Below are 72,089 nucleotides of genomic sequence, written 5' to 3'. Positions count from 1 at the left end.
CCATTGTGAAAAACAAGTGATTTATGCACATGCTCTAAGTTAAACATACAGTGTCTTCTGTATGCAAGTCAAAACAGATCTTCTTTCCTCAGACTTCTTGTGTCCTCTTTCATTTCCCTGATAGTTATTTCTTTCCTTCTTCCTTTCTTGTTCTTCTTTTTACAAACTACTTTTTTCCTAAACTGTGTTTGGCAATCTAAGAAATGTCTCTTAAATCATACAAGAAATTAGCATCTAACAAGAAATAAGCTGTTTTAAATAGGTATGTCTCTCATACACCATTAGGTAGGAAAACAATTTCCAAAAACGCAGTGTATGAGGTTCTAAGGATTTAGTTTTTTCCTCTAGAAATTATAGTTTAAAACCATATGATCTCTCCAAAAGTGCATTGTTTGTTTTAGAGACCACCATGCTCACTTAGCTCACAGAACAATTTCATAACAGTCATGGGATTCCAAATCTCCATTGTAAGGGTAGATGAGGGAAGAACTGCTTTGCTGAACTCTATTTGTCAAGAAAGACATCCCTTCTCCACTTTAATATGTTTAGAAATCTCAGAAAAATATCTGTCCAAACAGCTATTAAAAACTGCCTGCAAAGTTTTTGCTGCCAGAATGCAAAATACAAAACATTTATGGCAAATATAAGCAAAGTCTTCTATCGTATTTAGATAGCTCTCCTTCATAAACTTAATGGACTTCTGAAAATAGTTTTTTAAAAAGCACTGATTTGGGGTTTTGTATGTGACAGGCCATAGAATATAATCAGAATTAGGCCAAATAGCTTACAGTTGCCTAAAGCAGATATCCTAAATGTTCATTTTATCTTACTCTGAAAATTTCAAGAAATGGGAAGGCTGATGGAAAACAGAACTCTCTATCTAGTTTCTCATGATGAACTGACTTGTGACCAAATGGAAACCTTTATAAAAGTAATACAAACTATCTGCTGGGCTTGACCAGAAACTGTGGCACATCCACATTGTAACATTGGTCCAGGACAAGATTATGACTGATTAATTTCTTAATCTGCCACTTTTTTGTTCCAGTAAGTATTGTGAGTTTCCACATGCACATCTGAAAGGTTCAAGAGATAAAGTTCAGGGAATAGCTGAAGGTTAGCTTTGCTAACAGCAAATCTTAACAAATCTGTGTCCTAGAACTTTCTGCATAACATAATTTAGGAAGCAGAGTTACATAGGAATTACACCACTGAGTTTACTGTCTCCCAGCTGATGCATGATCTCAGCATGATTGCTCTTATTTTTTCCCTCCAAATAGAAAACTAACAGGTTAGTTGAAACCACTAGTGAAGTTTGTTTTAACAAACAAATAACTGCATTGAAAAGGGCAAGTAAAGTTCATGTAATCAACCTGAAAACAGGTATCTTCTGGATCACTCTATGGCTGTAGAAAATGTTGCTTTCTTTAGCTGCTTGTCATGCCTTCCTAAAAAGTTCTAGCCTTCACTGATCTGTCAGTGGCATTATTTGTATGAATATTCCCTAATTTGCTGAAACAGTTTTACACCAAATTTTTGGTTAAAAATAACGGAGCTGGTTTTCACAATGTTTCAATGATGGTAGATTTGCAAAATACATGCTTCATGAAAGCGTTAAAGAGCAATGTATTGAGTCAGCCGGATCAAAGGAAGACGTCTGTCCTACAGCCTCATTTGCAGCTCAGAGACAGCTTAAGAAGCAGCTGACTACTTTCTCCAAATTGAGATACTGGTGGTAACAGCTGGTCACTAAGCATGTAGGCATGCCTTCTCCATTTCACTGCAAAATCAAAACGGGTGACTATGAACTACCTTTGGAGATGACAAAGTATTCAGTTTGACTTGCACAGAAATGGGCTGAAGTTGTTCACACAGTTAAAATCTCAAGGTGGTGTAAGAAGCTGTGTCTCACCCACTTCTAACCCACTGTCTTCAGGTCCCTGACTTCAGACATGGCAAGAGACGGTGAAATGTCTAGGATCCAGAGGTGTAAGAGAGCGGACATCTAGCAAAAAAGACTCAGGTGCAAGTTGGGCACACCTAAGTAGGCACATGTCCAGCTGGACTCCAAAAGGTAGAATCTCATAGAGTCTTTGCCTGTTTTAGCAAACTCAGAAAGGACACTGGTTGAAGTACCAGCTCTTGATTAACTGTATTAGTGATTAATTAGTACTTACATACAGAACAGGAACTTTTCCAAGCAGGTGGGAAGGACAGATCCATACTGGTTTGGAAGGGAAGAGAATTTACTTGTATGAACATAAGTTGTACTATGCAGTCCTCCCTCTGTGCCAGAGATGAGTCTTCAGTCTGGTTTTGTTCTTTGTTTTTTTGGTTGGTTTTTTTTTGTATTAGCAGAGAAGTGTGTCTTTCCTTTTGATTTCAGCCTGTTATGGCAAAACCTTGTAGCTGTTTAAGATTAGGTGAACTGAACCTTTTTATAGAACCCTATAAAGAAGTTCTTGTTATCAATTGCATGTATGAATTGAGGAGTAGATCTGAGGCATGCAAAGCATGCCTGCAAGACAGGCAGATTGTCATTCTGAGTGTCCTTCTCTACAGTCTTATAGGTAAAGTAGTTTGTAGAATTATTACCATACTGATTTTACCATTACTTCTAGTTAGGTGGAAAATATCCTTGCAAAGAAATTTTACTTTTTCTCTGCACCTTCCCAGGAGCATTTACCCTAACACCTCAGGCAAAGCACTACCAACCCTGAAACATATTTGGCTGTTGCAAACTATCATGCTGCACTTTGTATAATGTGCTGTAAACTAAAATTTCTAACCCAAAATTAATCCAGAAGGTCACAGCCTGCTCCTTAGGTGGGTTACCACAGCAAGGTCACATTTAGTTGATGAATGATATATATACTGTCTACTATATATAATGCATCTTAAATTTTCTTGGTAGATCCACAGTCTCAAATGATAGCTTAAAATATCTTACTAGCACAAAATTTTAAGATGTTAAACTGCGTGATAAGCATGCACATAGACAAGATGGGAAAAGAATAGTGAAATATTTTTAAAAATTTGCCTGTCATCAGTATTAGTATTCTTCCTTATCTATGGTTTTGAGGAAAAAAATATTTTACATGTTAATGGTTACCTACATTGTTCTGTTTCCTGCCCTGCCCCTTCCAGTAAAAAGGTATATTTGCTTGAATAAATCTTGATGCTTGACTCTTTTCATAGTATTATATTCACCATGATGTGACCTGACTGACTCCAACTGAGTGTGAAACACGTTCTGTTATACACATGTTTTTGAACAATGATTTCAACTACAGTTGCTTGATACATACCTTTTTAGCTTTGGGTCCACTACTGTCTGCTGCTGACTGCTTGTCATAATTTTCCCCATGTATTTGATTTTATACATTTAACAAAATGGTAACACATCTCATATATTTGAGACATTTGCCAATTCTTATGTTTCACGTCTTTTGTGTAAAGGGTTGTGATAGATACATTAAAAGAAAATGCCATTACTGGAGCATAAATGCTGGGTCCCATCCAGCACAGTTTAAGCCATATGTATTTTGCATTTTTCAGGGAGTCACTAAGTGTTATAAATTTTCATTTCATTGGGCTCCTGCTTCAAAGCACAAAAGAGAAATGAACATTAGTTTTAATTCATTTCATTATTACTTTGATGATGTGTGAAAGGTTTGCTGGGATCTTTTTCTGGAAAACTTCAAAGCAGGATTTAAAAGAATGACATCACCTCCATTTTCCATCTGAAGTTCACATGGTATGGGATGAGAATGAAGTTAGGTGACCCAGTTGGCCACACTTGAGTTGATGGGACTGATATTAGAGGTGTGTAAAATTCATTGCTCATTGTTAAGTACAGATCCTATACTATGTCATACTGCAGTTAAAAAAAAAAACCTGCAGATGTAGCCAATAAACTACTTCATTACCACAAAAGAACAACTAGAAATATTTATTACCACCTTTAAATTTAATTAGATTCTAATTTTTTTCACACAACCTACACTTTCATTACATTTCTCACAAAATTTTATAATTCCAAATAAGCATCTTGATATCTGCCTGTTGTTATTTATTTAGTGATTGAAGAGAAATCAGAATATATTAGACAAATAGTATTAAAAAAAGAACCTCTCCATTTCACTGGTTTGTTGATACATATATACAAGATCTACCAGGTGGGGCTGTAACACTTGATTTTGCTAAGTCTGAAGACTAGACAGCTAAATAGGGATCCTAGTGTCCATCTTTGACTCTCTAATGGCAGAGTACAGTGAAGATGGAGTTAGACGGTTCTTGGAAGTGTGCAGCGAAACAAAAAAAGAAAAATACCAGAAGTGGAATCAAGGAAAAATCTGATCGGATGTTAGGAAAAAAGAAACTTCACAAAAAGCTGTTAAGTTCTGGAATGGGTTGAACAGAGAGTCTGTGGCCCTGAGCAACCTGACCAGGAGCAGCTGGTCTCTAGATGTCCTCTCCAGACTAAATTACTCTCTAATTCTATACAGGAAGTTTTCAATAGAATTGTAAACTGAGCTCTAATTTGCTATACATAACATAATGTTAACATAATTCTGTAAGCAGAAAATGCCTGTTCCCAATAGCTTTCTGCATTAAATCTTATGAGGAGCCGCTGAGGGAACTGGGGTTGTTTATCCTGGAGGAGAGGAGGCTGAGGGGAGATCTTATCGCTCTCTACACCTACCTGGAAGGGGGTTGTGGCGACGAGGGTGTTGGCCTCTTCTCCCAAGTAACCAGCAACAGGACAAGAGGAAATGGCCTCAAGTTGCGCCAGGGGAGGTTTAGATTGGATATTAGAAAAAATTTCTTCACCGAGAGAGTGGTCAGGCATTGGAACAGGCTGCCCAGGGAGGTGGTGGAGTCACCATCTCTGGAAGTGTTCAAAAAACGTGTGGATGTGGCGCTTCAGGACATGGTTTAGGGGACATCGTGGCGCTGGATTAATGGTTGGACTTGATGATCTTGAAGGTCCTTTCCAATCTAGTGATTCTGTGATTCTGTGATTATGTTTGGATTCTCTTGAGCATAATAAGGCTAAGCTGACCTTATAGTCTATCCCTGAGTAAGGTCGCTAACAGTACTATTCTTAAACAAGGCAGATGGTTTTCATAAAACTTGTAGGAACTTTATGGCTTAAAGACCTTTATCCCTCTTTGAGAACCTGTTGAAGTTAGCCAGTGGTTCAGAAGCCATAGACACACATACCCAGTATGATCATATAAATGTAGTTTCCTTTGGGATTCAGGCTATAACTGGTATGGTTATGTGCCCATCAGTCAGCTGGGACATCTTCAACCTCATGCTTCTTCCTGCCTAGCTTGCTGGATGTAAGCACTCATGTACCTGGATACAGACAGAACTTCTTGTGCAGGATTTTGTGGACCCCTTCCTTCTCAGTTGTAACCCTGAGTTTCCCTTCTCTACAAATGGGAACATAGGTGATTATGATTCCATGTCAATGCATTTTAGTTTATTTCAATGATTTTTCTGACAAAGAGAAATAAGATCTGAAAATAATAGGATCTTGTCTGTTATAACTCTTTCTGCACCAAAATAAGAGGTAAAACAGTTTTTTTTTTTCTTTTTCAGAAGTAAAGAGCAATTATATGTTTGCATGTATGTACATGCACAGTCATGTAATTGTGCAGGATTGCAGCCAGCAAGATTTGCAAGTCATTAGTGAAAGGATTATTACTGGTTCTTTTAATCTTTGTTTAATAGTGATGTTTACAAAGAGAGACAAAGATAATACTTCAGTATTTTGATGCTTAGCAATTTTAAAAAGTAAAGTGATAGATGTAAGACTGAGAAAGTTCATGGACAGGCTTGGACTCCTCTTCATTGAGTGGAGCTTAATTATTGCAGATTATTAATATTGTAGAGCATAGGTAGCCAAGATGCTACTTTTGCCTAAAGCCAGTAAATCCTCTGGACAAGCTCTTAGAGTACTAATTACTAAGGAAAAAAAAAAAAAAGCATCCCTAAGAGCTTCAGAGATAAAAGATGCACATGTGAAATGATCTTTCCCAAATTCATGTCCATATGCTACAAAATAACGATTACCTGTAAACATGAGATCATAAAATACTTTGCTGGACTGAAATGTAGAGGGTGAATTCTTAAAACCTGACATGTTGAAAAGACCCAGTTAATATGCATAGAAAGAAACTATGCTGGAATGGCTGAGCAAAATATTGTGAAATTACAGCTGTATCTATATGGTGTTTTTAAAAAAAGTCTTCTCTTAAGAAGGTTTTTAAGTCCCCTGTTAAATGGAAGAAGCTCCAGTTCTTGCCCTTATGTAACTATTTGTATCAATTCACCCTGATAATCTTCAGAGACAAAGAAATAAGATGACATTAGAATTTTACGGTACTGACTGAAATAAACACCTACGATATGTCAGAAGCCCTTCTAGTAAAATCTGGCAAAAAAAAAAAATTATTTTGATAGATACTGTGTTTTCAGACCAACCAGCAAGTATTCATGAAGCCAAATGAATTCTACTAATTAATGCTCTATTTTCCTCTTTGTCGTGGCACCATAAAAACATATGGGTTCAACATCTTCTTCCAAAAGAATATCCAGTCACTTTTGTAATTTATGTTAATCTCAAACCACTCCATAAGCTACCATAAAGTTCATAAAGTGCAGGCATGTTATTAAATTTTGTCATAGTATACTCTGTGGAATGCAAAACTGAACATCAACCTGGGTCTTCAAAAGAAGCAAGTTCCATTTCCAGTGCTGACACCAGCTGTAAGTAATTTTTCTCATGTCTTTAAGTCCACCATATCTGAAATACATTCACCTTTTTTCTATGCCAAAATATCTATTGTTATTGCTTTTAAACAATTCACAATACTATGTAAGTTTTGATTATTATTTCTACTGTAGGTATTATGATGATGAGGAGGATGATGATGAATCAGCTCAGTCAGATGAAATAAGGTGCAACACCATTTTAGTAGACATAGTGGTTGACAAATCAACCTGGTAACTTTCTTTAATACACTTATTTTCTGAATGGAAGAAACAGGGTAGATGCCATGCTTCTGGACTTTTAATAAAATATCAGTTCCATAGGAGAGACACAGAAATCATTAATTAAGCCAGGGAAATGCATAAGAAAGAACTAACTAACAGGAAAATTGCAAAAGATAGTGATGTCAGGATCATTATATTACTGTCAGAATTCCCTAAGGATCAAAATAGGATGAATGTTAAAATTAGTGAAGCAATGTGTTGTTTAAATTTGCTGATATCCTGAAGTTCAGAGATACCGCTACAGTTTGCAGGAGTATCAAAAGAAATTGTATGATCTTGAGAACTTGTCCAATGAATAATAATGGAATTTAATAGTAAGGATTTCAGAAGACTCTTAGGAACTAACTATAACAATCTAAGCATTACTCTGGAAATGTCAGCAGTTGGAATGTACTGAGGAAGAAAAAGAACTTTTCACATTAATTGATTACAGGCTGACTATGAGCAACATGTATCATATGGTTGTGAAAATGGAAATGTGATCCTAGATAATGTTAGTCTAAGTATTTCCAATCACGTTTGGAAAATATTAGCAAAATGTAGAGACTACAATTTAACAGATACTGTGAACAGGTCTGTCATGCAAGTCCCCCATGTTGAGGCAGGATAAATTTAACCTCAATAAATGCAAATGAGAGCTGCTATGATGATCTGGAGTGCCTGAAAGTCAAGTATGTAAGCATGGTGTACAAAATGTAAATCTGTTTAACAAAGGTCTAGAAAAAGGAAGGAAAGGGGGGACAATGGTAGGTCAGTGTGTATGGGGAGAGATGCGGGCAATAGTGATAATGAGGGAACTAGAAGCACAGCTGCTTTCATTAGTGGACAGTGATGGTACTAAATTAATTAAGTTATCCTATATCATGCAAGAGTCCCACAACTTTCCAGTGGGAATATGAAGGACAAAATTCATTCATTAACAAATAATACGTGATGTAATTGCCTTCAGGGGACTGGATTCAATAGTCTGGATAGTCTCTTCCTATAAGAAGATCCCTTCTCTATGAGAAGCACTCATGAAGTCAGTTTCTGCAAAATAATCTGCTTTTGGCTCTTTCTTAACAACGTTACCAGGGCAGAGGAGGGGAAATATATAATTGCAACTTTACCTGCATGTAAATGGGAGAGATGCCTCTCTGAGAGTTAGAGTAGCTTTAGGATGAGTCTATATTAGAGTTTCAGTTTGGATCGGGAACATGTGTTTGAAGGAAATCTCCCAGCTGTATCTGGTACTGTGCTTTGATTTGTAACACAACAAGATCTTGGGCATATAAGTTAGACTTCTTTCCACTGAAACTAAAATAGATGATTCACTTGGAAGCCACCTAATACATTTCACATCCAGTTGACTGCTCAGTGCACAAAGCAGCAAGTCAGAAGTAAAATTTCCTGAAATGTATTGTGCACACTGGATCATTAACACCAGCTGCTCCTCTATATGGGTCTGCTCCCATTGGGTAGCTGCTTGTTAATGCAGATATAGCCCATGCGTCGCCTAGGGCTAAGCATGATGAAGAAGTAGCAAGCCCCACACTGACTCTGGAAATCTGCCAATGGATGGCAGAGGGCTTGACTACCACTCATGTGTACGGATAACAATTAGACTTGTCACAGAGCTGCCAATATCTTTAGGAGTTTGAGGTCCTTACATTTTATTGCAAAAAAATGCAAGAATATTAGCTATAAGAATCAGTTATAGCATAGGGGAGTGATTCATGTTAGTGTTTTGTTTGGTGCTTGGTAGCAGGTTCCCACTATAGTAACCATTTACTTAAGCTGTTATGAATAAAATTAGCTAGATTCCATTCTGCTGTAAGCTGGCTCAGCAACAGAGACTTGAATTTGGCTTGGATGTGTCTGTTAGAGAAGCACTCGTAGTCTTAGGAAGGATATTTTCCATGAGCACCTTTTTTTTTTGTTAAAGTGACTTTCTTACATCTTTAAAAATAATAACATTAAAATAATAACATTAAATTAGATTTTGATTTTATTTACTGTCTTTTTCTCTTAATGTTACTCTATGTCTTTTTTTAAAGATGAAAACAACTGCAAGTTCTGCTTAATTTGCTTTCTGCACAGTGCAAGTCTATATAAAAAGCATATATGTTAGTTCATTACCAAGACACAATAAGGGAGAATTTATTGTGGTACCAGCATGCTTTCCTACTAAAGATGAGCTATTAAACACTGTCTCACTTACACATGGATTGCCTGTGATGAGTGATATCAGTCACAGATAAAAGTAAAGTAGCTTGTGTAGATAATCTACTTTCATAACTGTAAAAGAAATCATGTGTTTGCATTTACTTTAGAGTCTATCAGAAGTGACAGAAGATAATGATGACAGGTGGTAGGAAACGTGTTGACCTTTTCTTTCATCTTTTTGTACTTGTGACTAAATCAAAGCTACAGGCTTCACAAATGATTGTACCACAGAAGGTAAATGGACAAAAAAAAAGGCATTAATGATTTGCCTAAACCTTGGTTTATGTCTAATTATATTTGAAAAGGTATATTTAGTATCAACATTTTCATCCAAAGAACAGCACTTGATAAACAGACATAATTAATGTTGGCTGTATGAGAATTCCTATTGGAACATGTAATCTCCATTACTCTGCTGTGGGATATAAACATTCAAACCAGGTGAGATCTCCGTGGGCAAAAAGCAGTCCCAGAAAAAGATTATTCTGGGACCCTATTTCCCCCTAATTTCTTTTTATTGAGCGTCTCACTTTCAGTTTGGTACTTCCTGAGGGAACCTGTTTTCAAATTAGGAAAAAGACTTGGACTCAGCTTTAACTCATTCCAGGGCTCGGCTACTGGTAGCTCTGAATGACTGCATGTACTTCAGTCTCTGCTGTGGAGTCACTATGGATTGTAAAGCTATTGAAATATTCACTGACATAAAGAAAGATTGAATGGATACCTGGTCCATCTCTAAAGTTTCTCTTTATTTGACCCAGTGAATATTCACTTAATTCACACAAATATGGTAGATATTCCACAACAGGAGTAGAAAGAGTCTTTTTAGCCCCAGGGTTATTTCTTGGTGGAAAGGCTATTTTCTGTGTAGCATGTTGGTGTGTATCTTCCCCAGACAGCAACAGGTATTGAGACCTGACATTCTTAAAATTTTAGTTGTCCAACCAAAGGCTGCTTGATAAAAGAGGGATGGTGAAAACATACTGTCCGGGTGTTTCCTTTCTGTTATGGTTGGTGTATCTTTCTCAGACTAGTGAGGACAGATTGAGTTGCCTAAACATAGGCTATTTTACACACTCTGGGGTATTCAAGACACCTGCTTGGAATTTACAGCTCTCCCAGGCTGTGTGAGAAGCCCACATCCTTCTAGCATAGCAGCTGGAGGATATTTGTTTAGACAACTCAATACTATTGCTCCAACATTTTCTGATTTTTTGTAGGGTTCTACTCACTCACTGCGATCATGGAATCTGCAAGAACTGGGGTAATATCAGTGCATGCTCAGTGACAGAAGTAAAGGATCGTGTGCAATTTATTGATATAATTCATGGAAATTTGGGCAACCATAACACTGCAAAAGCACTAGGATGTGAATTCTGAAATTAGGATTCTGGAGTTGCTGTGTGACCGGATTCTGTATCTGAATCTGACTTCAAGGGGCAGAGGAGAAATCCTCTTGGGCATCCACACAAAGGACAGTGGCCAAGTATAAACCAGGTTATCACAACATTTTCCTTAGGCTCGTGTTTCCTCATCTGTACAGATCAACTTAACAGAGAGTCACACTAAACCAGCTTGGAAATCATCAACAGTTTTTCACATGTTAAAGCAATAAAAACCCCAAAAGTCCACAAGATATAAACAAAAATAGCTTTTTTTTTTTTTCTGTCTCTGGCAAAACAAAACAAAAAAACCCAAAAAGCCTAACTTCATTTTTAAGATTCCATACGCCCCATTTTTATTTCTTTTTTCTCCACTGACTTTCTCTAGAATAATCCTTCCTGCTTCTCTAAAAGAACTATTTTTGCTGGTTTAATTCTTTTTGGTAAAGTGGTAATTATAAAGTGAAGTAAAATTTCAAAGAAAAATGTCTTTTAAGAAATTTAGGCAAAACCCCCAATTTTTCTTCAAAGTGTATGTTCAGAGGAAAATTTCATTTGCTCTAGGTAAAACCTGTGATGTGACTGCAATCCTTTGTACATTAGTGAGGTCTTTAACACATGTTTTATACATATATGTATTTCATAAACTACTTTAGTTATTTGAAAATTGAGGGAACAGGTGAAAAATAACTATCGTCTTTTCTATAGTACTTCTCATAGAATTATTAGGCAATGCTCTGTATTTCCCAGAAGATATGCAAAAAAATAAAAACTTCAAATTTAAGAACTTAAACACTAGTGTTACCAAAGTATATGTAAAGGTACACAAACCTTCCTTCTCGCATTTCTGTAAAATGATCATTCTGATACAAGATAGAACTCTTTGCCACTAATATGAATATACTCTATTTTATTTTCTACCAAGATCTTGATGAACATCAATGTTGGTATTTATGTTCCTTTTAAAACAGTTTTAAATAGAACTATCAAATCATAGAATCATAGAGTCTTTGGGTTAAAGGGACCTTTAAAAGCCATCTAGTCCAACCCCCCTGCAGTGAGCAGGGACATCTTCAACTACACCAGGTTGCTCAGAGCCCCATCCAACCTGACCTTGAAGGTTTCCAGGGATCAGGCATCTACCACCTCTCTGGGCAATCTGTGCCCATGTTTTACTACCCTCACTGTGAAAAATTTCTTCCTTATGTCTAGTCTAAATTTACTCTCTTTTAGTTTAAAACCATGAACCCTTGTCCTATATCAACAGGCCCTGATAAAAGTCTATTCCCATCTTTCTATAAGCCCCCTTTAATGACTGGAAGGCTGCAATAAGGTCTCCCTGGAGCCTTCTCTTCTCCGGGATGAACAACCTCAACTATCTCAGCCTGTCCTCACAGGAGAGGTGTTCCAGCCCTTTGGTCATTTTTGTGGCCTTCTTCTGGACCAGCTCCAACAGGTCCATGTCTTTCCTGTGCTGAGGGCTCCAGAGCTGGATGCAGTACTCCAGGTTGGGTCTCACCAGAGCTGAGTAGAGGGGCAGAACCACCTCCCTCGACCTGCTGACCATGTTTCTTTTGATGCATCCCAGGGTATGGTTGGCCTTCCGGGCTGCAAACATACATTGCTGGCTCATGTCCAGCTTTTCATCCATCAGTTCCCCCAAGTCCTTCTCGGCAGGGCTGCTCTCGATCCCTTTGTCCCTCAGCCTGGATTGATACCGGGGTTGCCCCAACCCAGGTGCAGGACCCTGCATCTTGTTTTCTTCTAACCTAAAAAAGGGCAATAAGAGAGCACTCTCTTTCTCTAATGAAAACTCGTATTCTATTTCAGTAATTTTGTTCAACATTAAAGAAGGAGGCTTAGAGTTCACTGTTGACAATATCAAAATCCTGGACACCACCTCAAAGGAAATGACAATGCTCTTTCTGACACAATTCTGTTTTATAGGGAATCTGTAAGTGTCTTTGGGAGCCCTGATTTAAGAACAATTGCTCATATTATAAGAATGAAAAGTAAAAATTGTATTGTGAGTTCAAAAGTAAGCAAATAAATTTAAATGAAACAACATTGAATTTTGATATAGCTGAAAGTTGTCAGGCCAGAGCAAGAATTTCTGGGTTCACTATTTCACCTGTGGCTTTGAAGTTATTTCCTCAAGGTGCTAAGGAATCCAGCAAAGGACAGGGGAGTATGTTGGAAGAAGTACTGCAACACTCTTCAAGAACATAGGGTACTGTCACTCAACACTAAGGGAACAGGTAGTTGTAACATACAGCTATATCTCACACTCTTACATGTGGAAGATGTGTAATTGTTAGCTCAAATGAGTCAGTGTAGGTTTCAAAAGTTTTTCTCATCATCTATCTTCCTCCCTTTACCATCCAAGAAGTTTTATGCACATAGATGAAGGAACACATTGGACATATGGATGTCTTACTGAAGTCTTGTTGATTTGCTTTGTGCTTCTGTGGGGTTGGAGGTAATGCAAATGGGACTCAAGCATTATTTTCACAACTCACAGATGAGCAGTCAGATCGTTATATTATTTATAATAGTTACATAGTGTTATGAAATGAGGAAAGCAGCTGCCTCACAGTTGCAGCAGTATAGCACAGATTGTTAATATGTTATCAAAAGAGTAATATAAATATTCATTTTTAAATAGCTTTGGTAACAAGTTAAATTCATTTACAGCCAGATTCAATAACACTTAATTTTATCCCATCCTTAGAGCCTTTAGTTTTTCTACCTTTTAAAAAAATTATTTCTAGTGCATATTTAATCAAAATTAATATTCACATTTACACCAGGCTTGTGTTTTGAACGCCCTTGAGTGAAACTTTATGGGTGTAAAAGCTTTGTGTCTTTGTGTCTTTTAGACTTTGTGGCAACAAATCAAAACCTTTATGTTTAATCTCACAGCTTTTAGCAACCTGACTTCTCTATACCAAAGTGGTTTGGAAAAGTAGCTACAAGTCTTATGGGTGCATGATTTTTCCTGTACAAATGTCTTGTCCTATTTTTAAAGTTTACCAAAACCCACTCTTACCACTTTAGTAAAAAGATCCTATCCAGGAGAGGGCAAGTGTTCCTGGAAAAATTCAGATGTGAAAAAGGACGAGACTAACTCCTGATTTTTGTGAGTAGTCAACTTATTTTTCCTGTTGATCATCTCCTGTTTTATTAACTCCCACCTGATAAGTCTACATCAGAAAACGTTGTTGACCCTGAAGACTTGTGATTAATGTAGACAGAGTATATGTAATGTAGACAGAATGTAGATAGAGGGGTTATACTGTAGTGCTTTACTGATGGGACCAGGCACTGACTAGGTATCCTGAGATCCAAATTCTATTCTGATTCATTCCTAAAAGATCTCAAATTAGTCATTTTGGTCATTTCTCCTTCTGCCTTTGTAGGTTTCTATCTGATATGTCTGTCATGTGTGTTGAGACAATTTAATTCATTGAGTCGTGGGCAACTTATAAAATGCTTGGGACATGGGATCCCTTATTTTCTTAAGACTCTCCAGGTACTGGTGCATTAATCAAAACAGCTGAGTGGTGGGTGGACAGATAAGGTCACCTACACAACAGGTAATAGTAGACCCATTGGAAGCACAAAAGGCTTATGGATCAGCATGTCACTACATCACTAAAGAAGTAACAGGACGACCAAGAAAAGGTGGACCCAAGGAAGGCAAAAACTGATGCTCAAGGGCTGTCAAAATGTTAATGGTACATGAGGTACAATAGCATCTCACCAGAGGTATCGTTCATGAAGAAGCATTGGTTTGTGAATGAGGCATTGTTCTTTGAACTGGATAAGGTAAAGAAATACAAAACTGGCACAGGTGTGTTTTTTTTCTTTCCTTTTTAAAGGAGTAGAAAAGAGGGGGGGGAATTCATTCAGTGTGGAGTTTTTTTGCTTATAAAAATAACAGGTATCTGCTGCCTGTTATAATTAAATTGTCACTAAGACATTTAGAATGTCAGTGTGTTTTGGATCAGTTTGGAGGAAGAAAATTGCTATTGCACAACTATTTAACATTGTAAGGATAGTTATTTTGAAGGTTTCAATACAATGAGAGGAAAAAGAAGTTCTGAAAATGTGTGAAGTCTATTGTTATAGGTTTATTATTGTTCAGCAATGTGCATACTAAGAAAGAGATCCAAACTACACAGAGGTTACACAAACTCGCTGTATATGCTATTTTTAAAGGTCCCATCACCTCTCAGTGTAGCTGATTACAATCACTTGTAGCTGTGAGAATGATCATGTAATCAGACACATAAATGTGCTTTTTTTAATTATTCACACCTGCACATATTCAAAACAACACACCCTGCTGTATCTTTTAGATGCTGTAAAAAACAAACATACTGTTCAATTCAGTGTGCTATTTTTAAACGCCCACAATTTGTTATTTAAAGATCAGTTGTCACTTTTTCCCCCCCCAAAAATAGCAAAAAGTGCTCTTTATCATGAATAGAGATGTACAATTTTGTTTCATTTGGTATTGAATACATTGTTCCATCTGAACTGAAAATAAAATGTTTGGTGTTGGGCTCTTGTAAGAAATCTAGAGGTAAAGAAAAGTGGATTCACTGAATATATATTTTATCCAGCAGTTTGGGAATTACAGCATTGCCTCAGGACTGCCAGACATGGATTCAGTTCCCTACTTTGAAGAGATCTGAGGCCATACTGACTTCTGTCATGCTACCTGTAATTCTGTGTTAAGGCTGAAGAATGGTGAGGTGGAGGAAGAAAACTGGTTCACGTCATATAAATAATTGGACAGTCACTGAAAAAAAAAACCTCCTAACTGATATCACCACATTTTCTAGTGAATATATCAGATAAAACCCAGAAGATCATTCTAGTGCATGAATCTCTGACTCACAGAATATTTAAACAGTCCTTACAGAGTGAACCCACTCTAACAGGAAAGATAGTCATTGCAGTGCTCAATAAGCAGGTGCTCAGCCTTCGTGTTGCTACCTAGACCAACTCCGACACTGTATCTGTCTCTGATTGAGAAAAGGGATCTTCAACTTGGGTCTTCAACCCTCCATCTGAGTATGTTAACTGCACTGGGATGCCGGCTTACTGCTGTCTCATAAGGGTAATATATCTAGAGAAGAGACAAGGATTTTTGTTTTGACAGTGACTGTGATTTTATATGAGATGTCCATTGCTTCTGTTTTTCCTCTATGTCTTATATATTCAAGGGACCCCTGGGAGTCTGCTTGGCCTGTCCAGGCACAGAAAGGTTTACTATATGAACTTACTGAGCCCCAAGGAGGCTGCTGGACATGCTCCAAGAAAGTTGTCATAGCCACAGAATCCTGATTTTCTTTATTTGTATATGCTCCCCTATGTCATTTCCCCCATGGTGGTAATTCACATTAGACCTCCAGGATGTTGCTGTTTCTGTGTCTTAAACTCTGTCTACATCACCTGTCATTATTTTCAGGTCAAACTACAGCCAGGCCTTTTTCTTTTATGCTTAGTTGGTGTTGCAGCTTTTCACATTACCTCATCTGGCTCCCTTTCTGTGGGAAAAAGCAGAGAAGAAATTCATAGCCTAGTACTTTAATTGCTCTTTGCTTTCTCTTTTCGATCTTCCCCCTGGGTGGGCATGTAAGGAGTCTACATATTTTCTTGCTTGTTTGTCCTTTTCATTCCTTTCCAAATAGGGATAAAAAAGAAGAGAGTAAAATTTGCGCAATAACAGCATAACTCTACCCCTGCATTCCTCCCCCCTCCTTTAACGTTTATAATAAAACTGTCTAACATTCCCACCACCGAAACAAATGCATACATTTACTTTAAAATCAATCTATTCAGTAAAACCTCTGCAGCCGGTGATGCCAGTTCAGCCCTGGGGGGCAGAGTCCCCAAGCACAGCAGGACCATGCAATCAGGTTGGAAAAATTACCTTCCATTGTGGAAGAGGAGGAAGAGGGAGGTGTACAGTCTGAGTCACATGGAGGGGTTGCAGGGTCCGTGATGGATGAGGAGCTGCCTGGTCACCCATGTGGTCCTGCACCAGGTTGCTTTCCTTGGTTCAACAGTCAGAGCCCAAAGGCTTCAAGTGCCACCCGTTTGTAGTCTCGCCTGTAGAGGTAGTCTTAATGAAGGCGGTTCACAAGCACTGCTGTAAGGCTTTTGCTGATGTATCTGTCTATATGCAGCTGGATTTAGCCCAAGGTTGAGTACCCTTTCAGAAGCTTTCCACAAGCACCAGGATCTGTGTAAATTTTAATTCCTGTATACCCGATGCCAAAGGAGAAAACCCAAAAAGGGTACTGTTGTGCTTTTTACAATATTTTAACAACATCATAATTCCTTCTGGCAAGAAAGATTGTCTAAATGCGTTTCCTCATAAAACCCACACTGGAAGAAACCTGAATTCAGCTCACATGTGAGGAGACTGATGTCCTACCTGCTCACTGTCCTACTGCTCACTCCTCTGCTTCTCCCTCTTCTGAAATGCATAGCTTGCAATTTTACACAATGAAAAAATACTGCAGATAAAGCTGTTATTTGTGAGGGCACCGGAGTGCACCACCAGCCCCTGCTGTCCCTGGCCACACCCCAGGGCTTCCCCCACCCTGCCAATGGCCCAGGACTCCATTTCAAGCCCCCAGGGCCCTCGGCCCCTGCCCCACTGATTCCATAGCAGGACCCACCACCAGCTTTCCACAGCCCTGCCCTGCCTGGCCATGCCTCCCCCCCCTTTTTTTTTCAGCAGATGAGGGGTGGGAGGAAGGCATGACCGAGGGAAACTGCAGGGTTTCTATCTTTAGCTGCAGCAGCATGGATTTAAAATGACTTAATCTGCTTGAGACATACTAAGAAACTCCAGGTTCATGCATGATTCTACTCATACATATTAATCATGATTCTACAAATAAAAACCTTCATGAGAAGATTCACAGGCAACTTAAATGAGGGGTTACATCACCTCATGGTAAGTGAGTATAAATGGATGAAAGTCACGTAAAGATAGGAGTGCAACATGAAAGTCAGCTGAGAAGGTGTCTGAGAGTGGGCAGATTCATCAAAATTATTAAAAAACAATGGAAATATATACGGGTCTGCTTTTGCTCTACCTCTGAAGTGCAGAGCACCCAGTAATCAATATGCTTTCCTTCCTTAATGAGTAAGGGAATAACTACTTAGTTGCACAACAACTTTTCACGTTATGATTTTTTTTTTTTTTAATCTGCAGGGTATTTCCTGACGTATGAGTTTCCAAATGTGTATGGATAAAGGTAATTTATGGTGCACAGAGTTTTAAGTTCCAACTTCCAAGCAGCATTGTGGAAGCAAAGTACCCTTATACTGATGGATCCTTATCTTAGCCTTAATGTAGTCCAAAATTAACATATCCCCTTCACCTATATTCCATGGTACGTACGTATTGAAAAAATTATGGAAAACCTGAATCTTTTAATGTAACTATGAAGACTTCTGAGAAATATCAGAAGCAGTGTGAAGTTTAAAATGAGACACACACAAAAACAACAACAGAAAGAGCACCTAAGATCCTTAAATTGAGTTTCCAGAACATATTGACGCATAGTGCGAATAAAATATCAGTGAGTTACTTCATTGGTGGACATTGATAAGAGATAAAAACCGGTAAGTTATATAAAGATACAGATGAAAGAGTAGGGCAGGGATGACGGGGAAAGTGCAACCGTACCTTGACACATTCAGGGCAAAAGGCTCCTGATGGACAGTTGTCATAGTGCCATTGCTAGCACAGGAGTGTCTGCTCCAGACACCGTAGTCAGGAAAATCCTCTGTCTGGCTGTTTAAGTGTATATACCTTACCAGTTCAGGTGGGTTTCAGAGTACTGACTGAAAATTATTGTCTTTTGAAGTGGTCTCATATCTGTTCAAATAGAAAATCCAGGCTTCATGTTACTCTGATGCAATGTTACTGCCTACATCAAAGAGAAATCTGGAAAGTTACTGTCCCTCACTTTCACCCTCCCCAGCTGTTATGCCCAGCACCACTGGTGCAGCAGGTTATCTTTGTGTCTTCACTTGCAGGGATTAAATATATTCCAGAAAGGAGAACAGTATTTATTGACAAGGAAAAAGGTTTCTGGTCTGAAAATGTGCTCTTTATACACAAGTTGCTTCATATTTATTTTAATTTAATTCAATGGTGCCCAAATTTCTTTGTTATTTAGTTATCACCTAGGCTATATCACTGAAGCAACATATCTGTCTCCTCTGCTCCCCCTAGTCCTCTACTTCTAGGGTCCTTTGAGTCACTGCAGCTTCTTCCTTGACATTTTGTTCCTTACAGAGTTGCCTATGGCCCGTTTCTTCATGTTCTGCTGGTGGCAGCCATCTAGGTCAAAGTCTATTTTCTCTCCACTGGCATGTCTTTAGAGGTACATGGGAGAAGGATCTATCTTCCTCTCAGGTTACTGTGGCTCTGCCAGTCAGTAAATGCAGCACAGGGAACCTAAATATTTACAAAACGTGTTACTAACATTATTCCTGATAACTTGGCACACTGCCGCCTTCAATATATTGCATGTGCTTTTGCCTCAATATGCCATTTCTGCTGCAGAACTGCCATAATAGCAAGTAAACGCACACACAGAAGAAAAAATGATTCTGTCTGATTAGCTGTGGTGATGCATTTGGCTTTTTTCTACCTCTTTTTTTATGATAAGATTTTCAGTAGTGGTTTTTATTAGATAGGAAATCAAACTAGTCTTTCTCCCCCAAGAAAGAAGAGGACCTGCAGCTGATTGTTGTGACATTGTTTTAGTGACGTAGGGTGTCTACATCAAAACGGAAAAGGCCTGTGCACATGAAATTCCTGTATTATTGATTTTTCAAACCAATGTGGAGCATTGCTTTTCTTTTACGCTCTATTTTATTAGTAAAATGGTGGTTCTTTCTGCTGTTTCATAAGCCAGTTGCAGCACTGTTCTGGTTTCAGCCAGGATAGAGCTGGTTTTCTTCACAGAAGCTGGTGTGAGACTGTGTTTTGGATTTGGGATGAGAAACTGTTGATAACATGCTGATGTTTTGGGTTGTTGCTGAGCAGTCAAGAACAGCCCAGCTTCTCGTGCTGGCCTGCCAGTGAGCAGGCTGGGAGTGCACGGGGAGCTGGGAGGGGACACAGCCAGGACAGCTGACCCAGGCTGGCCAAAGAGATATTCCCTGCCATACGACGTCATGCCCAGTACATAAACTGGAGTTGGCCGGGGGGCGGAAATCGCTGCTCGGGGACGGGCTGTCGATCGCCGGGTGGTGAGCAATTTCTGTATTGGGCATCACTTGTTCTTGTACATTCCTTTGTTGGTATTACCATTGTTGTTTCCTTCTCTCTTTCTGTCCTATTAAACCGTGTTTATCTCAACCCACGAGGTTTTTTTTCTAATTCTCTCGCTCGTCCCACTTGGGGAGGGGGAGTGAGTGAGCGGCTGCGTGGTGCTTAGTTGCCGGCTGGGGCTAAACCACGACAGTCCTTTTTGGCGCCCAACGTGGGGCTTGAGGCTTGAGATAATAACGGTTGCAGGTGACAATATCAGTTTATTTGATTTGCACCATGCTCTCGTCTTTGCCGTATGTGTTAAGGATCGGTGTTGGTTTCTGCGGGCTGCTGTACTCTGCGATGATTAGTAATGTCTCGCCTGCAAGATTTGTTTTTAGAGCACTGATCTTGAGCTTAATGTGGTATCATCTGAGCTCTCTACTAAAGCCGTTACTGTATTTTGGCTACTGTCTTGTGGAGAGGATTAGCAATTATACTTCTGCCTCTGAAAGGCTTTTTATGGAGGAAATGCAGAATGGTACCTTTGCTACCTTCTATCATAACATTTCCTCCTTCATCACAGTAACTTTTCAGTATTTTGAACACCCTTGGGTAGTTAAAATACCTCTATTGCTACTTCTGGGGAGCACTGTTTCTGTTTTGTCTAAGGTTAGCAAGCAATTTAAGAATATCACCCGGAGATCTGCCCCAAGGCTGGATAGTTATGAATGGCAGGGTGTGTGGAACAGCATGGGCAAATGCCTGGGGCGGTGGGCACCTCCGGTGTTTTGGAGCTTCTCTCCCGAACAAGTGCAGAATCCTGATAAACTAGCAGAATATTTGGAAGAAGGATGCTGTCAGCCTGGCAGCTCCAAGGAGACACAAATCATTGCCATGTGCTGGGGCCTGGCCCATGCCTACCGAGCTCTATTTAACACTGTGCAAAGGGGAGAGGGGCTCTCTGGGTCTGATGGCAATGTGACAGGCACTGTGACTACTCCAACCCCTGCAACAGGCACTGTAGCTACTCAGACTGTTGCAGCTGAACCAGAGAACCAGCCCATCCCGGTATCAGTTGCCCCTGTACAAAAGAAGAAATCTTGAAAGCGGAAGTCAGCTCGTTTAGTAAGGGACGAGGAAGATTCTTCTAAGAAGGAGCCAGAGGAAGCGAGTGAGGAGGCAGAGTGCTCCGAAGCAGGGCCATCACAAGGACTGAAGAGGGAAGAGAGCGAGTCATCGCTTGAAGAGGAGGAAGAGAAAGAACTCATAAAAGAGAGGGTAACTACCCGATCTCTATCCCTGAGTGAATTGCGAGATATGCGAAAGGATTTCAGCCGTCATCCAGGTGAGCACATTGTCACCTCGCTGCTCCGATGCTGGCATAATGGGGCCAGTAGCCTGGAATTAGAGGGTAGGGAAGCCAAGCAGCTGGGATCCCTTTCTAGGGAAGGGGGCATTGACAAAGCAATTGGAAAAGGTGCACGAGTCCTCAGCCTCTGGAGACGACTCCTGTCGGGTGTGAAGGAAAGGTATCCCTTCAAGGAAGATGTTCTATGTCACCCAGGCAAGTGGACCACCATGGAGAAAGGTATCCAGTACCTGAGGGAGCTAGCTGTGCTGGAAGTGATTTATGGTGACTTGGACAATGGTCAATCATCCAAAGGTCCAGATGAAGTCAATTGCACGCGACCTATGTGGCGGAAGTTTGTACGGCATGCACCATCATCATATGCCAACTCATTAGCAGTAATGGCCTGGAAAGATGGAGCGACACCAGTGGTGGATGAATTGGCTGGCCAACTCCGGCAATACGAAGAAAGTCTCTCTTCCTCCCTACGGGCCTGCGTCTCTGCTATAGAGAAACTGTCCCGGGAGTTCTGGCAATTCAAAGAGGATATGCCCTACCCTCCACCCGTATAGACCAGTGTCTCAGCCATTAGGAGTAAGCGCTCTTCTGTTCAAAAGAGAAGATATAGAGGATACACACCGCAAGCCACCCTGTGGTTTCAGTTGCGTGACTACGCAGAGGACATGAGGAGGTGGGATGGAAAACCTACCTCGACCCTAGAGGCACGAGTATGCAAGCTGCAAGGAAAAACAATTACAAAGCGGGGTTCAGGTTCCTCCAGAAAAATCGTCACTCCACTTTCCAGTGGGTAGTTCCCCAGAAAGAATAGAAGAGCTGATCTCATCTCTGATCCTCTTGAAGGGACTTCTGATTCCTATTTACAAGGTACTATGACCAGGACTAGAGGGGCCCTTCCAGCCAGGCGGAGGAGAGGGACCACCAAGTTTATTGGACTGTGTGGATTAGATGGCCTGGCACATCAGACCCACAGGAATATAAGGCTTTAGTGGACACTGGTGCACAATGTACCTTAATGCCATCAAGCCATGTAGGGACAGAACCCATCTGTATTTCTGGAGTGACAGGGGGATCCCAACAGCTGGCTGTGCTGGAGGCCGAAGTGAGCCTACCTGGGAATGAGTGGTAGAAGCACCCCATTGTGACTGGCCCAGAGGCTCCATGCATCGTGGGCATAGACTACCTCAGCAGAGGATATTTCAAGGACCCAAAAGGGTACCGGTGGGCTTTTGGTATAGCTGCCTTGGAGATGGAAGAAATTAAACAGCTGTCCACCTTGCCTGGTCTCTAAGAGGACCCTTCTGTTGTGGGGTTGCTCAGGATTGAAGAACAACAGGTGCCAATCGCTACCACAACAGTGCACTGGCGGCAATATCACACCAACCAAGACTGCCTGATTCCCATCTGTAAGATGATTCATTGACTGGAGAGCCAAGGAGTGATCAGCAAGACTCCCTCACCCTTTAACAGCCCCATATGGCCAGTGCGAAAGTCTAATGGAGAGTGGAGACTGACAGTAGATTATCGTGGCCTGAATGAAGTCACGCTGCCATTGAGCGCTGCCGTGCCAGACATGCTAGAACTTCAATATGAACTGGAGTCAAAGGCAGCCAGGTAGTACACCACCATTGATATTGCTAACGCAATTTTTTCGATCCCTTTGGTGGCAGAGTGCAGGCCACAGTTTGCTTTCACTTGGAGGGATGTCCAATACACCTGGAATTGACTGCCCCAGGGGTGGAAACACAGCCCTACCATTTGCCATGGGCTGATCCAGACTGCACTGGAACAGGGTGAAGCTCCAGAGCATCTGCAATATATTGATGACATCATCGTATGGGGCAACACAGCAGAAGAAGTTTTCGAGAAAGGGAAGAAAATAATTCAGATCCTTCTGAAAGCTGGTTTTGCTATAAAACAAGGTAACGACAAAGGACCTGCACAAGAGATCCAGTTTTTAGGAATAAAATGGCAAGATAGATGTCGTCAGATCCCAACGGATATGATCAACAAAATAACAACTATGTCTCCACCAACTAGCAAAAAAGAAACACAAGCATTTTTTGGGCGTTGTGGGTTTCTGGAGAATGCATATTCCAAATTACAGTCTGATTGTAAGCCCTCTTTATCAAGTGACCCGGAAGAAGAACGATTTTGAATGGGGCCCTGAGCAACGACAAGCCTTCGAAAAATTAAACAGGAGATAGTTCATGCTGTAGCCCTCGGGCCAGTCCAGGCAGGACAAGATGTTAAAAATGTGCTCTACACGGCAGCCGGGGAGAATGGCCCTACCTGGAGTCTCTGGCAAAAGGCACCAGGAGAGGCTCAAGGTCGACCTCTAGGGTTTTGGAGTCGAGGATATAGGGGATCTGAGTCCCGCTATACTCCAACTGAAAAGGAGATACTGGCAGCATATGAAGGAGTTCGAGCTGCCTCAGAAGTGGTTGGTACTGAAGCACAGCTCCTCCTGGCACCCTGACTGCTAGTGCTGGGCTGGATATTCAAAGGGAGGGTCCCCTCTACACATCATATTACTGGTGCTACGTGGAGTAAGTGGGTCGCGCTTATTACACAGCGGGCTCAAATAGGAAACCTTAATCGCCCGGGAATCTTGGAAGTGATGATAGACTGGCCAGAAGGCAAAGATTTTGGAATATCACCAGAAGAGGAGGTGGCGCGTGCTGAAGAGGCTCCACCATATAATAAACTGCCAGCGAACAAAGGGCAATATGCCCTGTTTGCTGATGGGTCCTGTCGTATTGTAGGCAAACATCGAAGGTGGAAAGCTGTTGTATGGAGCCCTATACGATGAGTCGCAGAAGCTGCTGAAGGACAAGGTGAGGACAGTTTGCAGAGGTGAAAGCCATCCAGCTGGCTTTAGATATTGCTGAACAAGAAAAATGGCCAATACTCTCTCTATATACTGACTCATGGATGGTGGCAAATGCTCTACGGGGGTGGCTACAGCAATTGGAAGCAGAGCAACTGGCAACGCAGAGGCAAGCCCATCTGGGCAGCTGAATTGTGGCAAGATATTGCTGCCTGACTAGAGAATCTAGTCATAAAAGTACACTACGTAGACGCTCACGTACCCAAGAGTTGGGCCACTGAAGAACATCAAAACAACCATCAGGTGGATCAGGCTGCTAAGATTGAAGTGGCTCAGGTGGATCTGGACTGGCAACATAAGGGTGAATTATTTATAGCTCGGTGGGCCCATGACACCTCAGGCCATCAGGGAAGAGATGCAACATACAGATGGGCTCGAGATCGAGAGATGGACTTGACCATGGACGCTATTGCACAGGTTATCCATGAATGTGAAACGTGCGCTGCGATCAAACAAGCCAAGTGGTTAAAGCCCCTCTGGTATGAAGGACGATGGTTGAAATATAAATATGGGGAAGCCTGGCAGATTGACTACATCACACTTCCACAAGCTCGCCAAGGCAAGCGCTATGTGCTTACCATGGTGGAAGCAATCACCAGATGGCTGGAAACATATCCTGTGCCCCACACCACTGCCTGGAACACTATCCTGGGCCTTGAAAAGCAAGTCTTATGGTGACATGGCACCCCCGAAAGAATTGAGTCAGACAATGGGACTCATTTCCGAAACAACCTCATAGACACCTGGGCCAAAGAGCACGGCATTGAGTGGGTATATCATATCCCCTATCATGCACCAGCTTCCGGAAAAATTGAACGATGCAACGGACTGTTAAAGACTACACTGAGAGCAATGGGTGATGGGACATTCAAACATTGGGATAAACATTTAGCCAAAGCCACCTGGTTAGTCAACACTAGGGGATCTACTAATAGAGCCGGCCCTGCTCAGTCAAAACTTTTATGTACTGTAGAAGGGGATAAAGTCCCTGTGGTGCATGTGAGAAATATGCTGGGGAAGACAGTCTGGGTTACTCCTGCCTTAGGCAAAGGCAAACCCGTTCGTGGGATTGCCTTTGCCCAGGGACCTGGGTGCACTTGGTGGGTAATGCGGAAGGATGGGGAAGTCTGATGTGTACCTCAAGGAGACTTGATTTTGGGTGAAAATAGTCAATGATTTGAATTGCATTATGTTAATTGTTACACAATACAGTATGATATTACTCCTATGGTTGCTATCTACCATATTAATGGTATTACAGTAAGAATCACCCAGACTGATGAAGAATGAGCTTCACTGAAACCAAGCAACGTGCAGCAGTGATGGAACCACAACTCTCTGGGCTCGGCCATCCAGACAGTTCCTCACCCAGCGAAGAGTAAACCCATCCAAGCCACAAGCCGCCATTGTCTCCAGGAGAATGCTGTGGGAGACGCTGTCAAAGGCTTTACTAAAGTCCAGGTAGACAAGGTCCACAGTCTTTCCCTCATCCACTAGGCGGGTCACCTGGTCATAGAAGGAGATCAGGTTGGTCAAGCAGGACCTGCCTTTCATGAACCCATGCTGGCTGGGCCTGAGCCCTTGGTTGTCCTGCACATGCCCTGTGAGCACTCTCAAGACCAACCTCTCCATAATCTTCCCTGGTACAGAGGTCAGGCTGACAGGCCTATAGTTTCCAGGATCCTCCTTCCGGCCTTTCTTGTAGACAGGCGTCACATTGGCAAGCCTCCAGTCTTCTGGGACCTCCTCTGTTAACCAGGACTGCTGATAAATGATGGAGAGTGGCTTGGCAAGCTCCTCCGCCAGCTCTCTCAGTACTCTCGGGTGGATCCCATCAGGCCCCATAGACTTGTGGGTGTCCAGGTGGTTCAGCATGTCCTTGACTGCTTCCTCCTGGATTATGAGGAGTACATTGTGCTCTCCATCCCCGTCTTCCAGCTCAGGGGGCTGAATACCCTGTGGATACCTGGCCTGGCTATTAAAGACTGAGGCAAAGAAGGCATTAAGTACCTCAGCCTTGTCCTCGTCCTTGGAGACAATGTTCCCCGCCATATCCAGTAGGGGATGGAGATTCTCCTTGCCTCTCTTTTTGTTGTTAATATATTTGTAAAAACATTTTTTATTATCCTTTACGACTGTGGTCAGACTGAGCTCTAGCTGGACTTTTGCCTTTCTAATTTTGTCCCTTCTTGACCTGACAAGATCCTTGTACTCTTCCTGAATTGCCTGCCCCTTCTTCCAGAGGTGATAAACTCTCCTCTTTTCCCTGAGTCCCAGCAAAATCTCCCTGTTCAGCCAGGCCGGTCGCCTTCCCTGCCGGCTCTTCTTAGGGCACATGGGGACCGCCTGCTCCTGTGCCTTTAAGATTTCCTTCTTGAAGACTGTCCAACCTTCCTAGTCCCCTTTGTCCTTCAGGACTGTCTCCCAAGGGACTCTTTCAAACAGTGACCTGAACAGGCCAAAGTCTGCCCTCCGGAAGTCCATGATAGCAGTTTTGCTGACCCCTCTCCTTACTTCCCTCACAACTGAGAATTCTATCATGTTGTGGTCGCTAAGCCCAAGACGGCCTCCGACCACCACATCTCTCATCAGTCCTTCTCTGTTTGTAAACAGCAGGTCCAGTAAGGCATCTCCCCTGGTGGGCTCACTCACGAGCTGTGTCAGGAAGTTCCCTCGAGATCGACATCTTCGACCTGCAGATCATGGACATGGACCGTGCCAGATGACAAACCAACACCACATACCATCTCCCCTGCCCTGAGAGACTGCTATGATGGATGAAGCCCAGCGTCATGGACTGAATGAACTCCACAGACATTTTGAAGTGATGGCCCATGGCCTAAGAAAGTGATATCTGTGTGTATATATTAAAAGACAGGCAGAGTAATAATGAATAATTGGAATGTATTGAAAAGTACAGGACCCCGGCATGACGTAAATGGTATGGAATAAGGGGTGGATACTGTCCTGGTTTCAGCCAGGATAGAGCTGGTTTTCTTCACAGAAGCTGGTGTGAGACTGTGTTTTGGATTTGGGATGAGAAACTGTTGATAACATGCTGATGTTTTGGGTTGTTGCTGAGCAGTCAAGGACAGCCCAGCTTCTTGTGCTGGCCTGCCAGCGAGCAGGCTGGGGGTGCACGGGGAGCTGGGAGGGGACACAGCCGGGACAGCTGACCCAGACTGGCCAAAGGGATATTCCCTACCATACGGGGTGGAAATTGCTGCTTGGGGACGGGCTGTCGATCACTGGATGGTGAGCAATTGCTGTATTGGGCATCACTTGTTCTTGTACATTCCTTTGTTGGTATTATCATTGTTGTTTCCTTCTCTCTTTCTGTCCTATTAAACTGTGTTTATCTCAACCCACGAGGTTTTTTTTCTAATTCTCTCTCCCGTCCCACTGTGGGAGGGGGAGTGAGTGAGCGGCTGCGTGGTGCTTAGTTGCCAGCTGGGGCTAAACCACGACAAGCACTTTCAAACCAGAGTTCTCCTGACTGATTTTAAGAATTATACTATTTCTTTCTTAGAAAACCTATAATAAGGTAAAACATTCAGTAAGTGAAATTTAATAATGTCTAAATTACATGTCTATGCACCAAATCCATGCAGGTAAAATCTCCTCATCTTTCATCTCATGATCTTATATGCTATAATGAATACTACTTCACAAGTAGTTGCCATTGTGTCTAAGAATGACTGTTAGGTCAATAAATAATTAGACTGGTCAAAAGTTTTCACATTCTGTATTGTTTTTTAAACCAAAGCTCCCTTTCCTAACAGACTGCATTGCAAAAGAATTAAATTGCTTGAAATGCACACTGTTGAATGACAAAAAGGACAAAATTAAATGGAAAACTTCTAATTCATTACCTACTGCAGGATCTTTGAATCAATCTAGACAGAAACATATTCTTTATTGTTACTAAAAGTAGATTTCTTTTGCTTGACAAAGTTCCCTTTCCCCTTGATAGGAAGGAGGGACTCAGCATTTCTCGATGAAATAATTTCATGGTTTATAAACAATGGTCTGCAGTTTGACAAGGGAGGTAACATGAAAAAGCCTCAATATTTTGTAGCCTGACATTTAATGTTTACAGACACCATATTAAAAAGGACTGTTGCTGTTTTGTCACTGTGTCAGAATTCTTTGACAAATTATATATGAGATTTTGTTATTTTAAAATAAATCCCTAAGTAGTTTTGGAAGATGCTTTTCTTTAATAAATTCAACTTATTATATTAAGTTTACATCCAAAGTCTCAAAAAATTCAACATAACATTCATTATATGTGTTAGAATTATGTATGACACCTATTAATGATCAGTAGGTTAAAGCTCAAGTGTTAAATGATTTGCAATTATAAAAGGTCATCGACTGCATCTAGAGTATAATTAGGCATTTGGGAATGCTGCTTCCTTACACCAAACATAAGCAAAGGTATTTAGTGAAAATTTTACCCAGAGATTTTATGCTATCCTTCCACTGATCAACACTTCCTGTTATCTCCTAAGAATATACAACCTGTAAGCTGAACGGGGATACAGTATTTTTCCAGCTGAAAAATCCTTAGGAACTATTTTTACAGGTTTGGGGTTTTTTTTGTATAGTGAGAGAAAAATCACAAAACCTATGCATATTTATATCAAAGGCATATTTCAAGTACAAACCAACCCTAAAACTTCATTTGTCTGTCTTAATAAATGGGCAGATTTCCAGACAAAAATCTCGGCACACTTGGCAAGGATGAACTTTTTAAAGCCACGAAAATGTAAAAGCAAGAGAAATACAGAAGAAAATCTGTATCTTGTCATGTGACTACTGCCAGCTGCTGTTGCAACAGCAAAACCTGTATATTAGGGTTTGTTTTACTCTATGAATCTATTACACATAAAGGCATCATGAAAAAAATAGATTAAATACAACTAATATTCACTCTGAGCATGAGATTTGTGTCCCTTCTCTTAGCTAAGTATTCTCTTTATTTTAAATATTGTTGTTTGTCATCCTGGATACCCATTACCCCAGACTATTTATCCTTATCTATTTGGCTAAATAAATTCTTTCAATTTTCTAGTATGTTTTAAAGAAATATATCAATTAAAATGATAAATAAAAATGAAAGCCTTTAACATCTTGCTGAACGTTTAAATACATTTCCTATATGAGAAATTAAGACTGCCTAGTTAACACTATGAATACACACTCGCTATGCTAAGACCTTAGGCACTTAATGTTACAAGTACAAATAAACATCTAAATAATAAAAAAAAAAAGACTGTGAAAACCTTCATATTGTCATAATTTAATCTTCAAGCCTATGTCTTGGCAATAGTATTAAAATGTCAATAGTCAGCTGAATAAGTAGACTTTGGTCTTATGACACTTTGAGTTATAAAGGTTGTAAGTTATGCACCTAACTCTGAGACTATAACTCAGCTTTCTCACTGAGGTGTTACAAGTATCCCTGTACCTACACTTCCAGGATGGGATGCAGTTAGACCAAGGCTGATGCAGAAACGACTGACCAGAATGCTGAATTCTGGGATGCTTTTCTTAGCAGAAAGAATAAAAAGCATCAAAGACAGAGGCTCACCTGAAAGTGCCTTTCTGCAGGGTCTTACTTAGCTGCTTCTGTGCAGCTGGGATTTAGGGTTTTCACCTTCCTCTTCAGTTCACATGCACAGGTCACTCTTTTCACTTAAAATACAAGCAGTTAAAAATTCTACCTTTCTGGAAAATAGCTTATTGGTAGGAGCACAATGCAGGCAACATAGCACTTGGTTCAGGTCTCCTTAACCTGGAAAGGTCTGGACTTCCCTTTCCTCCATCTGTTCTATACCACTAAACAGAACGCACTAGGACCGCAAGGGTAAACGGTGTGGCATACCTCATGGCCTTATGGTGAAACTCTTTTTGTGGTCCCATTCATATAGTTTAACTGGAACAAACCCTGGCCTGGCTATGTCTTGAATTGTGCCTGGGAGAGTGCTATATGATATGGGCTGTTATGGGCCAAAACCATGCTGAAAGCATGATGGAACAGTATGGATGAGAAAGCGCCAGTGTTACACCATATGTCCTGGCCCTGCTTAATTTACTAGAATAGAGAGAGTCAATGAATACCATGATCACAAGGTTATGGGGTGCTCCATGTCCTCATCATTCTGTCTTTTGAAGCTGTGCCACCCTGCAGCCAGGAATACTTGATTCAGAAGCCCAGAAAGAGAGCAAGTGAAAGACAAGTGACCTTGTCAGTGGAGTTTAAAACACTCCATAAATAAAGAGAAAACCAAATCTGGGAGTCTTACTAGCTTGACAACCGCTCTGAATGCAATGTGGAACAAGCAAACATCACCTCCATTTCTCTCTTCCTCATTATTTCAAAGAGAGTAAGAACTGCTCAGTTCCTTGAAAGCATGTTTTACCCTGTGGATTCAAAGCCGATGAATTCACTTTCAGCTTGAGGAGACAGAAAGATAAGAATTCAAAGATGCCAGTATCTCCAGAGTTGCCTGCTCATGTAACTCTACAATGCAGATTGCATCCACTTTAATAAGCAAGGCTTTTCCTAAACCTGAGCTCATTTGTATTGCAGACTTTGAATTCCATTCATCAGAACAGATGATAGGAAATCAGTAAGATAAAGCATATTCTGATATTCTGTTCAGAATTTCAATAATAGAAAGATGCAAAGAATTCTTGAAGGGTATTATTGACGGATTTTTTTTTTCCATTCTCCTTTAATATTTATTATTTGCTGATTGTAGAGGTGTGATAACTCTTTGGAGAAAGCCTGCAGGTTTTTTAGGCAATGAACTCCACAAAGCTGAAACAAAACCTACAGTGTGCAATAAAGCTGGCTAGGACCATTTAAAGCCCACTTTAAATCACAGCTATCATCAGAGCCCATGAGCTTCAATTGTTTTATCCATGCAGATGTTGTAAGTTTTATTCATTGTTTAATTATGATAGGAACAATTTCTGTCTCGCAGTTTTGCAAATTACACAGTGCTGTTTCACCGGTTCATTAAATATGTTCCCACTAGGTGGGGGTAGACAACCTTATTCAAATAACAGTATTTCTGGAAGAGGAAAATTTAGTCGAAGATGGTACAAAAACCATACTAAATGTAGATTTTTTGGGAGATTTTGTTTTGTTTTAGGGTTTTTTTGTCTTTTTTTTTGTTTGTATATTTGTTTTGTTTTTTACTGTGATAAAATGAGGATTACAGTTTGTTAACTATTGCACAATAAAGGTGAAAATGAACTGAGGTCACAGGCAATTAAGTTTAATTTGAGTTGATGGAGAACTACAGTGTTGACCTTCCATTACAAGTCAAGTCATTCCTATAGCAATACGAAACAAGTAGGTTACTGGAAAAAAAATGAATAAGTGAATTACTGAAATATCACACATAAGTGTAATACGTGTGCAGACAAATGTGGATTATTTTCAACTGTTTATTGAGCATCAGATTCAGTTGATTATAATAGGTAGTCCACAACAGGTAGATCCAGGAATTTTTGAAATGTTAAATATAGCCGTAGGAACAAACCCAAAATTATCTATCTTGTCAGAACACAGTGAGGCACCACAAGTCAATGTACGTATGGTTTAATTAGCAAGTTCAGAAGACACAAATATTGTATGTGCACCTGACGCATTCCACATAAGCCTCTATTTCTGAGTTAAAAATGCAAGGAAAGTCAAAGTGAAGTCAGAGTGGCTTCAATTTCTAAGCTGCAACACAGCTGAATCACATAAGTAAGACCAGATACATATATCACAGTGAATGACTGCTTTTTCTGGAGGTCAGCAAGTAAAAATATATTAAAATAATATACTTAAAATATTCTGAAAGACTAGTTGGCAGGAAATGACAGCTGTTGCAAATTCTAGAGACCTTTCATAAAGAAGGTTAGTGGGGAATGGGAGGATATTGTCAGATTAATATATTTTGTGACCTCAGCTAGCATTTAGAAAGTATGCTACCTGGAATCAAAGGTTAGCAAATTAATCTACTGTTCTCCTCCTTTTAAGTAACATCTTTACTGCTGCATGTTTCTTAATTGTTGTAACACATAGTGTGATTTGAGAAAAGAAGTTCATGATTTTACAAGCACATTCAATTTTGCTTAATTAGATAAAGCCAATATGTTATTTGAGAACAGACAATTAAAGTTCAATTTCCAACTATCATTACCAAAAAAAAAAAGATCAAAGTAGAATATGAAAGCATGTTGTAAAATTCTAATACCTCACATTATTTGTGTGCTGTAATGACTGTCCCATTCTTAGTTTGGATACTCTTTTCTAATGAATTTTATCACTTTCCTTCCACAAAGTACAAATGCGTTCAATGTTTTGTTTCAGTCTCTATCAGCTTTCCTTTGCTTAAGTTGTTACTGTCTACTTCTGGAGTTGCTTTTTTTTTTCTCATTTGAACTAATAAAGAAGAGTTTTTCTATTTCACTACCACATTCCAATTGCATAATTTTGTCAAACCTGGAATTAATGTGCAAGGAGAAAAACGATCATTGTATAAATTTTAAGCCTACTTCTACACGTTAATATTTTCACACAATTGAATATTCTGCACAGAGACATCTTTTTCTGTCTGTGAAAAGAAATATCAAAATCAAATTTGGATCTTGCTTCTATATAGCAGTTGTAGAAAAACACTTTCAGCAGCTCTAAGTGCTATCAGTGGTAATCTGTTTCTTTCACTAGAGCATTTAATGATACAAGAAAAGGTTGACAAAGCCAGTGGATATGCTTTGAAGTAAGAAACAAGACTCCAGAATATATATCTGTCTGATTTCTGTAATATTCTATGTAATAACATTGAACTACAACACATTACAGTTACTTTTTCGGTGAAGAAATTAATAATATAAGCTTCAGATATGCCTTAATTAGATATTTTCAGTGATGCATATTATATATAAAAGTGTATTGAAATACTTTAGGCTAATAACCACATGATATTAAATAGTACCTTATATTCAAATTAGTTTAACACAGGTTTAAAGAGCTTCTAAAGAGATTTAAAGTTTAATTTGTTATGAAAAATAATCTAAAATCTGCAGAAGTATCCAGCACTGAATATGTTTGCATTACTATCAAACCACCCTGATTGTTCTACATTTTTAAGACACATTTTACTGGTAAGTTACTTAATATGATATAAAATACTGAAGTAGTTCAACATGCTGTAAATGTGTCAGATGTGTTAAACATTTACTGATACACTCTGTGAACAAGCCAATGCATTCCTGATGATTTCAACTCTATGAAATTGCAGAGAAATTTAATTACATTTTGTTTTAATTTCTTTTAATTGCTCTTGCTTTGATAAAGCAGCTGTACTTCTGGGAATCCAATATAAATGTCCAAATTCCTCCTTTCCCACCTAAATAAATTCCATTTTCTCTAGGCAGGGGAAAAAAAAAAAAGGCATGTTCAGAGAAACAAGAACACATAGCTATATCAGTAGCAGTAAATCAAACAGTGTCAAGACCTGCTCTCTGGCTTTGAGGCCAACTGGCACAAATAAGCCGTATCTATTTAGCCATTACTAAATTTTCTTACCCTTAGGAATATGGCATCTGCATTAAAAGTAGTAGCTGGAAATTCTTTTGGCCTCCACACTCATTTCAAGCCATGCCTAGGAAGTATCTAGGTTTGATCAGGCCAAATCATGCCAAAGACTAACCTTAACTACCTAGCGGTGTAAGGAAGGATTTGGCAAGTTTTAGTTTATTAGAACAGAATAGTCACAATGTCTGTAAGGATGATGTTGATTGTGTGAAAAGATTTACCTGAATAGACTTTTGCAGTATTAAGTCTCTGCAAGTATTTCAGCACCTGAAATAGGTTTTTCTTTCTATTAGGAAATTCTGGGTTCCTTGACTATATAGCACAGTGTAATAAAGACAATATTTATTATTTTTTTTTAGCAAATATCTTGTTCAACAAACTTTTTCTAGTAGCTGAAACTACTCTCAAATTCAGATTGAATATAGCAAATACTTTGAGTCAAACCAAAATAAATTAAACGTTCAAAAACATCAGAGAAGATGATTTCAACAGTTCCCAGGTGATGTATTCTCATTTTGGTCTGCAGGGAGGCATGTTAGAGGGATCCAAGTGTAATTCCACAAATTCAAGGCATTGCTCCTAAGAAAGGTGGAAAGAAATTCACTGTAACGGGCAGACTACTGTTGAGTTCTAACACTGCCTAGCTCAGAACAGAAGTCTCACCAGAAATTTACACTCTCTCAGCAAAATGCCTTAGTCTGCAGGTTACAGAGCAGTCTGGAGTGTGAAGCTGTTCCAATTTGTGTAAATTGAATGCTTATTAATTCAGAACCCGTTAGCCACCTACCCTTCTTCCCAAGTGAGTGCTTGAATTACAAGGTTTGTGATAGGTGGTATGACAAAATGAATGGTGAAAGGTATTCCTTTGAAAATTTCCTTTTAAAATTTCTGGATTTAAGACAATAGCCTTCTCTTGATTTTGATAATTTCTGTGATTTTCAAGAAAAGTAAATAAACTAACCCCCAAACTGAATCAAATATATTGGACTGAATTTATTTCTTTTAGAACTATCAGAACAGAAAACACTCAATTATGCACTGGATTTGAAATAGAAAAGAAAATCCCCCAAAAGAGACTGCTGCATTATTTTTACTTGAGTCTTTGAGAGCAAAAATATTTATTGCATCATCTTACTAAGTAATCTTTTTCTTCCAGTTCCCAACTGAAGTTGAACAGTGATTTGACTTTATCTTGCTTTATTTTCTGTTTTAGTCAGAAAGTCAGCAAGGATGTTAACGTTCTGCACATCCTGGTGTGTATGCAAAATAAAAGGCTCAAAGCATACTAATGACTGTCAGTTCATGCTGTCTGTGGAGGATTACTAAGGATTACACATAATTATCTGAAATTGCACACTGCTTTTTGCCAATTTTTTAAAAAAGTGGAATTGATAGGGCTTCTAATATCCTGCTAAGATTTTATTTATATATTTTACATTTAATATGTTTTCTTTTATGAAAAATAAAAAGTTACCATAATAAATGAGAGAATCCCTGAAAGTCACTCAGTGATTAAACATACCAAAGTCTAAAAGTTGAATACAAAAAATTAGAGAAAATACTAGTCATTTATTCTACATAGTACAGAATCTTGTGTAAAATGTACTTTTTAAATGTCACTGTTGGGACCATGAACCAGATTCTGATTTTCATGGTAGTGATTTTAAATAGCAGAAGTCTATGGGCAACAAACAGGAGTTGGAAGCCATTGTGCTATTAGAAAGCTATGACCTGGCTGCTATTACTGAAACTTGGTGGGACGAATCCCACAACTGGAGTGCAGCTGTTGATGGCTACAGGCTGTTCAGAAAGCACAGGTGAGGAACAGATGAGGAACGAAGGGCGGAGACATTGCCCTCTACATCAAGAAATGGATAAAGTGTGAAGAGCTGTCTCTAAAGAATAGCCACAAGCAGATTGAAAACTTATGGGTAAGAATCAGGGGCTGTTGCAACACAGTGGACCTTGTGGTTGGTGTCTACTATGGGCCGCCCGATCAAGAGTCACCTATTGATGAAGCTTTCTCACTCCAGCTACAGGAGGCATCACACTCACAGGTTCTCATCCTGCTGGGGGAATTCAAACACCCCAACATCTGCTGGAAAAGTAGCATGGCGAGCTGTAGGCAAACCAGGGGACTCCTGGAATGCATGGAGGATAACTTCCTATGCCAGGTAACAGACAGCCGTAGCAGAGATTTGGAGCTATTGGTCACCAATGCATGTGAGCTAATTGGTGATGTCAAGACTGCAGGCAGCCTGAGCTGCAGAAATCATGCACTGGTAGAGTTCGCAGTCCTGAGGGATATGGGGCAGGCAAAGAGTAAACCCAGGACCCTGAATTTTAGGAAAGGGAACTTCCAGCTCTTCAGGGAGTTAGTCAATAGGACCCCCTGGGAAACTGCCCTCAGGGACAAGGGAGCAGAACAGACCTGGCAGATCTTTAAGGATGCTTTCCATAAAGTGCAAGAGCTCTCAATTCCCAGGTGTAAGAAATCAGGAAAGGAAGATAAGAGACCAGCATAGCTGAGTGGAGACCTGATGGGCAAACTAAAGGTCAAGAAGGAAATGCACAGGCAGTGGAAGCAGGGACAGGTATCCTGGGATGAGTACAGGGACGCTGCCTGGTTCTGTAGGGTTGGGGTCAGGAAGGTCAAGGTGTGGCTGGAGCTGATAAGAGCTTTTACTGGTATGTCAGCCAGAAAAGGAAGGTCAAATAAAGCGTACCACCCTTGATGAGCAAGACTGACAGACTAGTAAAAATGGATGAGAAGGCTGAGGTACTCAAAGCTTCAGTCTTCACTGGCAGTGTCTCTTCCCACACCTCTTGAGGGAATGGCCTGCAAGACAGGGACTGAAGGAGCAAAGTCCCTCCCACTGTAAGAGAAGATCAGGTTTGAGACCACCTGAGGAACATGAACATGCACAAATCTATGGGACCTGATGAGATGCACCCGAGAGTCCTGAGAGAATTGGCTGATGTAGTTGCCAGGACACTCTCCATGATATTTGACAAGTCCTGGCAGTCAGGTCAAATCCCTGGAGACTGGAAAAAGGGGTAACATTGCACTTATTTTTGAAAAGGGTAGTAAGGAAGACCCTGGGAACTACCGACCCATGAGCCTCACCTTTGTGCCTGGGAAGATCATGGAACAGATCCCCTTAGAAGCTATGCTAAGACATATGGAGCACAGGGAGATGAGATTTAAGACAGCCAGCATGGCTTCATCAAGGGCAAGTCCTGCCTGACCAACTTAGTGGCCTACTATGATGGAGTGACTACACCAGTGGACAAGAGAAGAGCTACCAATGTTATCTATCTGGACTTCTGTAAGACCTTTGACACTGTCCCCCACAACATCCTTCTCTCTAAATTGGAGAGATATGGATTTGATGGGTGGACTGTTCAGTGGATGAGGAATTGGTTGTATGGACACATCCAGAGGGTAGTGGTCAATGGCTCAATGTCCAGATGGAGACCAGTGATGAGTGGTGTCCCTCAGGGGGCCTGTATTGGGACCGGCACTCTTTAATATCTTCATCAGTGACATAGGTAGTAGGATTGAGTGCACCCTCAGTACGTTTGGAGATGACACCAAGCTGAGTGGTGTGGTTGACACACTTGTGGGACAGTGTGCCATCCAGAAGGACCTGGACAAGTTCAAGGAATGGGCCTGTGTGAACTTCATGAGGTTCAACAAGGCCAAGTGCAGGGTCCTGCACCTGAGTCGAGGCAACCCCTGGTATCAATCCGGGCTGGAGGATGAAGGGATTGAGAGCCGCCCTGCCAAGAAGAGTACTGATGTATGAAAAAGTGAACATGAGCTGTCAATGTGCACTCACAGCCCAGAAGGCCAACCATATCCTAGGCTGCGTCCAAAGAAGCATGGCCAGCAGGGCGAGGGAGGTGATTCTGCCCCTCTACTCTGCTCTGGTGAGACCCCACCTGGAGTCCTGTGTCCAGTTCTGGAGCCCTCAGCACAGGAAAGACATGGATCTCTTGGAGAAAGTCCAGAGGAGGGCCACCAAAATGATCCGAGGGATGGAACACTTCTCCTGTGAGGACAGGCTGAAAAAGTTGAGGTTATTCAGCCTGGAGAAGAGAAGGTCCCGGGGAGACCTTATTGCAGCCTTCCAGTGCTTCAAGGAGGCCTACAGGAAAGTTGGGGACAGACTTTTCAGCAGAGCCTGTTGCAATAGGACAATGTTTTTAAACTAAAAGAGGTTAGATTTAGACTAGATCTAAGGAAGGAATTTTTTCACAAAGAGGTTGGTGAAACACTGGAACAGGCTGTCCAGGGAAGTGGTTGAATCACCATTCCTCGAGGTATTTAAAAGACGTGTAGATGTGGTGCTTATGGACATGGTTTAGTGGTGGACTTGACAGTGCTAGGTTAATGGTTGGACTTAAAGAACTTAAGGTCTTTTCCAACCTAAATGGTTCTATATTTTTATGCTTCTATGAAATAAAGAAATACAAGCTTAACAATAAATTCAGATTTTATTGGAAAAAGATAATGGAATTTATGGAAATTCATGTGCTACTTGAGATCCTGAGAAATACTGCTTATTTTCTGTTTAACATTTCAGATACCTAAAATCCTTTGCCACTTTGGTTTTAGTAGTATGTGGACATTTTTCAAGTCCTATTGTGCCATATGATTAAACCATTTGTTTACTATACCCGTGGAGAATGCCTGACTACTTCAAAATAAAATGTCTTCTCTGGTAGGAATTCTTCTGGCTTAGGTACTGGACTTGACCTTGGGCAAAAAGCAACCAGACGTGACCAACCCAAACAGGGAAGACGAGTGACCTCAGTGCTCTGTGCCTGTTGCTCATGTGAGAAGATAAATCCTTGATCTGCTAATATAGAAATGAGTAAAATATAAACAGGTTTTGTTGCTTAATTATAGAAGAAGATCTAGGGACAAGGATCTTGGACAGAATTGAGCATTCTTTTAATTGTAGTGTCAGACACACAGCAACTTTTAATTACAGTCCAACAACTTCTCCTCATCAGCCTGCCTGGGCAGTTTACATGGTCCCCCTTTCTCTGACCTCCCTAGGTTTTCCAGTTTCTGGGAGTCTGTGGTATAGGAAATTAGTATACCAAAACTCACTGTAAGAATTTATATTTTTGCAAAGCTTCTATGTGATTTTACTTACCCATACCCTCACACTCCTGTCTTCACAAGAAAGAGATTCAGATGATCTGGCCAGGACTGCTTGTATGCCTGCTACTGACTCCTCACTACACCTCTTGTGATATTTTTCATTAGTGAAGACAAACTAGGTTTTTTGCTAGTCTTTTTACACCCTTTAGATGCCAACAGTTACTTATGTGATTCTTTTGCATCAGAATTTGGCTTATCTAAGCCTCCATAAATATTAGGCAAGGTTGCCACTCATTGCCTCTTTTTCTTTGTTTTGGATACACAAATCTTTATGGTTGCAGCCTCTATTCCTTTTGGACAAGCAGAACGGCATGTGTGATGTGCTGTAATTTTGTTTTCATCCTCCTGTTGTCAGAGTGGAGTGCTTTCTGCCAACAAGTTGTCTGTGCTGTGGTCTTACAGTCTGCAGGCCTTCCAGTCCTGATAGAAAGAACCCATTTTTCAATTTTATTGCTGTGAATGGTGGTTTTGTTAACAATATATGCCACTCTCTTAACTCTTTTTTTGCTGTTTCTTCTGGTGTTTACATGTATGCATTTCCATTCGGACTTCATATCAATCTTAATATTCCTATTACAGGTCTCCTCAGTGGCATCTTACTCCTTCTCACAGGGAGCCTGAAAATTGAACTCCAAAGGGCAGGAGGACACCTGAGGAACAAACATAAGTGGCCTTGAGGATATAGCTCCTTATGTGTAGAACTTTAAGACAGACTCTCAGTAAAAATGATTGATTTTAAACTGTAATCTTAAACCGATAGGCCAGTAGGTATGAACCTGTCCTGGTCAGCATTATCACACATACTTCACAAAAAAGTAGTATTCTGCAGTTCAAGAAGGGAAACAGAAAAAAAAGAGAAAACCATAGGTGAATGGGGCAAACCCAGGATGGTTTTGGTCTGTTGCAAACCCTTTCATCACTCCATTCCTTTAGAAAGATCTACTCTCACTAAGGCATTGACAAAATGGAATGGAGATTTGCCATGTCTAGGTATACGTTAAACGATCGGAGGCTGTACAAATAAACAGGTGACTCTTGTATAATATAGAAAGTTTCTGCTGGGCTAGGAGAGATATTCTATTATTTAAAAATCCTTGGATCATATTTATTCTCATAGGTGCTGTGTGAAAGACAACTCATCCTTACTGCAGCATGTGATGCACGTGGCATTTCAGGCTACTGTAGGAGTAAAAGTTACTTGTTATGTTCAGTTTTCTTAAGGTTCAGTAAAAACTGACACTTGCACTTTTAAAGTTTGCCAGAGGAGGCCTCTAACAGTTTCTTTTCATCATTTTGGTTGATTCCTCTACATGTTATTAAACCCACTATGTCTGAAATAAAAAGTTTTTTATCATTACAGTGTTCAATTTTTCAGCTTATATGAAAAGCTTCATTTAAAATTTTTTGTCGCTGCTAATGAGTGATATGAGATGATGACTGGTACATTCTAATTATATTTCCCAGTCTAGGGAATTACTATAATTAAACCTTCCAACAACATTCTTGTCACTTTAACATGAATCACAAATTCCTGGTTGAACTTTATTATCGCAGGTTCCAAAAATTCATCAAAAACCACATAAAATTCCATCTCTACACACAGATTACACCTTCAAAGCAAAACTAATTAGCAGCACAGTTAAGGGAAAAGAAGAGGAGAGAAAGCTTCGGTTCAGTCTGAGGCAATGAAGTATTTGACAGACTTACGAAAATCTGTGTAAGAGGATTCATGAAGTAAGAACGTTGAGTGAAAATCAACACAACATTCAACAGAGGATTTGAAATCATTGAATATATCATACAAGCAAGTAGGAAACTACTCTGTAACATCTCACTTACTAAGCAATGCTTGCAATACTACAATGATTAGAGCCTTTTTCAGGACTCACCTGATGAAACCAAAGTTTTTAAAAGTGTCAAAAAAGTGTCTTGATTTCTCAACTAAAAATGTCTTGATTTCTCATCTTCACTATTTGATAAAGTCTATGCAGATATTATTGGTCAAGGTAAAAGCTTAGAAACATAGTATCTTTTTTTAAAATCTTATTTTAAAAGAAGCGTTTCGAAGACTAAAGAGGAAGGTATATAGCAAAGTCTCTTTGATTCCCTTTGGGACCTGAGGACATGAGAGCTGACTGTGCCCTTGAAAAAATTCCACTGAGAATCAGTCAAAATTGGAGAACATCCCAGAGTATCATCTCACTGAAATCCTTTGGCTGCCCTACATCAGATGATGAGGCCACGGGGGCGTGAATGTGTTATGTGTAAAGAAAAGGACAGAATTACCTTTTGAGGTCATCCAAAGCTGTAAAGGCTGGTGTTGACTGAAGGAAAAAAAAAGTTTCCATTTTATTATTTATTAGGACTGTACTGAACTAAAAATTATCTATGAGTTTGGTAAGAATGCGTGTAGAATTGGCTTGTCCAAAAAAGCAATATATGAGGCAGAAAAAGTGAAACATCTCAAAATGCCCATATAATTCCAGCTTTGTCAGCTGGTCTAAATTCATACTGTTCCACTGAAGTCCAAGGGTTTATTTCTGTTCATTCCTGCTGAGTATTTGGGCAATTAAATGTATGAAGTCCTGGCAGTCACGTCAGAAGTCAAGGAAAATGTCAGTTTGAATGAAACCTTGGAGTTCGTGAAATCCTCCACATGCAGTTAAAGAGTGGGCTGCCAAAAGGTTAACTCAATGCACCTTATAAAAAAACCCCAACACTTCATAGTTCAACACTCAAGGAGTTAAAAGTCGATCAAGAGCTCATGGAAGTTCTAAATGCTAAGGCTGGGGAAGGGCCCGAGAGAGGTGTTCGGGAAGATGTTCCTGTTGCAGGACTATCAAGGGGCTGATTAAGCTTCCCACAGTCTTGACTTCCTCAGGTGGTTTGTAACCTGTATTAAATCTAAAGCTTTAAAATGTCTCAAAGGTCAAACCAGTTCAGGACAGATGCCTTCAAGATTTGAGAGAGACAGTTTATAAAGGAAATCTAGTAGTAAAGTCAGGTCTGAACAATAGTATGCTAAGCATATCAATCCACTTGGATTACAAAATTCTAGGATTAGGTTGGATAGGGAATTTATACCTGTGGAATGCAATCTCTTCCCTGTCAACAGTGTTGAGGATAGCCGTTATGCTTTTTAGTTGCCACTTTTGCTAGTTTTCTCTCATCAGACTCTTCAAGCCAGGTAAAAAAACACCACCACCAAAAAAAAACCCAAAACACCCTTGTGTGAGGGTTGCTTTCAAATGGGGGATTTAAGAATGGGAATGATTTAAAATACAGATTAGAGAGGATTAGCAGCTGCCATCAGGATGCCGCCATAGATGAACACATACTCGTAAACAAGAAGTGAATTGTTACCGTGTCTAAGAGGAGCAAGTGACAGAAACTAATTCTGCTCCGACATGTGCTTGTGCCAATTCTGCTGCACCCTATTGCATTGCAGGAGGTAGATGTATGAGAACCAAAGACTAATTAGTGAAAACAGATTATCCTTTTAAGTTGGCCACCTGGTATCCACCCAGTTCCTGCACAGCTATGGACCCATGCTGCTCATTGTAAGAAATGTTTTGGGGGCTTTTTTCCTCTTCTTTTCTTTCCTTTACCTTTTTTTTTTTTCTTTCAAAAATATCTTTCCAAAACTAAGCTTCACTAGGACTGACAGATCAAAATCATATCAAAAGCAAATTAATCAAGGTGGACTCAATATAGAATTAAAATTAAAACATTGGATTAATTATAAAAATAATTAATCTTTATAAATTGTAAGAAGATTGCTATCTACTTGGATATAAATTCTAATTAGATAATCTGGTCACGTCAATCAACACAATAATTTGAATGTTTAATGCTGAAACCAAATTATATCTAATTTTCAAGCCAAAATTTCAAGACTAATACTAAAATTTCCTACTTAGAATTCCACTCTTGTATGATAGTTAACCCTTTCCTACCCAACAGATGTTGAATAGAAGTTCAATAATTGTCACTTGTAAGAAATTGTCGAGGGAAATCTTAATCTTGGTAGAGCTTTAAATGTACAAAACAGAACATAGTCATATGGTTTCATATGGAGAAAATATTTAAGTGAGATTAAATCTAAAGCTGTTGCTTTTTGTGCTTTCCCCAATCTAAAAATTAAAAAGGTCTATGAATGTACATTCAGAAATAATACTCAGAAAATTCAAGGCAGCTGCTTAACATTTATTCATCTGCAAAATGGAAAATAAGTTCAAATTTATGAGCAACAGACTGACATCAGACTCCTCTGAAACATAGCATTCTCTGTTGTTCTCTCCCTTTGGTAGCTGTCAAATACCTTATCTTTGTCAACAGGACTACCTAACCTTGTCACAGCTGCGTTTTTTCACTGTATTTTACTCAATGGCTGGCAAAAAATTGCCTAATAGTGTAATGTGATATTGGAAAAGTTTTCTGATTAGCAGAATAAATTAATTTACTAATAAGAATGTAATTTCAGAATGTAAAATAAAAATATTTGCTTAATAAAAAAATCTAGAGTGTTCCAATATTTATATTTTCCATTTTTATGTTATGTTAGACCTCTCTTTGACCAAAGTTTATAGATGTGCTTTTCCTTTACTCCACAAAAAATTTTATTTTCTATTTTTGGAGTAGGGCTACAAATTTCCAGTGTACGAAAAATTCTGACTCAGCTTTAATTTAGGATCTGTAACTGTTTGAATTAGTTCATGAAGGAAAAAGAAAGAGGTAAAAGCCTTTATTGGAAAAACAGAAGAGTGCTTATGGGCTCCTTCTGTCAGTATATCGCAATATACATGTATGCATAGTATTATACAGTATATATTGAAGGTTGCTAATAAACAGATTTTATGTACATCAAAAGAGAGAAACAATGTTTACATTAGTTCTTGATACAAGACAACATTCCAGTCCTGTTAAAGGGATTGGGCCAAAACCCAGGAGGTAGTTTTTTTCTCTCCTTTGCATTGGTTTAATTAATTGACATTTTTTTATCGTGCTAAGATTATGAAAAGTAACTGCTTTGTACTTGAAACTGAAAAACCAATTTTCCAGTGCATTGACCTTATCCCAAGAATAAAGTTTTGGAGACAAATATCACAAGACACTTAGGATACATTTTCAGAATTTGAAAATATAAGGCAGGTTCTGTAGTTATTTGTATATTTGAGACTCTGTGTGTGCACACACAGAGGTATGTATATATATGGCTTTTTTTCATCATGATACAAAAGCCTTTGAAAACAGTGGAACTGTTCATAAGAAGTCCATGCATTCATCCTGCTGAGGAAGTACTTAGGTTTCTGTTTGCAAATGTAGTTTTACTTTCATGTCCTAATTTGCAAATGGAATAGTTGCTAATAGACCTGTAGGTTACTAGTCTAAAAAACCCACTTTTTCTTTTTAATAAGTTGTTTTCATTTTATCCAAATTTCTTTGATGGTGTTCTTCCAGTTGCTTCCTTATTCTACTGAAAAATGTAAGAATGAAGAATAAAATTTATTCGATCTAGATAAATGGAATATTAGTGATGATAAATAAGAATGTCTTGTATGTAACCAGCAGACATTCCTTCTTACCCCTTTCACCATAAGCCAGAGAAATAAGAGCAACTCCTTAATAAACTCTAAGAAAAGTTAACACATCTACCTACAATGAATCAGAAGGAGTAGAGAATGGCTTTCTTTGTGAAGGATCACTCACCAAAAATGCCTCATTCCTGCTACTAACTTGTTTTAAAATTAGCAGACGTAAGTTCAAACCCTTGCATTAAATATGGTAGTGGTGTTGTCATATGCAACAAGAGAAAATCTGCCAGCCAGCCATAACATTAAGCCTAAAATATTCTACCTCTAATCTAACTTCAGAATTTAACACCACCACTCAAGCAATAATCACTTACAATTAGTAACTAAATTGAATGGTGTTTTCTACAACTTCTGATTCATATTGCAATGTGTAGGTAATTTTATTTGGATCAGTCTCTCTAACTTGATTTAAGACTTTAATTATGGAAATATTATTTGCCCTCCATTTCCCCTTTAAAAATGTACTGAGTTCTCTGGAAGCTTTATTTTCATGGTAATAGAATTTAATCTGAGGTTAATGACACATAAATTCTACCTGAGTACTTAATTCCATATTTAATTCACTTTTTTTTTTTTTTTCATTTAACTTGGTTTCAAAAGGCTATGGTAAAACCGAACTAAGCCACTCTGCTTTTTAATGTTATTTTACCTTTGATCTACTTCAAAACCATATATTCTTCTACCTTTTTCCAAAGGCAAGTGCCTTTAATCATAATAATTCCAAGTTAATAGGTAAAGTGCCTTGCTTCTTGAATGGAGCGCTACAGATGCTAGCAGGATCATTTTTGCCTCTGCTTTGCGCTGGATATGGTATTTGGCTGCGTGAGGAGCTTACCATAGCAAAAACATAGTAGGGGATATTAGTTGAGAATTTTTTTTAATTGGGAATGCACTAGTTCTGGTTCATTTTTCTTCTCATATAAAACTGCTCACATGGGGAGTTACAGTGAAGACAAGCTTCTCTTCCTTTTTCGGAAACACTAACTCAGATTTTTCAGAAAAATGCAGCTCAGTGTCATGCAATGCCACCTTACACCAGGGCAGGAAGCATAGGATGGAGAGAGCCATCTGATAGGAAGCTCAACACACTTACCACATGATCAGCAAGGGGAAAAACCAAGCATGAATTAAAATTATAAACATAGCCATGTTTAGCTTGGAGGTAAGCAGACAGCTGCCTATGAAGCTGACTACTGTTGCTCTCTAAGGCTCTGTTGTACGTCTCTTACTGACCTCCTGTCACAAGCTTTCTATATCATAATTTCTCTGGTGAATTTTTGCTGCTCAGTTGTGGTTTGTACAGCATCTGTAGCAAAATGGTTCCTTGATCCTCACTGTTATCCTGGTTGTTAACACATTACTCCCCCAAAAAGTTAGAAATAATAATAATAAGCGTACAGGTGTAGTACAGGTGGATGAGCTACTGCCTGAGCCAGCAGGAGGGTGGGAGTCCAGCAAAATCATGGTTTTGAGAGAACAATTAGAAGGAGCATGCCCTCTCAGGCCGGGCTCTGCAGGAGTTTCAAGGGACAGAGCTGGTTCTCTAGACTTCATCCCTCCTGAGCACCTCGGGGTGCTGCAGATCCCTAACCCCAGCAACAGGGTACATTCATAAGTCTATTCCTCGCCCTGCTCTGAAACCACTCTTGACTCTGCTAGCTGCTGCTAGGTGTGGAGGGGACACACGTGGTTCAGACATTGGTTTATTTAAGCAGAAGGAATAACTGGTAGCTGGCCATACTCCATCTCAGTTTTGTCTTACCCAAACTGGCTATAACATTCCTTTTTTAAGAGGGGCCAGGAAGGCTATTCAGATGGCACTAGGGCAGGCATAGTCCCCAAACAGGACCAGGGAGATGGGCAGTGTAGCTATTTGCTGAGGACGGTGCCTGGGACAGTCACTGTCTGACCTATCTTGCTGAGAAGCCTGAAACCAGCCCTGCATAAACAGCAAAACCCAGGAATCCCCAGATTCAGTCAAGGTCAATGTCCGACAGGAGGAGTCTGTGGCATTGCTACAACTGCTCAAAAAGTCTCTGAAATGATGGTGAATTCATCAGCTTCACTCTTCCCTTGAGAAACACCAACATCCTCCACAGGGAAATAAAAAATATATGTTGAAACAAAACTCTTTGAGGGGGTGGAGTAAAGAGGTGCATGGGGAGGTCAAACTATTTGCAAAGGTGATAACATCAGAAACAAGGAGGAAATGCTCAAAATGAATATGGGAGTCAGACGAGAAAACATTCATAGAACTAAAACAATATATCACTGTCTCAGAAAAAATAAAAGGCAGGCTAAAGGAGTTAGAATAACACTCTTTGCAGTGCTAGCCAAAAGAGATTTTTTCAAGAAATCTCTAGATCAGTCACAGAAAACCCCAGCTCACAGGCCCAGAATATGTTATCAAGATCTGGAGAAACATGTAGGAGAATCCAGCTGAACTGCACGACTTCAAATGAATTCAACTGGAGATTCAATAACAGGAAAATGTAAACACAAATAACAAAAATGACTAAGACAACCTTTAAAAACAAAGAACTGGAAAGCACAAGGACCAGATGTCATCCATGGTTTTGGATTAACTGCTTTGCTCTGCTAAGCCACTGTTTCTCTGCATTTCATAAGAAGAAAAATCATTGAAAGAATGACACACAGCAGAAGAGCACCAGTAATGAAAAACAAAAGCTATCAAGTGATTTCTAACAACTAATCAGTCATATGTCTCCCTTCCTTTTCCATCCTCGGAAACTGCTGAGGTTGGTTTTACAATGTCAGATTTTGAACTCTGGTTGACATTTAACATAGGATCAAAATGTAGACAAATGAATAGTAAAATACATGAAAACTCTCCTTCTGATTGACTTCTGGTTTCAGTCTAAGTCAAGAAATTATAGCTGGGAGGGACTTTTCATAGACCCCAGCAAAGCATTTGATTCAGCAGTCACCAAGACTATTGCAACTGTTCCAGCCTGTACCTGGCTGTGTGTAATGTACCAGGGAGCAACGGAGCTGCAAGATGTCTTTTTGCACGAGATTAAGCAATGTCTTTCTGTGAAAATGCTGCCTTGTAAGCTGTCACTTTGTCCATAAACTGACCCCTGCAGCAAAACAGGAAACATAAATCTTGATATTCCCAGATTTACCTCAGCTTGTGGGCTTCTGAGACTTTATGGGGTGTCTCATTGCATGTACATCCTTTGTTTCTGCAGAAAGAAAGCGTCTCATATTTCTCAGCCTCCACAACTTCAATCTTAAAAAAAAATGCAGAAATTTAAAGTCAAAAGCATGCAAGTTCAATCTAGAGATGCAAAAGTTTAAATTCTTGATTACAAAGCTGGAAATAATGTTACTAAATCAGGAAATTAAAACAGTAAAACGTGTTCCTTATTACCTTTCTGGCATCAAAGCAAATTGCCATTTAAGCTCCTTGAGACATATATGGGCCGTAAAAAACAAAGGCACAATTCAGCTGAACATTCATCCATCTTCTGGATGCCAGCATTCAGAATAGGGCCTAAAATTACTTTGGCAACCAGTGCACCTATGCCCCTTCACTCCATCGCTAATGCTGTTTTTCTGAACTATATTTTCTCTCTGTGTTCAAGATGTTTCTTTCTCTCATTTTAGCTTTAACACAGATCAAACTGTAGCTGCATGGAATTGCAGTTCAGTACATTCTTCACGTTTCATAGGCATTACCATACTTTTATTTTTTAACATATGTATACCTTCCAGCTTACATGCCTTTCTATTAGAAATATTTTTCATGATGCAATGACATATATGAGTATTTCCTGAATATATGTCTTATAAAATACAAAAACTCTAAGATTGTCTTGAATTTTTTATAGTCAGAACATAATGTCAAACAACATCCTGATACATTTTTTCAAATCACCTTTTCCAAAATTTTTGGAATTCATGGGAATAGTATAAAAGACAAGACAAAAAATTTTAGCATATTTCTGTATTGGTAACACTAATATGAAAACTATATCAGAAATCAAGAAAAAGCTGCATCGGGCAGCTCATGACTTCCAAGTGCATACTACATTATTTGGCAGAATTGTACCTTTTCAGATGTATCAGAAAACTGGGCTCAGGAAAAACTGACAGCACTAAAGAGGATGACAGGCAATCAGTAGAGTTTTACTTCATAAACTATACCAGCTGAAGATCAGCTTTAGCAATTATAAGCAAAACTCTCTTAGATGGGCAAAAGTGTTAGGAAGCTGATGAGTATTCTGCTAAATGATCCAGAACAGACTATTTAAAACTGTTCATTTGTTACAGATTCACAAAGCCAGGCTCTTCACACTAATGCACTAGCACATCATATTTGAAAACAACACACAAATACAGAAGATGCAGCACATATAGCGAGATTATATTTCTGAATGGTGATAGCAAATTCAGTATGAAATATTGGGGAAGTAAACACAAGCCTTCACTGGGACGTACATGGCTAATGCTACCTCCCTACTGGTGTGAGGTGGTGGGAACACAGGCATGCAGGTGGTAAACATTACTAGAAATTTTCCTGTAGTGACCACCTAGATTATTAAACTATGCACTCTACTGACTAAGAAACCAAAATAATCCATGTCTGAGACACTGTGTGAGAGATTTATGTGCCCAAATATAGCTGTCCTGTGCAATTTTAGGCAACCTAAGGCATTTTACCGCACCAAGAGCTGAAACTCCCAAGTGGCACTGGATGCTAATATTTAGACATCTTAATCTCCCCCACACTCCAACACACACACTTGTCCCTGGAATGAACATATGCCAGATAAGGAAAATAAAAATAAACAAACAAATTTAAAAATCTCTCTTCCAAACATTGATCTTTAAGAAGTGGGAAAGAATTAGCATTTAAAGAAAAAAAAAGTAGGAATCACCTGCCTAAGGTGGTTTAGCAGCTCTGCTCAAGAGTATCTACACCTCGGGTATTTCCATCAGAATGCAGAGCTTGCAGAGTGGTGTTATTTTGAAGATATATTCCATACTGGTAGATCTCACTGACCTCCTAAAGATCCAGCTGCTTTAACTTCTAGGTGAAACATTACCAGCTTGCACAAAATGACACCAGTGCATGAAGGTGCGATTTGAAATAACAGTGATCATGGTGTAATAAAACTGCTCGGATTACACTTGAAACATTTATTTAAAAATGTAAGAAATATACTAGTTTATAACAAAGTGTTATAACTCCAATATTTAGAATCTGCTGACTACATTTAAATCTTAAACGTCTTTTCTTAGTATTACTCATTCAAGCAAAACTGATTTCAAAAAGTATTTTAGCTGAATTAAAAGCTATAGACTCTGTAAATATCTAGCCCTACCAAGGTGAGGAGGCAGATTGCTACAGAAAACATAATTAAAATCTCAAAACAAAGATTAATTCTGCTATTGAATTTTAACTTTTCAGTAGAACTACAGCAGGAAAAAAGAAACAAAACCTCTCTCCAGTACCTGAGTATACTCCCAACCGAGCTAAATAAAAAAGGTCATTCAACAAAGTGTCCCTGCTGCCTGTCACTGGAAAAAGGAGAAGAAATCCTGTGAAAAGAATTCTCAGAGGATAAAGTTTTATCATGAAAACAAAAATAAATTGAATTTAATAGTTTGCTAACTGCAACCTGCTAACCTTATAAAAATATATCAATGATATCAAAAATAAAAAATGCAACCAAGGAAAACAGCCAGATTCCTGAGGGAACAGACAGAATTCTCACTGCCAATGGTTAGCCACTCACCTTTCTCATCCTGATAAGCAATTAAGACGCTATTCTTTTAAAGCCCAATGCCAGCTACTCTTAGTTTGGCTCAGCTTAGATGGACAAATGAGCATGGACTATTCCTTCGTTTCCCTGCCTTTTTTATTTACTGCCTATGCACAGCAGGTTGGCAGATCTTGTGCAATAAGTGTTAATTAAGGCTGCTGACACATTTTTCCTTCTTTTTTTTTCCTACAGTAGATATTTAGAATTCTCTATACTCTTTATCAGCCAAATGCTACAAAGAAGTTCATACGCAGTACTCATACTAAAGTCATTGGAAGCTTTGAGTATCATTATGCTGCAGAAATACATGTTCTTAAACATAACTGATGGGGATAGCTTGCAAGCTTTTTGGATTGATTTTTTTTTCCATAATTCCATCCTGAGATAAAACACCGATTATTTGTAGAATTTTTAATAGCTATAGTTAGGGACTTGGTACTAGCTACAATCTGACAGTAAAAACATTCATCTGAACATAGTTGTCCATGTCTCTGTGCTATTGAATGTTTGCTTTCTTATACCAAAAGAATAGGTCCAACATGAGAGATACCCAAATCTCAGTGGCTTGGGGGTTAAACAGTCACCTGCCACTGAGAGGAAAAACAATGCAGAAACTTGAACTTCTTTCACTTACATTTCAACAGAACATCATCATCACACTCTAGTATTTCTCTTTGCATGCTGTCCATGACTCACGCCCACTAACCAGCTGGCTTAGGAAAAACCTTTCTCTACGAAAAATTCAGCAGAACTGGTATGCTCATGTCAAATAACCTAGTTATGATGAACGTTCATCTATAAGAAGAAAAAAAACCCCAAATAACACTGCTGAGAAACAGACACCATTTAGATAACATTTCTTAGGGGTTATCATAACCCTAGTTTATCTGTTTTAGTGTTGAGCACAGATACATTCTAGATCGCACTCATATTTTGACAGTAAAATGATTTCTGACTTTACAAAGCCCGTCACTTGTTTTAAGCAGGCTGCAGCTTTCTGTCATTCGTGGAATGAGAAATAAATGGTTTGGAACTTCACTTCCTTTCATCAGAGCTGAGAGCCAGGCTCACCTAGGCAAGGACAGCGTGAGGGTTGTCACAGCACAGACAACTCAGAAATTGTCACCACCATAACAAAAACTTTGACATCACTGTTTCCAGTGACAGCAGAGAACAGAATGCATTTTCAAGCCTTTATTACTCTCAGAAAAAAAAGCTCTATTGAATCTTGCAGAGGCAGCTGGCAGGATTATTTTCCTGCAAATGCTTGTCCTGCCCACCTTCTGCTTCACATTTCTGTCTAATGTATTAGTGCAAACAGCTGATGAGGGCAGGCTGGTGGTGGGAGAGTGTCATGTGAATGGGATGGATGAGAGTCAGGGAGATTTGCCATTCTTTGCGGGCTACTTGGAGGCTGTTTATGTTGCTTTTGCACCAGGTGCTGTAGAGGTATGCAGCGGAGCAGGAGGGTCTAAAACTTTCTGGAAAGAAAGTAATAGAGTTGAAGTTACATATCTGCCAACCTGTGTATGTAAGCAGTTCCTAGTGATATATTATGAATTTGGTTGTGAGAAATTAAGGTATGTTAGGATTTGGATGCAAGCCTGACAGAAATGGAGGTAGTAGCTGCAAAGACGAGATGAGGAGAGTCTAAAATATTTTGTTGATAAATCAGGATGGGTGATGATAAAGTCACAGAAATAGTTTCTGCAATAGTGTGTCTGTAAACTTCAGAAGGTCCCCTCTCATGTCTCTGTATTCTTATTTCTCTGCGATTACCATAATAACGTTATTGCATTGTGATATATGTTTAATTAATTTCTAGTAGAGTCAATGAGGGAAAAAATGTTGACATACACACTGCAATTGAATCTGATGCAAATTGATAGTGCTGATATAAATTATTAATGCTGTGTCTGATTTTAAGATTAATAAAACTTAATTTTTACTATGTTGACAACATTTTCTCTTTGGCTATTATTTTCTCTATTTGGATACTAGACTATATTCAAATAAAATAAAATAAAGTTTTAAACACTGGAAATAGAAATACTGCCTCTTTCAAATTTTTGGCAAATTTCAGATTTTTAGAGAATGTTTTTTGTGCCTACACATTATAGAAGCAAAAAGTGATCAACAAGTGTAGACTGAGCCTCTTCAGAGGCTTATGTCTTTTTGTTTCATTCAGTGTTTCAAGGAAGAAGATATTCTATGCATACTGCAAAAGAACTTTGTCTTTTCTAAGTGCCAGCATCAAACTTTGTGGAAGACTTGGTCCACATTTTGCCACCATTCAGAAATTCGTCACCAGTTCTGAAATTTCATTTCATTTCAGAACACTCCTTGCTCCTGGAACTGCAATCAACCTCAATCAGAAAGCAGAAAATGTTAGCAAAAAGATGTTTTTATAGTCTCTATTCATCATATGGCAGCAGAATAAGGAACAAAACTCACAAATAAGCCTTAGGGCTCTTACTGAATTGTGCTTCTGAATTTAGGCCCCCTAGTATTTGCTTAAATACATAAATCTAGAAAAGTGCAATGACCATGGATAATGTTTCAGTTACAAAAGTCTATCTCTTTTCTTGGAGGCTGAGAAGCTCTGGATAAATGCCTAATAGAACTGTTGTCTAGTTGCCAGACACATTTCTTCCTACCATTTGTGGCTACATTTATGGCATAAACTTGAAGATAGGATCTCCACTGTAGTTCAGCTGAAATCACAGTTATCCAAATAAATGCATAACATACTTATACAAAGCTTCTCCCTCTTTCAACTTATACCACTGTGTTCGCGTATTTTCTCATGAAATCCACACATTAAACTACTTAAAAATACTAATTGACTATATTAGTCCTCTAAACAGCTATTGTATAATGCCTGTTTAATATTGAGGATTTGTGTTCTGAGCACTGAAAGAAAATAGAAAAAAAACAGATTTTTTTTTTAAAAGAATAGAAGAGAAAAAAACCTCTATAGTTACTTTTATAGCAAAAAATAAAAGTATTCTGAAAACCATAACACACACATTTGAATTAAATTACACTTGTAATACGTATTCCACTCACACTGAGATAAGATTCATGACTTTCCTCTGATCCGAAAAAAATTACGTTATTCTTTATTAATAAGGGATGCAGATCTATGAATTCCATTAATCAGTTTTATTTAAGCAAAGACTATGAGGTTATATTAAATCTTTATTTTTTTTAATTCAGTGTCAATTCTCACTGAATTATTGTAACAAAATACCGTGAAGACAGCTGCATGATAGCTTGATAGGTTTTATATGAGCCTGAGTGTCTTTTTTGTCTTTTTTTTTAATGATATTGAGACATGTAAAATATTAATGGTATAAATATGCTTGATTTTGTTATTAGCAATGGCCGCATTTCCTGTTTTTTCTTAAACTGAGCTATCTATGAAATGTTCTTTATTTCTTGTGTGTCTTCCTAAGCACTTTTTAGATTAAGACTATATCACAGCTTTTTTGATTGTGAATGCAAACTTTATTGGCTCTTTAGACTACTTAATTTTTTCATGTCACGTGCTACAATTTTAAGTTCTTGGAGTGCCACACTGCTTCTTGTTAATATTACAAACAGCACAGAACATGCACTTCACTCATACAATTGTCATAAAGGCACTTGTCAAACTTTGTTTCCCAAGTTACTGCAGGAAGTACTAATTCTGTTTCCTTAGGGAAAAAAAAAACTTAAAAATCAGACCTCACCTCCCTAAATATAGCTTCCTTTACGTTCCAAAGGTATTTAAATCTATTTGTTGAAGTCAGCCAGGTTCCAGCCTTGTAATATTAAAAGCAATGAATTGATAAATTAATTATTGAAAATATGCAACGAGTATGATTTTCACATTTCCTGTTAATACCATCCAGTATCTGTACTGTAATGTTACTATGCAAAACACTTAAGAATTAACACATTCAGGAAAAGAATGTATTAACAGAACAGAAACAAGAAGGAAATAATAAGAGAAATAAAAATCAAGAATAACTTTCATCATTTGTGATTTATTTGCATCAAAACACTTGCAGTTATTTTACTAATCAGTCTACATTTCCATCAGGCATGAACACATGCTACGTATCTGCTGGAATATTTGCTTTCTGAAATTAATCATTTTCTGTCATTGAAAGGGATTGCAGAGTGAGGTAATGCACATCAGCTAGGCAGACCATGCTTATCCTAGGCTGTGCCATGAAGCAGTGGACAGAGCTGGGAGCATCTCTCCCAGCTGGGTGCATGGAGCTGACTGTCACTGGCCTGTGTTCTCTGTGAAAGATGGACCTTAATGACTAATATTTAGCCTACTTCAACCTTGGAATATAGAACTTTCTTCAGAGTTAATTGTTGGATGGTGTTGTTCACTGTGATGGGTTTTGTTGCTTTCTTTGGGTGATTTCCACATGTGCTAGCTTTCTTACCCTTCTTATCTTTCTTATCTGAAAATGTTTAAAATATTAACACTAAACATTTCTTATCTTTTTTTCCACTGGATTTCCTGGCAGTTAATTGGAGTTCAGCCTCAAGTTTTCACAATTAAAAAAGTACTGTAAGAGGCCACAAAAAGCAACCAAAAATAATAAAGATAATATATATATACAATAAGCAGCTGGTAGTGGAAATTCACAACTTATTGTTTCCTGGGGTAAGGTTTTCTCTTCCTTGAAAATTGTTGGGCATTGTTACATAGCGTGAGTTCTCACTGGAGAAATTTAGGGTTCATTCTTTCTACTGGTGTCCCTGCTTTCACTTCAGTGATGAGTGGTGTCCCTCAGGGGTCTGTATTGCGACCAGCACTCTTTAATATCTTCATGAATGACATAGTGGGATCGAGCGCACCCTCAGCCAGTTTGCAGATGACACCAAGCTGAGTGGTGCAGCTGACAAACCTGAAGGATGGAATGCTATCCAGAGGGACCTGGACAAGTTCAAGGAATGGGCCTGTGTGAACCTCATGAGGTTCAACAAGGCCAAGTGCAGGGTGCTGCACCTGGGTGGGGGCAACCCCCGGTATCAATCCAGGCTGGGAGATGAAGGGATTGAGAGCAGTCCTGCTGAGAAGGACTTGGGGCTACTGCTGGATGAAAAGCTGGACATCAGCTGGCAATACGCGCTTGCAGCCCAGAAGGCCAAGCATATCCTGGGACGCATCAAAAAAACTGTGTCCAGCAGGTCGAGGGGGGTGATTCTGCCCCTCTGCTCCACTCTGGTGAGACCCCACTTGGAGTCCTGTGTCCAGCTCTGGAGCCCTCAGCACAGGAAAGACATGGACCTCTTGGAGTGGGCCCAGAGGAGTGCTCACAAAAATGATCAGAGGGCTGTCCTCCTGTGAGGACAGGCTGAGAGAGTTGGGGTTGTTCAGCCTGGAGAAGAGAAGGCTCCAGGAAGACCTTCTTGCAGCCTTCCAGTACTTCAAGGGGGCTTATAAGAAAGATGGGGACAGACTTTTCAGCAGGGCACGTTGCAATAGGACAAGGGGTAATAGTTTTAGATGAAAGATGGTAGATTTAGACTAGATATAAGGAAGAAATTTTTTATAGTGGAGGTGGAGAGCCACTGGAGCAGGTTGCCCAGAGAGGTGGTGGATGCCCCACTCCTGGAAACATTCCAGGTCAGGTTGGATGGGTCTCTGAGAAAGCTGATCTAGTTGAAGATGTCCCTGTTCATTGCAGGGGGATTGGACTAGATGACCTTTAAAGGTCCCTTCCAACCCAAACTGTTCTATAATTCTGTGATTCTGTGATTCTATAGGTCAATCTCTGTGATATATAATCTATAGTATGTAACATGTGAGTTAATATTTAGTTCTCAGTCCTTCTGATACTACATGATTTTAGAGATGCCTGAATCTTAATGAGTCAGTTTGCCTATTTCCAGCAATTGTGTATATTCACAAATAGGGCAGACTTTATAACATTCTTCATTTTACAGACCTTACCTTCTTACTGAGCTAATCAGAAGATTGAAGAAAACAACTTCATTGGGCATTAACCACCATTTTTTTTCCTATAGGAAGGTCTTTAAGGATTTTTCTGGCACTGGATTCATACTCTTGGTTCACAACCGAAGACAAACAAGACTCTGGCTCTCTAGTTGACCACTTAATACTTAGTTTTTACCTGGTAAGCGTAACTAATTTAGGAGTGATAATGAAGATCAGAAATGACCTGTCTGAACTTTATTCAGGGAATAGTAGGTGTTGTTAAATAAAACTAATTTCCTTCACCTAATATATTGTAAGAAGCTGCACTCATGCCTGCATGGATGAGACAGTGACAGAAGGGTCCTGAAGCTTTAAGATGTAAAACATTGAAAATAACATCCATTTGGTACTGTGGTGACCTATACATTTAATGGAGTAATGGCTATTGATCTCTTTGTATAATTTTGTACAAAATATGTGTGTGAGGGGGGTCAAAAAAAATACTTTCATCACTCCTTTCTTTATGTCATTACAATAAAACCTTTCACCTAATCACTATCTACTGCTAACAAGGTTAGCAATTTTAGCTATCTTTATCATTTCTTGGGCAGACTTGTTTCTTTGGAACCACAAGAACTGTTACCTATTGAAATCTGTTGGACAAGAGTGGTGTATTTATAACATATATTTTAGATGTATGGCTCTCATGACTTTCCATTTAAATTTCCTGACCTTAAAAATGTTTGATGCTCTATAATAAAAAATTGGGGGCTATTAAAAATCGACTATGGGATTTGAAAGGAAACTTTCAGGATTCATGTTCCTGACATATACACAAAAGGTCCTGAATGGACTACATGGACATCCACATGGAAAAATTCTTCTCACATGACTTTGGCTCTCTAAAACTTTCATATCTAGTTTGCATTTAGAATCTGGACTGGCTCTATGGTAAATGGGTGAATTCTTCCCTTCTTAATGAGGTGTGTGTTTTTCTTTATTGATTATGAGAGTAGCTTTGACGGTAAGCTATGATGTCTGAAATGAAACAATACAAAGCCATGTAGTTATTATTTAATTATTTCAACAGTATTTAATCAGAATACAGTATTGATATGGACTAACTTTAAAAGAATATTTAAAAGTATGCAAAGAAGGGAGTGGATTTGTAATTATCTATCTGCAACAAATATAATCCTGTAAATGTAATCCAAAATGTAATTTTTGGTTCATGAATCTTGACATGTAATAGAGCTAGTTACACTTAGTTCTTTAGTCCGTTTTTCTATGAAAGAAAAAAGAGAAAGGAGGAAGCATTACGCTGCTGCCATCACAGCCTCTATTGTATATCAGTCCAAAGCCTTCCAACACTGTAATGCATACTGTTTTTCATCTGACAGGAGTAATTTAATCAGGCTGTCCCAGGGGAAGTTTCTACTGGCAAAGATAGAAATTCCTGCCAATTCCTACCTTTGGATGACAAGAAAAGTCTATCTTGTCCTTACCTCAGAGCATTATCTGGAGTTTAAGAAGCTCTCATGACATCTGACACAGAGGAGAAAAGCAGTGAAGTCATGGACTGAATGACATTGGAAAGTTTGTAAGAGTAAACAGGAGTTTGGAGAGCAGGTGAATGAGGAGAGCAGTGGCGCTCAGCCATCTTCTCTTTCTGGTGTAGTTGTCTCACCAGTACCAACTCCTCCTTGCAAAGGGCATGGTGCTTTGGTGTTTGGTGTTGGATCAGATCTGTAAGGTTCAACAATAGGTGTTTGAAATACACTCACATTTTATTCTAAAAAAATCTAGAGATGAAAATCATGTTTAAAATGGTTACATTTGCTCTTTCAGTGAAACCTGAAATTAATTTCACAGGAAAAAAATATATGCTTTTCTAGGTCTACAGGTAAAATTTTGCAAAAAACCTCAACAATTAAGACTTAACAGCTGCTCAAAAATCAACCTCAAAGTTTTTTTAATGGAGAATGCAATGTACTCTACCAGCACCACTGTCCCTACAGATTATGCACCATTTATGCCATTAGCATAACCTCTTCTCTGATCTTTTAAACTGATACAGACAACACAATTGTTTTTGCAAGGTTTTCTTTGAGTTTTTTTTCTTTTCCTGAGGTTTGTGAGTGTCCTTCTAGACTTTGCTGTTCTGTACGTTATTTTGTAGACGTTGATCATGCAGCCTTCTAATGTTTTGGTTAGACTTAAAACCTCCTCACATTCTGTATCTGAAACAAAAAAAAAAAAGACACAAAACCCCAGTACGTGTTTCAGAAGATATGGAAAAACCCACAGATCTTTAGATATCAAGATGTGAAACTAAATCTCACAAGAATTTAAAGTCAACTTTTCCACAGTCTTATCTGCTTAGCTGTAGCTCATCAACACTGTAGCACACTGAAGTTAGCTGCTTCTCAACCGATCTCCTTTGGGAGGAAAAAAAGAAACGTAGTCATCCAACACTCCTTCACAGAGAGCAGGAGGATGTGGAAGAAGACCATATGGTCTGAAAGGATTAATGAAAGTGTTATCATTCAACACAGATATCCTCAAGCAAGCTCCAGAGCAATAAATTATTAAATATAAAAATACAACACCTGCTACAGCAAAGCTAATGGCGCAAATCTTTTAACAACAAGAACTAGCCTGAGGTATAATCCATTAATATATTCTGCATCTAGAACTTTTACTTTAATTCTTCAGAAGTCACAGATCGGGCAGCAAATGCACTGATTGAACTAAAATGCTTTTATTTGTATAAGGGATAGGACTCACTGTGATTCTGTAATGCTGCCAGTCCTCTGTTTATCTTTGTTCTGGCTGTGTGGCTCTAAATCAAGATAAAAAGCAACTCAACATGAAGGAAAATAAAAAGAAGGTCATTTAATCACCCCGTTAGCTTAAAATGATTATTGATTCCTGGAGGTGATGTCTAATTCTGCCAGAAAATCCATTTCAGTAATGATTACTGCCCTCCGTTTTATCTATTATCCTGGAGGTTATTAAAAGTGGGAGTCTCCAGGGAAGTATATAGCTTTAGATGACAATATCATATTTAATATGTTTTTAACAGAACAGTTTCAGATTGTGCCCTTTAACCTACAAGCGAACCAAGAGTAGACAGTTAGGAAAGTGCAGGCCTAACTATTATATATACTCCACTGGGATCTAGTCACACACTGCATGATAGATAAATATCAACTGGGACAAGGATGTATTGGATTCTTCATCACTCTAAATTACCAGGTGCACACAGCTCTAGAAATAACATGCTCAGAAAACTTACAGTACCCTTTTGAAATAGTTATTAACTTGCTGTTGCACTTCCCCAAATAATGTTCACAATCTATGGCACTTGTATCATGTTTTCCTCCTGGCTGCTCTTTCAAAATCACAGTGATATAAACTAACTACTGTGGGAATAAAGAATTGCCTACATACTGAAACATCTGTATTATAATTATGTATACAGATGCCTCTAGAGTGGCCCATTCCAACCAGATTACATAATTAAACTCACAATGAGAATAACCAGATAAAATTCAGAGATTATGTGTTCAGAAAATTAGACTAGTTCATCTAGTCTAGTCGTCTTTTGTGATCCTAATTTCTCTCCCTGTGTGAATGTCCAACTATAAAAAAAAATGCAAGATGACATAAAAAATACCATCTTAAAAATGTGTTCTTTTGTTATTCTATAGACCACATGGTGTTAATCTTTGAACCTTTTTGAACCAAAGGATTTACCATCTTTCATAGACAGTAATGTGCTTATCTTATGATGTTTAATACTGGAAAAATGGTATTATTTCACAGATTAGCTGCAGAACTTTTTCCATGCTGCTTTGGATCACCATTGATGTAAATGTGGAGACTACAAATTAAGACTGTCTCAAACACCAACTATTGAAAATAAAGTTCTTCTGCCTTACTCTTTCTTTTTTTTTTTTATTTCAAAATCCTAGAGAAACTTTTAAAAATGTTATTTTAAAGAAAAATGTTTGTTAAAAAAATACAGAACTGATTTCTGAAATTAATTCTCCTGACAGTATTTACAATATAAAAATAGCTTAATAACAATAATAACTAAAATCCATATACTAAAATTCATGACTGCTTCCTTATCTGTAGCATGGTAGATACCTTCACAATGCAAACAATAAAATAAATCTTTACTTAATGATCTGCCATGACCAAGAGATACTGTAGATCATATCAATGATACTGCATTTGATATGACCAGATGTCTAGAATCAATGAATGGAGAAAAAACGTAGCAACAAGTTGTAGTTCAAACCTACAGCACATATTTTGGGCACTACAGAGCATGGTGCACAACTACTTTTCATTCTCTGGTATGCACTCCTTATAGCCTTGTGTGAATGATAATAATAGCTAGCCATTATATGTCTTCCAGTATTTTCTGAAGGTAATTAATACTATTATTTTTATTTCACCCAGACAAAACACATGGAATATTACATGAATGCCTTTTTGTTCTGATCCCATCCTATCCACAGGGAAGAGAAATCTGAACTAGTCTATAGACAAGGCATCCCAACAAGAGTAAATAACTGCAAGTAGACTGTCCTCTAAGACCTTGGTCAGATGAAGTGTCATTCACGCAAGCAATAAACCCCCAAAGGTTATGCAAACACTGATAATTGCATGAATTTTAAATGGTTTATATACAGAGTTGTGCAATGTTTCTACATCTAGGAACTCAACAAAAAATAATTTCAATTAATATTGTCAGAAAAATATATTTTTTTATCTTATTGATCTTTGCAGGGTAATTTTCTTTTCTCTTGTTACTCCTGATATTACTACAGCTTTCAGACTTTGTTAATTGATGCAAACTCAGATAAGATGCTGGAAAGCTTATGATTGATTTTAAAGAACTTTTATATTAGCCCAAAAATTTATTAAACCCTAACAGAGGAAAAGAGAACCTGATGATTACATTTTGAGAGTTAGTATTTAGATTATTGTCAAGCCAGCGTAAATACTAATAATTATTAAAAATATAATAGAAATTTGCTTTAAATTTTTCACTTCGGTTGTTTTCCACATTACACACAGTTGATAGATGTGATCTATACTTTAGAAACATAGTGTGTGAAATACTGGCGCTATTGATGCCAATGGACGTTCTATCATTAACTTTAATGGGAAAAAAAAGTTCCACACTACATTATTAAATCAAAGATGCATGTATGTTCTTTAACACATTATGACTCACCGTTTAATGGTTAAGTATTTCATTCTTGAACTGTTGTTCATTTTGAAGGGTCTGTGGCCCAATAAATTGCTTATTTCAACTGTGCCTGTGGCTGTTTTGATCTTTTTATGAAATTCTTTTTATAATAATGTATATAATTCAATTATTTTTATGTAGTTTCAGTAATTCATTATAATGCACAGAGATATGTCAGCTATGCCACTTTTAGAATAGTACTGTATTTCCTTGCTGTATTGAATGATAGCTGTTTCATTTATTTATTTTGAGCCTCTATAAGTGGATTTGTATCGCTTTCCATTAGGACATTTAGCAGAAATCCTGCTGTTGCTTATCACAGGACTTTCTAGAGAAGAAAAAAAACAACACAAAACCAATCCTAGATTAATGTCCTCAATGTGTCACTGTCAGAGAAGTCAGCCAAACCACAATGCATTATTTAATGGAAGAAATATATCAGTTATTTTCTCTTCAAAATACAGGCATAAATGTAGTCACAACAATAAGGAAAAAATCATAATAATTCATTGACCAAAACTGGGGTCAGATCCTCAGCCAGCGTGAATTTGCATGCTCCATTAATATTGATTGGATTTATGGTCCCTGAAGACCAGATGTCCCATGTTTTTCTGTGTACAGCTCTTTCAGAACCATAGTAAGACTTTGCTTTACTCTTTTTATTTGGGTTTTTTGACAGTCTTTTGCTGTATTTAAACTTTGACACGGTTTAGAAAGTCAGTTATCAGATTGCAGACTCAGGTTTAATCAATCAAACATTTTGTGTCTAGACCATCTTTAGTTAAACAATTCTTCTGTGTTTGGCATATTAGATTATTTATTTATTATATTTTCATCAGCTGTGAGAGCAAATAAGTTTTTAATGCTCACTGAAAGTTTTAACAGTTTAACACTGACAGTTTCTGTCTCCTCCCACTCCCGCTCTTCTTCAGTCCCTCTATCCCCTGTTGGAAACAACTTGATTTCAGCCATGTACTTAACTCTTTTCCATAATACTTTATGGTCTTATATAATACCTATTGTGGTCATGGGTTTTCAGAGGTTTTCTTTTTTTCTGAGGCTGAAGATTGGATTAGAATAAACTAACAAGCAAAAACCCTACTACCTCTTTTTTAACATAGTCCAACCAGATTGCTTTTTTTCACCACTTCATACTGAACATTTTCTTCAAGATGTTGTTGGTCAGAAGTTCTTGAGTTTAGGTAAAAAACTTGCCATTAATGACTTTCATTCATTTAAATCTCATGAATCAGAAGCTATTAAAATTTTGTCTGTCATTTCCTTTTTCTATAGATCTATGGAAGGATGTTGTGGTTTAAGCCTGCAGTTAGCCAAAATGACCACACAGCTGTTCACTCACCCTTCCCCCCTAGTGGGTTGTGGGAGAGAATCGGAAAAGAAAAAGCGTAAAACTCGTGGGCTGAGATAAAGACAGTTTAATAGGACAGGGAAAATAAAAAGAAGATTAATAATGATAATACTAATTACAAAAGAATATACAACACAAGTGATGCACAGCACAGTTGCTCACCACCCGCTGACCGATGCCCAGTTAGTGCCTGAGCCACGGCCTCGCCCTGGCCAACTCCCCAGTTTATATTCCAAGTATGACGTCGTATGATATAGAATATCCCTTTGGCCAGCCTGGGTCAGCTGTCCTGGCTGTGTCCCCTCCCAGCTCCCTGCGTACCCCCAGCCTCCTCGCTGGCAGGCCAGCACAAGAAGCTGGACTGTCCTTGACTGCTCAACAACAACCCAAAACATCATCACGTTATCAACATTATTTTCATCCCAAATGCAAAACATAGCCTCACACTAACTTCTACGAAGAAAATTAACTCTATCCCAACTGAAACCGGGACAAAGGAAGACAATGCATTATTCCATAAAATATACTGCATTTGTTACTTATTAAATTTAATACATTGTTATCATCTTTAAATAGCACAGTAGCTGTATTTTGTGTCAGAGATACTGAGACTTATGCTGATTTATAGAGAAAAAAGACTTAATTTTTATGTGGAAATCTTATGAAAGTTGTGAAAATAGACTTGGTATCTAACAAAAATCACTCGAAGAAAATACAGCAGAAGTACAGATCTGAGGGAAGAACTAGCACCAACAGTTTGATAAATTTGATAAGATATTTTATCATACTGTTATTAGCTTTATTTTATATAAGCCTATAGTTTCTTGTCTAACAGAAAAACACTACTGGAATAGCAGTGGAGCGAGTATTATGGCTTTTTTCTTCTCCATCATTGTCCTCTAAAGTTCTCTAGTCTCTACTCTTCCAGTGCATTTTCCTTACCACAGTATCAAAGAAGATAAATGGTGGGAGTTATTCATAGCTCCCTTCTTATACCTATTTTACCTCTATGTCCACCCATTATCAGCAGCAAATATAGAACAAATTTGTTTTTCCATAGCTCCCGACTAACAACAAATGACACAACAAATGTTCATTGACTGGCTTTCAGGGGAGCAGATGTGTCAAAACCAGCTTCTTTTTCTTCTTGTCACTTCCAAACGTCACAGTGAAGACTAGAAAAACTCATATATGATAGGAAACCTAGTTCCTGTTGAGCTGTGAAAAGAGCTGCCATTAGGCAGCCCAAACATTTCTGTCAGGCCAGCAAAGTATGAGAAAAGTTCCCATTAGGCAGTTTATAACTATACACCTCTTTTTTCCCCTCTTCCCTCTGTCCTCCCCCTCCAAGCTTTTGATAGCCAGCAATTCTGTTCGCTGGCACACACTGTGGCCTTTCTCAGAGTACAATTCACAATCTTTATAACGGTCATCATTTCAGTCTCTGTACTGTGTATTTTTCCATCTCATAATCTTTCTCTTTTCCAGGTCCTTGTCACCCTCGAAAAGCACCAGTGTTTATAACCTCTCTGGCTACATTGACTGGCTTTGTCATCAGAGGTTTTCATAGCATCCTTAATGACCTGTTAATCTTGTAAACGTTCTGTCATAGTAAGTGTTAGTCTGAAAATCTTCTGTTATCTTAACTTGTATGCTCAGAATATTGGCATATTAAGTGCTTGGCCATTGACTGATGTGATGGGCTCAATTTAGCAAACTATTCAGATACTGTTTTTTCTGAGTGGTATTCCTTTTTGCCAGAAAATGGCCATATTAATCAAAGATTGGGTGTATTTCTTAGGCTATGAATTGTTGGGAACTTATGTGCTAACTATTTATAATTAAAAGATTTCTCAAAAATCTGCAATATTCATCAAGAATAAAAACCAAAAATAACTGGAGACATTTTTTGTGAAGAACTGAGCAATAACTTAAATTGGATATACAGGAAATTCCAAGTATTATTTTTTTATATATATTGCCCTTATTTTTTGTGCTGGGAGAATATAGGGAAGCCCCAATTCTGCTTTAATATTGCAACAGTAAGAAGTGTCTGAGGCATCCAGAAAGCTTAGCAGAAAGTTGTGCTATCTACCACTCCAGGTTGACTGGTAGGTTTTGTATAACCAGCTGTGCTAGTCTTGCAATAGCTAAACTTCCCAGCTCCTCTGGAAGAGTTTTGTGGCAAAACTGTCTTTCTGTGTTAACACTTCATAGTTGAGAACTAGGTATTGCTCAGTTCAAAAAATGCACCAAAAAATTGAGATAATATATTTATAATTTCTGTTTCAATTTATAATTTCTGTTTTAGGAATTTGCAAGAACATTCAAAATAAGTAGAATGCTGGAAAACCATTGACCTTTGGCTATAGTGACTCCAGGATGCCACAATCTATGTATTCATATCTGTCTCAGAGAGTATCCATATGTACATAAACACACATACCCATACATAAATATACCAGAAATATATGATGAGGCTCACACATTATGAAGCAATGGTGATGATACAAAGAAAAAAAATTCATTTAAAAATGTGCTTGACGTGTAGTGTTAAAAAATATAGACTTATGTCAAGAAAGTAGGTTAAAGTTAACCTCATGTCCCAAGGAAGCATTAGGCTGCCTATCTGTAATGGCTTACATAGACATAAAGTTGTTTTGAAGAGTAAGAAAACCTCAGGTATTATTCTGGCAGAAAATTGGGAGGAAACCCAATGAAATTAAGTAATCCTCTTCACTACATGGATTTACATCTCCCATGGATTTGCAAGTCAGAAAGACAAGTATCGGTTCTGGATAATGTTCTATTTTCCCTTGGAATGAGGCAAAGGACTTTCTGCTAACTGATCACGAATTCACTGTTGCCAGGAGTGCACACTGCGCCAAATGGAGAAATCCTTTGAGAAAAGATTGGGATTTGTTTGAATGAAATTGTAAGTGCATGAGTACTGGTGACACTGGAAAACTCAGTCACCTAGAAACCAGGAAATGAGTATCACCACTTTATCCAGCCCATTCCACCATGCTTTGAGATAGCAAGGCATATTGCTCCATTTTGCAGGGATCAAACAATGCTTATGAATAACAGCATCACAGTCATGGTGTTCACATCAAACAAGGTATGTACTGAAATACTTGAATAGCAGGAAAGGTAGAAAAACACAGTGAATGCTGGAATCCATCCTATAGAATGTTAAATAGTAGTAATCAAAAAATCCTTAGATTTATTCCAGGAACCACTTCATGCTTATCAACAAGAATGCAGAAAGTCTATCACAGCGCTCAGATGAATGAACTACTAATGGGACAAAGCAATCTGGAATAATTAAATTTTTCAGATAATGCACAAAGTGTAGCTGAATGGATAGTACTGTAATAATAAGCCTTGATCTCTGTCAGTTCTGTATTCCTACACATAAAACAACAAAAAGCCCCATATTTGAAGATGATCAGAGTCCAGACATTTCCTCAGTCATCTTCTTCCCAATCTTTGATCTCACTGGAAATGATCAAGGCTTTCATTTGTTTCATGAAGATGTCCATGAATTTCTTTTTTTTTCAACACATTGTCTTCTAAATACTTTTAAAATAAAACAATGTAAAATAAGAGTTTAGTTCCTTATTGCTAAAACCAAATATTTATCAGGAATTTTAAGAATGTTTTTAAGGTGTGAAAAAAAGCTGCCACACTTGTAAAGTTTGTGTTTACAGAAAAGTATAAATATTGTCCATTGGAGAAAAAAAAAACCTCACAAGAGAAGGATAAATTTTAGACCTGTTGCTTTGATTTTCAGAAATTAGTATTCAGTCATAGCATGGGCAGAAATATAATCTGGATAGACCATATGCCTGAGAATTGATCATTTGTATGTGGTTGCTTTTTTGGCTGTCAGTGATATAATCAACCCTCTGGCTGGAAGAGAAGGTCAAACATACCTCAGCATCAGTAGGAGGATCAGCTGATAGCAGAACTAGTAATGATATTTTTGAATCTGAGATAGAAAACCAGATAGATCTTTTTTAATAAAAACGGTATAAACATGAGTCAATCAAAAAAGAGAGTAGTTTTGTGCTGACCCAATCTGCTGGCAGAAAGCTCTGGAATTAAGACACTGTTAGTGAAGTTCAGTAATACACCCAAGCTGATGAAAGGACTGTGACAAGTATGCTGTTAGGGGAAGTAGGATTCAGCTTCTCTCACTTCAGCTGTAAATTAAGGATTTTGTCCAGATTAATCATCTAAACTATTCCATGATCAGCAAAAGTTCTTGCATTGGTTAGCTGTTGATGAGAAGTTTAGATGACTAGTATAAGTAAGATTTCTTATTTCCTAATAGCTGAGATATGAAGCTGACCAAAAATCTAATTATCTTCTCTTATTCTTTTTAGAATCACAGGCTCATTGAATAATTTAGGTTGAAAGAATTCTCAGAAGGCCACGTGGTCCAGCTTCTTGGTCAAATCAGGACCACATTACCTGAGGTTGCTCATGGCCGTGCCTGGTGCAGTGCTGAATAGCTCCAAGGTGGGTTTCTCCACAGGTTCTCTGGGCACCTGCTGTTGTGCTTGACCACCCTTTTTGTTGCAAGTTCTGGTCACTGCCTTTTGTGTTATCTCTGTGCATCTTTGAGAGGAGTCTAGCTCTGTCTTTTATATACCCACACGTTAGTTAAAGAAAACAAGTAGGTCTCCCTTAATTTCCTTTTTTTTGTTCTGCTTGAACAAACTAGGTTTCTTTCTTATATATAATGTACTCCAGCCACTCACCATGTTGGTGGCCCTTCATTGGACTTGCTCCAATGTGTTCAAATTTTTATTATACCAGTGACTTATATTCAGGCTTCTATCCACCAGGCCCCACAAACTCTTTCCTACAAAACTTTTTTCTAGCCCAAAAGTACCTAGATGGTACTTTTGAAAGGCATTATTCCATCCCATATACAGGAGGTTTTATTTGTCTTTTTGAACTTTGTGAGGTTTCTGTTGGTCCCTTTTTCCAACTTGCTAAGGTCCCCTCAAATAGCAATGTGTAGGCAAGCCCTGGTGTATGGGCCACTCTCCTTTAATCAGTATTATCCACAAAATTGTTAAGGGTGCATTTCATCCCAACATCAGGTCAGAAGTAAAGATATTAAACAGTATTGGCCCTAGTTTCAATCCCAGAGGAATGCCACTAGCTGGCAGTTGGACTTTGTGATGCTGATCCCAACCCTTTGAGCCCAGAGTATAAGACAATTTTCCACACAACTTTTACTTGACCTGTTGATATCCTATCTCACCAATTTGTCTGTAAGAATATTATGGGAGACCTGCATTGAAAGTCCTGCAGAAGTCAAAATAAATATTCACTGCTTTTCCCATGTTCAAGGAGCTAGTTACCTCATCCTAGAAAGCAATCAGGTTGATCAGGCATAATTTGGTTTTGCTAAATCCATGCTGGCTGTTGCTCTTACTGTTCTTTTTGAAGAACACCTTATTGTTCTTTTACTGGCACATGGCTTCAGTGAAGATTTGGTCTGTAATCTTCCTCAGGACTAAGGTTAGGCTGATCAGCCTAAAGTTCCCCAGATATTTCTTTCTTGCTTTTCTTGAAGATTTGTGTAAGAACTGCCCTCTTCCAGTCATCAGGAACCTTTGCCGATTGCCATGACCTTTTGAATATGATAGTGGCCTCACACTGATACCAGTCAACACCCTCTGCACAACTAGATGCGTTCCATCTGGTTCCTTGGACTTGTGAATAAACAATTTTCTGAAGCACTCCCTTTCTCCTCTTGTTGCATCTTGAAACTTCTATCTGCCATGTTTCCCCTTCATTCTGGCTTTGGTGAGCTGCTGGATCACCCTTGCTGGCTGCCTTCCCTTCTGAATTGCTGCTGAATGTCCTTTCCTTTTCTCTTACTGCTTTCTTTTTCTAAAAGCCTGTGCACCATTGTCCCATGACAAATTTCACTTCAATTCTCAATTTACTTGATGTTCTTTATGTTCCTTGCCTTCCTACATGAACCCAAGCCCTTACTTCTGTTTACTGAATGTTCCCACATTCCTCTCCTCCTGAAGGTGATGGTCTCCCTCAGTTCTCTTGCCTTAGTCTTTCCCAATTAATCCTATTGCAAAGCCTATTGATAAAGATGTAGACCTAATTCTATGTTTATATATAAATTTACACATATAGATTACACATACATTAGAAACACACTTTTTTTTCTCTTCAATTTACAGGCTAGATAGTAAACAGAATAAACAGTTATTAGTGTCACTGAATTGGAAATAAAAAGTATTAAGTAAAAGAAGAAATAAGACTGAATTTTGCAAATATCAAATACATGAATTACCATCTAACACAAAATTTAGGATATAACTGCTGATGTAACTGCTGACTCATAAAACTAGGAAGATCTCTTAAGGTCTTAGGACGCTCCTTTATTCAAGATACATTGTTTCTGGTTCTTTTCTAATAAGTCGACATCTGGAATTTGGTGTAGGGCAGTCCTACTCATTTCATTGTAATAAAGGTATGACAAGAGGACAAAGGGCAGATGGGAGGGCAGGCAGAATACATAAAGCCAGAGAAATACGAAAACTTAACTTGAACTAAATGTCTCTTTGGACAAAAATAAGATTAAAAGGTGGTGTCTTCTGGGTAGAATAATCTGAAGAAATTAGGGACGATCGATGTTATAAGGTTATTTAATTTAAACTTTGATTATATGAACAAGTATACACAAATATAAGTTTAGAAAAGAACAAAGGTCTAAGGGACTTTGCTGTAAAAAAAAAAATTAAGGCACATACAGAATAAATCTGTTTGCATTGAAAGTTTCATATCAGAAAATACATCTCATTAAATTCCTCAAGATCCTCTTTCCATTCAGGCATGTCTACCATTATTCAAAATAATGCATTTTTCAAAAGCAAACACAGTGTTTTTGATTCATTGGCAAAAGATTTTATTTTTTTTACGTAAACTAACATTATTTATATTATTCTGGGAGAAATGAATGATTTTTCTTTATGCAGTGAGCACTATTCTATACTTCTCCAAACATGTTATTCAAATTCATATGCACAAGTCATTTAATGGCATAAAAATAAAAGCAAAGATCACAGTGTAATAATATATCTTTAAATTCAGAGGCCGGCTATAATGTAAGTCAAAAGATACAACTGTCAACCATGATATGGACAGATGCATAAAGTATAATTTCTCATATAACAGTGATGGTGTCATTTGTTGTGAACTTCACAATCTCCTTTTTATCCTGGCCAGACCTCTAACGAGAGGAAATCAAGCCAGCAAGGTAGACACAAAGAGCCTGTAATATATATACAGAATAACTTTAAGAACATGTTTTGGGATCAAAGTACTAAATCTAATGTATTTCTTGATCCTTCTATTTAGGAGCATCCAGCATTATCCTCCTCTTTTTTCCAGTAAACATAATGTTTCTGGTCAGTCTGCTGATGGACCTGTCCTTATATGTCTGCTTAGTGTGTAAGAATATAACAATTTTTCATTAATTAAAAGAAGTGGGGACCCAAATCTAACAGATAAAACAATGAAAATGAATTCTATATATAATTTTCTTTCCCAGCATTTCTAAGATGAATATCTACATGTGAATCTATTTTTCTATTTAAATATGGACCTATAGATTTTCTTTTCCAAACAGGTTTTCTGTTTTCTTTCTAAAAAAATCATATTTAAGGCCATCTTTGTAGCTTATCATATTTAAGTCAAAATTGTACCTTATCTTGTGAATAAAAGGAATGAAATGTAGCTTTGCATGGCTTGTAAAGAGATGAAAATTGATCCCTCTCCCAAAAAAACCCAAAACAGATTACACAGAGCAGTCATATTCTGACATGTGGATATAAGTATAGTTGATCAAAATACATAAAGACAAAACAAATAAAAATATATAAATTCAAGCACAGAATTATTTGTAAGTAACATTTAAAAGGTTAACTGTTCACCACAAATTATTTAACGGTCAGTGGTACCTGCCTATGTCCAAATTTTTTGGTAACTTATTCAGAAATGCAATGTCAGTCCTTCTTCTTCATAAGCATTTTTTAAAGAAAGCATGGTGAGTGTGTAATGGTGAGTACAGGCCACAGCACACAAACAAGAAAATAGGTAAACTTCTCAGCAAGAGACATGAAGATTTTAGTTGCATGAACACAATGTCAGCCATGTATATAACAACTTTCAGTGCTTAGAAATAAATTTCAGTAGGAGCTGAAAATCAAGTGATTGCTTGCATTTATATATGGTGACTTTGAAAAGGTCATGTCCACTTAAAAATAGATTTCTGACTAACAGGGCAGCAGTAGCACTAGGTCTCTTTCAACCCCTCTTGAAAACATTGTTCTGATTTCAGTGGCCACACACTGCTAAATGACTGACTTCAGCAGCAATGGAGAGCACTCTTAATTCAGTTTGTATATTAAAGTAAGAATAAATTACCTTTTGTATTCCCACTGAGAAAAAGATACGCTTTCTGATTTGTGTACTGTATGCAGAAAAAGAAAAACCCTTCTATTTCTCTATTCCTTTATGTAAAAATTATATTTATAGTTACACTTAAATAATTTATTTGAAAAGTGTTTTTTATGACTGGACCACTAGCATATTATATTTAGGACATGTAAACAACTACATTCATTTCTTTATCTTCATATAGGAAGAATGAAATAAGAAAGCAGATTTGCAGAATTCATAACTCCATTAATGGGAATAGATTCTTAGCTTTACTAATTTACAAGACTAACACTACAGAACAGAGTAGTCCCTCACATCACCATTAGGACTGAATTTCTTCACTTCCATTTTATCTAGGCTTTGGATTATTTAGAGCACAAGGCTTTTAGGGCTATACATTTTCTTCCAGAATCCTTTTTTTGGCAGTTTTGATAATCTATACCCAAGACCAACCTACTTAGAAGAGCCCAAAACTGTCAACACATATCTTACAAGGCTGCATAGCATGGTATGCTGCCATACTCATACTGCACCCTCATGGCACATTCCTTCAAAAAATTCTGTGGCAAAAAGTGGATGTATAATAATCTTAAGACTGCCATTTCTCTCTTTCATGAAATGAAATGGTTTGCTGATGTAAGC

This window comes from Phaethon aethereus, assembly GCF_964289735.1.
Source record: "Phaethon aethereus genome assembly, chromosome: 3".
Taxonomy (NCBI): Eukaryota; Metazoa; Chordata; class Aves; order Phaethontiformes; family Phaethontidae; genus Phaethon; species Phaethon aethereus.
This window is presented reverse-complemented; position numbering follows the sequence as displayed.